The sequence below is a fragment of the Eptesicus fuscus genome, chromosome 3 (assembly GCF_027574615.1).
Source record: "Eptesicus fuscus isolate TK198812 chromosome 3, DD_ASM_mEF_20220401, whole genome shotgun sequence".
Classification (NCBI taxonomy): domain Eukaryota; kingdom Metazoa; phylum Chordata; class Mammalia; order Chiroptera; family Vespertilionidae; genus Eptesicus; species Eptesicus fuscus.
Window position 1 is genome coordinate 44,853,896 of NC_072475.1, and position 72,089 is coordinate 44,925,984.

Genomic DNA, 72,089 nt, shown 5'->3' on the forward strand with positions numbered 1-72,089 from the left:
CGGGCCTAGGTGCACGCGGCCTCACCCGGATCCAGGGACACATGGTCTCACCCGGACCCAGGGATGCTTGGCCTCTCCCAGACCCAGGGCCACTTGGGCTCACCCGGGCCTAGGTGCACGAGGCCTCACCCGGATCCAGAGACACATGGTCTCACCCGGACCGAGGGACGCTTGGCCTCTCCCAGACCCAGGGCCACTTGGGCTCACCCGGGCCTAGGTGCACGAGGCCTCACCCGGATCCTGGGACACATGGTCTCACCCGGACCCAGGGACGCTTGGCCTCTCCCAGACCCAGGGCCACTTGGGCTCACCCGGGCCTAGGTGCACGAGGCCTCACCCGGATCCAGGGACACATGGTCTCACCCGGATCCAGGGACGCTTGGCCTCTCCCAGACCCAGGGCCACTTGGGCTCACCCGGGCCTAGGTGCACGAGGCCTCACCCGGATCCAGGGACACACGGTCTCACCCGGACCCAGGGACGCCTGGCCTCCCCCAGACCCAGGGGCACGCGGCCCCACCCGGGCCTAGGTGCACGAGGCCCCACCCGGATCCAGGGACACATGGTCTCGCCCGGACCTAGGGGTGCGTGGCCTCTCTCAGACCCAGGGGCACGTGGCCTCACCTGGACCTAGGTGCACGAAGCCACCCGGACCCAGGGGCGCGTTACCTCTCTCAGACCCCTGGTCGCGTGGTCTCACCCGGATCCAGGGGCTCACGGCCTCACCCGTACTCGGGACCCAGCCTTACCCGGATCCAGGGGCCCAAGGCCTCACCCGGACCCAGGGTTCAGATTCGCCCGGACCCAGGGGCACATGGCCTCACCCGAACCCGGAATCCAGCTTCACCGGGACCCAGGGGCGCGTGGCCTCACCCAAACCCAGGGGCGTGAGGCCTCACCTAGACCCAGAGGCGTGTGACCATATCTGAGCCCAGAGGCTCGCAGGCTCGCCTGGACTCGGGTCTCAGCGGGGTTTCGTCTTCTTGATCCCAATTCCTGTTGGTCAATTCCCTCTCAGCAATTCCTTCGGTCATTTTCTCAGAGCTCCAGGGCGGCTGCCGCAGAACTCGTTGGGCGGCGGGCTCGGCAAGGCTCCGGTGTGCCCGGTGCCCGGCGGTGGGCTGGTCCGGTGTCGCTGCGTTGGCCCTTGGGTCTGCAATGGTGGCCAGTCGCTGAGCGTGCGCACCTGGCCACTTCGGGGCATTGAGATTCTTGAAGGACTCGGAGGTCAGCAAGCACGGAGTCTCCCACCCCATGTCTCCCAGGGGCTCGTCTGTCCGTGCTTGGCAGCGAGTGGAGCCGTCCCCTCAGCCGGAGACCGCCGGGGGAACTGCGTCGAGCACGTTCCTGGCCACCATTGTGTCGCCTGAGCCATAGTTCTTAAAGTGTGGACTTTGGGTCACCGGCATCAGCATCATCCTGCGTACCCCTCTCTTTTATTCTAGTTGTAGAGCATCTGCTCAGCCAGCCCCCCGGTCTTTCTGGCTGGTGTCTGCTCTGCTCTCCCGTCATAGTCTCAATATTGTTGTGGTAGGCAACGATCAGGCTGCCGCCCTATGTCTCCATCTTGGTCCTCCTTTGTACAGTTAAGTCTTGATTGTTGTTGGTGTCACTGGGAGGAATTGTCCTCCAGGCCAATTGGCCGTGAGGACCCTCTTTGTCTATATAGGAAGAGTTGCTGTGCAGGAGACATGTTTGTGGGCCGGGTCTTGATGCAGCAATGCCTTGGCGCTCACTGAGTCTGCCTCTAGAATGCCTCCCTTATGCAAGTGATTGAAATCTGGTGTCATCTCCCACCAACCACTAGATGCCCTCGTTTCTGGGTCTCCAATGCAGTGTGGGTCAGTCACTACCTGAGGCACTCAGCAGGAAAAAGCTTCTGCTCAGCTTGGCTGGGGCGGAGCTACAGGGTGGAGCCTACAACCTTGGCTTCCTGTCAGCCCCGCCCTATGAGGCTCCTGTGTCTGTGTCCCTCTGTATTCCTTGCAAACACCTCTGAGAGAAACGCGCCCTGGAGTTTCGCCCACTGCCAAACAGTCCAGTCCCTCCCCTAATGAATCTGGACTCCCAGATTCTCGCCTGGAACTGGGTTTCAGTGCAGTTGGAACTGGGTCTCAGCGCAGTCTGGCGTCCCTGTCTCCTTCCCAGCAGGGCCACCCAGTGGCGCAGGCAAAAGTCCGTCCTCTGCGCACCTTCCAGTGCGCGCGTCTGGAGCCGCCGCTTCTCTGTGCCTCCGCCACCACAGCCCAAATTCATTCCCCCAGCGTGCGCCTGGCTTCCCAGGGTTTCGCCCGGAACTGGGGTTCAGTGCAGTCGGAACTGGGGTTCAGCACGGTCCTGAGCTTATGTCTCCTTCCCGCTAGGGCAGTTCAGTGGCGCAGGCAACAGTCCGTCCTTTGCGCCCCTTCCCGTGCGCGCCTCTGGAGCTCTGCCTTCCCCCGCTCCTCTGTGCCTGCGCCCCACAGCCCAGATTCATTCCCCCAGCCTGCGCCTGGCTTCCCAGGGTTTCGCCCGGAACTGGCGCTCAGTGCAGTCGGAGCCGGCGCTTAGCGCACTCCGGAGCCTTTATCTCCTTCCTGCCAGTGAACGCCGGCCAGGCCGTCAGCCGCCCCTTCCTCTCCGGCTCCATCCTCCCCGCAGGCGCGCGTGCTCGTGTCTCCGCCAGTTTCTCCATACCTCAGGCTTTTACGGCTCCCCCGATTGTCCCCGTGGCCTTCTCCTTCCCCCCAGCTGTGGGCATTTCAGTCCGCCAGCTCTCCTGTGGTTCTGGACGATGTCCGTTCTGACCTCTAGTTGTGCCTTTGAAATTGTTGTGCCCGGCTGCAGGTTAGGTGTTTCACCTATGCCGCCATCTTGGTTTCTCCTAACTAAAATTTTTATTGGTAGTTCATCTCATGATAAAATTGCATAACATGTAATGAACCTAAAGCAGTCATATTATAGTGCAAAAAATTAAAATTTAAAAGCTATCAAGACTACATTATTAATTTTTCAAAAGCCTCCTAATATTTAAATAAAAAAATGGGGGGACAGTAGAAGAATATCATGTAAGGAAAAATATCCTGTAAATAAATTACATCTAGAAAATTTGTACTTTAGAAAATTAATTGTAATGCTAAAAGCAAGACACCCATGGTGTCAAAACAAGCCAGAGGAAAATCATTTGGGCAAAAAATGAAAAAGGATCCCAAGTCAAATTTATTGAAAATATTCCTTTATTAACTTTTGGTCGAGAATATGTTTGTATATTTTCAGAAAACAACTCAGAGACCATGTGGATTCTGGCAATAGAGAGGAATCGACAGGACTACTCCAGCCATGAAGACAGAAGAGAAGCAGTCCAGAGATGGAAGACGCTGACATCGCCTTGCCATACTAGCAGTCTGCAGCTGTGCATCACTGCAGGTTGCCCAGGACCAAACCAGAGAGGGTCGGAACTGCATTACCACCATTTGTCCACCATCCAGAATTGAAATGTCATTGCTGACATGTACACATAAGGAACTGTTTGACATTGAAATTGGGTCTCAAAAGAACTGTTGGCCCAGAAAGAACTCACTATATACTGATTCATTTGCCTTTCAGCATAACCATTATTGCTTGTCTCATTTTCGGTTCTTATAAGTGTATTTCTAATAGCACATGATCTCACTCATCTAGGGGAAATGATGAACAATATAGACTGATGAACAATAACAAACCCAGAAACAAGGAGGCATGGATCAGACTATCGGGCCTCAGAGGGAGGGTAATAAAGGGGAGAGATCAACCAAAGGACTTGTGTGCAAGCATATGAGCCTAACCAGTGGTTAAGGACAACAGGGGAGTTGGGGCATCTGTGGGGAGGGGTGTAGGATGGGAATGGGGGGATGAGGACAAATATGTGATACCTTAATCAATAAAGAAATTTTAAAAAAAGGATTCCAGAGAAAACCAAAAAAAAAAAAAAAAAAAAATGCAAACTTCCAGTTTTAAGAGAAGTGAGAACTAAGGTGAAATTACAGAATCATGTCTATGGTTAACACTGCTGCATGATTTATAAGAAAGATGCTCATAGAGTAGATCCTAAGTGTTCTCATCACAAGAAGAAATCTTTTCTTCTTATTATATCTACATGAGATGATTAATGTTAACTAAAACTATTGTAATCATTTCAAAAGATAAATAAATCAAAGCATCATGTGGAACACCTTAAACTTACACAAGGATGTATGTCAATTATCCTATCTAATAAAAGAGTAATATGCAAATTGACCATAACTTCAACACACAGGATGGCTGCCCCCATGTGGTCAAAGATGGCTTCCTCCATGTGGACACAAGATGGTTGCCACAAGATGGCCAGCAGGGGAAGGCAGTTGGGAGGGACCAGGCCTGTAAGGGAGGGCAGTTTGGGAGGACCAGGCCTGCAGGTGAGGGCAGTTGGTGGGGACCAGGCCTGCAGGGGAGAGCAGTTGGTGGGGACCAGACCTGCAGGTGAGGACAGTTAGGGGCAAACAGTTTGGCAGGGGAGCAGTTAGGCATCAATCAGGCTGGCAGGGAGTGGTTAGGGGTGATCAGACTGGCAAGCAGAAGTGGTTAGGGGAAATCAGGAAGTCAGGCAGGCAAGCAGTTGGGAGCCTGCAGTCCTGGATTGTGAGAGGGATGTCCAACTGCCCAGTAGGATTGGGCCTAAATGGGAAGTCAGACATCCCTCGAGAGGTCCTAGATTGCAGAGGGTGCAGGCTGGGCTGAGGGACACACCCCCAACCCCTGAGCACAAATTTCATGCACTGGGCTTCTAGTTTCTTAATAAAACTGGAACATGGCATTGAATTCAGGCAGCATAAGAAAATAGAAAAGCATGTGACTTTGAAGAAGGCCCATCTGGGTTCTAATCCCAGTCCTGCAATTTATTGACTATAAGATCCTAAAATAGTCATTAAACCTCTTTGGGTCCATTTTCCTTTTGTAAAAAATTGTGATGGAGGCAGCCCATTTCCCTTTTCTACCTAGAGTACAGCTAGATGTCATTTCCTGAAACAACACAATGACATTGAAAATATTTAATAACCAAAATGACACCAGTGCTGACCAACAGAGCTGGTACAACAGCCAGTCAGAATGGTCTCCAGCTGTAAACAACCAGGGAGGCTCCAACCAAATGTCTGCTCTGCAGAATCACATTCCTCCAGAGGTGTGAACACAGGGATAGCTGCATAAATAGAGAGTAAAGAAAGGTGAAATCCAAGAAGACAAAAAAAAAAAAATTATACCTCAATAACTCACAGGAGCATTTCAGTTGTGTTTTCTAATTTATAAAGTACTTTCACAAATATTGCTTGAGTTATTGAAAATAATACCTGGAAAACATGGGATTGAATGTTCTCAATTCATGTCCATTGAATGCATTTATAATGTGCAAACACAGTTGCTGCAGCTGAATAATGGGGTAAGAAACAATCCCTACTCTAGGGAGCTTACATTGTACTAGAGATTTAGACAAGATACCATTGGTTGCTCCTTTTCCAGATTTGTTTTATTACACAATAGCTAAAAAGTGTTTGTTATAATCAGTAAATGGGATCTGGCATTAGAACCCAGATCAGCCTCCTCCAAAGTCACATGCTTTCCTGTTTATTATGCCGTCTGTATACACTGGCAAGTCCTGTTTCTGAATCTTCACTTGAAACACCCACCCTGACCAGCCCTGTGCTCCTTTCCAACTCCTCCTGGACCGTGCACATCAGTCATCTTCTCCCTCTCCCAATCTCAGCTTCTCCATCTTTGTGGGTCTCTCTTTCTTTCAAGTATAAGAACTTACCTGAGTCTTTTTCCTCCTTAGTTTCATTTCCTACATCTCCCACCACCCCCTGGCCCTGCCACACACACTAGAATCTACCTTCTGCCATCATCACACACCTGAAACTGCTTCAGTAAGTCAGGGATTCTTAACCAAACAGCCCTAATATTAGATATAATTTTTATTAACTAATTACCAGGCTCTGCACATGTATTATCTCATTACTCCTCAGAAAACCTCATAAGATATTATGATATTTCACTTTCCCAGTTGAGGAAATGGAGGCTCAGAAAGGCTATAATGACCCTGATTTGCTCAGGATCACATAGCAGTTAAGTAGCAGAGCTGGATGGGAATCAAGGTTGGGCTTACTGCCAAGCTCATGCTCCTGCCACTCTGCTACAAGGCCATCATTCAGCCCCCATGGATCCCTCTTTTCCAGGGGCTCCCAGGGAGATTGGCTTGCCAAGCTTGGTACCCGATCACCAACAAAGAAGTCAAACATCTTTTTTGGGGGAAGAGAGTAAGACTTGAGGGCAAACATCTACTAGCCCATATCTTTAACCTACCTTTAGACCTCCTCTCCCTGAGTAGTCTAACTTTATCTGAAAGATCACTCAGGCTTGGTGAATGAAAGACCCATATAAGCTGCACCAAACCAGAAATAAGAAGGAAGGACAGGGTAAGCAGGCTTCACTCAAAACCCCCTCTCCTTAAGTTTCTCCCCTGTCTCCTCCACCCTGGGGAATATTTTCCTTTCTATAGCAGATCCAGTTGAGTGGAGAGAGGCTGGCTTGGCCAGAGAACAGATAGGATGCCCATATTTTATTTTCAGTCATGCCACTGCCCTGGTGTGAGACTCCCTGCACTCACTATGTCCCTGTGCATGGGCTCTCCAGGAGTGCAAGGAAATTTTATTGAAAGGTGTCTGCTCATGGTTGCATTGTTGTCACATGTAGTGACCTTCATAAATACCTTTGGCAAGGTCATTTGGGAAACGGAATAACAGGTGGTTGATTTTTTTTCTCCTCCTTTATTGGATTGTACTCTGATTTGCTATGCAAAGTTGTACACTTTCCTGGAAATGTGCTCACACATGCCTTCCTAATGCAAACAAGCAGGTCAATGACCCAGTGTTGCAATGTACCAGCCTGAGATCTGCTTGGATAATCCAGCAGAGCCATTTGCCCTTTTGTAATAGGGCAAATAGTGGGGGGCAGCAGGATGCCAAGCAGAACCCTAAAGTGCTAAGGCAGAGAGGAGAGACAGAAGAGATAAGAGGCTAAAGAGAGTTAACATCAGCTTCCAAGTTAGCTTCCAATTCTTGGTGAAACTCCCAGAGGGAGACTGATAAATCATGAAGTTAATTGCCATCCTTTTCCTTTGTTCCACGCTGCTAACAAGTTTAGCCCAAGAGGACCAACAGCAAGAAATTGACTGCAATGATGAGGATGTATTTAAGGCTGTGGATGCAGCTCTGAAGAAATACAATAGTAGAAGCAAAAGTGGCAACCAGTTTGTATTGTACCGCATAACCGAAGTCACCAAGACGGTGAGTGAGTTGTTTAATCTTGAGGTCATTTGGGATTTGTGCTATCACTTGAACCCAGGAGACACACATACACACACACACACACACACACACACACACACACACACACACCACAAAACAAACAAAACAAACAAACAAACAAACAAACAAACAAAAAACCACCCCGATAATTAAAGGTAGAGGTTTACACCTCTTAGAAAAGACCAACCCCACTCTCTGGGCTGGGACCTGGGCAGGGTATGACTAGCCCTCAAGCCTCCAAGGCTGGCCTCCTGGGTGATCAGAGGACAGGTATTCTAGGATGAAATTAAAGAAAGGTAGATGGAGTCATTTGAAAGGGACTATGTAGAGTGGGAAAATCCAGGAACTCAGTCAGGCCTCAGCAAGAGCATTTTCTGGGTAACCAACCTTAAAGGGGAAGAGGTGTTTAAATATAAAACCCTCCAGACCTTAAAGGGGAAGAGGTGTTTAAGGAGGTATGTCTAACTCATACTGTATAATTTCACATATAAATGGAATATAAAAAAGTCAAACTTAACAGAAGCAGAAAGTAGAATGGATGTTGTCAGGGACTGTGGGATGGGAGAAATGGGGAGGTGTTTGTCAAGAATTCAAACTTTCAGTTATAAAATGAGCCTGGTCGTTTAGCTCAATGGTTGAGCATCAACCTATGAACCAGGAGGTGGTGGTTCAATTCCCGGTTAGGGCACTTGCCCAGGTTGCAGGATTGATCCCCGGGGGGGTGGGGGGATAGGGGAGTGTGTGTGTGTGTGTGTGCAGGAAGCAGCCAATCAGTGATTCTCTCTCATCATTAATGTTTCTATCTCTCTTTCTCTCCTTTTCCTTTCCTCTTTGAAATCAATAAAAATATATTTTAAAGAAATAAGATGAGTAGGTCCTGGGGGTCTAATGTACAGCATGGTGAATAGAATTAATACTACTGTAATGTATGCTTGAAATATGCTAAAGGGCTAAATTTTAAGAGTTCTTAACACACACAAAACAGGTAATTATGTGAGCTGACAATGTGTTAATTATCTTATTTTTGGTAATCATTTCACAATGTATACATATAGCACATACTTTTTTGTATATCTTAAATATATGTGATTTATTTATACCTCAATAAATATACCTCAATAAGTTATACCTCAATAAAACTAGGGTAAATGAGGGACAGTGAGTATGTCAAGAGGAGTTAGAAATTAATATAGTTCTACTATATTAGATAAAATATCTACCATGAAGTCCTGATGGCTGAATGCATCAAGGGTAACAGCAATGTTCTAGTTGATTTTGTATATTCCTTATCACTGATGGATACACTCAGGTAGAAGATAAATCCTGACAGGATTTGTGATTCCAAGAAATACAACTGGATGCATCAAAACTATCAGGTTGGGGAGGAGGGCGGGAGGGAGGGTTTAGTTGTGATTTTTTGTTGTTGTTGTTTATGTGAAAACATTCAGAATTATGCAACTGAAAGGGGAAAAAATCAAATTCAAACAACCTTTAGCTTTATTTCTCATTAAAGTCAACATCATCTCTTGATAAAGGAAAGATTAAGCAAAGCAGGCTCAGCATACCACTCTTCTCTTCAAGGACATCTCCACGATGTCTGGGTGGCTTTGAAAACAAGCAAATCAGACACAACTCAAGAATGTGTATGGTATCATGTATCTCTGTGGTGTTTCATTCCACAGGACGAATGCATATTTGACACATTGCCTTATTGCATAACTGATCTATTTAGTATTGACACAGATGTCCTAACATCGTTGAGGGAGTGACACCACAGGACATTATAAATACGTGGTCCCATGGATGCTCTTTTTGCACTGTCCTTGACATCCCAAGCCCAATGACCTTACTCGTATACCATGCCTCTCTCCACCAACTTTTTCCAACTCCTTTAATTCATTGAACTCTGTGTTTTCCACCTTTTGTTGTCCAGTTCAAACAATTAACTAGGGGGACTCAATAACTACCCTGATTTTCTTCTTTGTGGTCTTTTTCCTGAAAGTTGGGGCCCAGTCTTTGGCTGAATCCATATAATGATCTTGGACACTGTAGAAAAAGCATCAAATAGGATCATATGACTTGCTGTCTAGCCTTAGTCAATAAAACTGTGGGACTTTTAAACAAAAGTCACATGTAAACGTCCTGCATCCAGCATTGTTGAGCTGTCATCAACGTTCTTGTGTCTGTTTTACTGTTACAATATTAGATAAATATGGAAGCAAAGCCATTCCACAGAGTCACTTTTAAAACAGGAATTCTGGTTCTGTTTTCTAAAGAAATGTAGAAATTCTTAATTTGGATCTATTTATAGTTTCAGCATTCTTCAGTTGCCAGTGTGCTATCCAACTTTAGCCTAAAAAACCTGGAGTAAGAGATTTTTGTTTGTTCGCATAGGATCCTCTTAGACTCTTCCATATTTAGAAAATTAAAATATTTCTTTGGGGAAAATTCTTGGTTATTCTGCCATAACAGAATATGTATTAACTTGTAGATTCAGTGGTTTGATACCTGTTTAATCACATGTTGATATTCCAGAAGGATTTCTTGCATTGGTGAAAATAAAGATGAGACACAGGGGGGATATTTTTGTTTTTGATGTACCCTGTTTAGAAACTAGAAGTCTTTTGTCATGCAAAAGAAAACAAATTATTTTTAAAGGAAAAAAAGAGCAAAGTTAAAAAAATACAAACTTTCAATAGTTTGTTCAAATGAATTTCACTATGTCTCTGTGATAATTTACATCAGTGGAAGAAAAAAAATCCATCCATTTTACATTATGAGATTAAAGAAAAAAGGCCAGAGGGCTTTTTATTTTATTTTATTTTTCTGAAAATAACATTGAGCCATTCTGTTTTACAAGTTAGTGTAGTCATGCAAGTCCTGGTGCCCTCGGCAATGTTATTGGTGTTGTCATCATTGACTGACTGACATCTGTGGCAAATGTGCTGTTGTTGGGTTTTTTTTTTTTTTATTGAGGTATCACATATTTGTCCTCATCCCCCCATTTTCATCCCAAACCCCTCCCCACATATGCCCCCACCCCCCTGTTGTCCGTGACCACTGGCTAGGCCCATAGGGTATTTTTTTTTCCCCTAAAATGTCCACAGAATCACTATCACCTACCGCTTTATCAAAATCTGAGACCTGAAACGAACCTCAGAACTGTCGTGTTTGACTCCATCCTGTCCCAGATGCAAATACTCTGAGGAGTGCAGGCTCTGAGAGAGCACTGCCCCTGGACTCAGGAGACCCGGGTCTGGGTTGGCGTTGCCTTTCCAAGGTGGGAGGCTGCCTAAGCTCTGCCCTCTCTCCTTGGGCCTCCTTTCTCTCACCTGCAAAGTGAGGGACGAGGCAACATCACCTCTCAGGTCTCTTGCTGCTCCAACATGACAGGATTTTGCATCTAAAAGCTCATCTAACTCAGAACCTTTGGGATTTAAAGTTTTATTTATTATTTTATGACATGTTAGAAAAAAATAGAAAACAAAACAAACCAAATAAAATTACTAAAATTACCCATAACTAATCTCATCATCCAGAGATACCTGTTAATATTTTTTTAAAAAAATGAAAAAGAAACAACTCTTGTTTGTTGGTTTGCTTTCTAATTGTAAAAGTAATATATATTTGTTTTCAAAAAAATACTCAGAAAATTTAGGAATGTTTGTTTAAAGAAAAGAGTAAAAGATAACCTTACATCCACCACTGAGACACAACATGTTAACAGTTTTGCTGTATAACTTTTCAGGCTTTTAAAATCATAAATGTCCCTATAAATTGGTTTCTACAAAAATAGGCTAATACTACATATACGACTTTGTTACTTGAAAATACATGTTTATAAATATAATGTGAACATTCTTCCAAGTATTTATAACTTTTGGTATTTTTAGTAAATGTTTTGCTCTTGTTGAATTAAATCAATATCAAATATTCATAACTGGACCAGATTCCTCTCCAATGGTCTGCTGTTGTCAGTTAAATGAGCCCTATGTATCTTTGATTGCTTTTTTATTTTTTTCCCAGGAAGAACAGAACGCATTTTATTCTATCAAGTATGAAATCAAGGAGGGTGACTGTCCTGTTCAAAGTAACAAAACCTGGCAGGACTGTGACTACAAAGAACCTGGGCAAGCTGTAAGTGTGATGGTCTGGAGCCTCCAGTTTTCTCAATGGAGACTGCCAAATTATTCTATTAGTGCTGGGGGTGATGAGTACTGTTGAGCCTGTTTCTGAGGGGTGAACATAAACCCTCAAATGTGTACAAAAGTCAAATGGCTGATGTCTATGTTCTTGCATAGACAGAAAGGGCATGAGGGGCCAGCCATGAGATGTGGAGAAAGCCCTCCCATGAAGAGGGGACTCCCATGACCAACTGGGTGCTTTATTTGTGCAGACCTGAGTTGGAATTCTACTCTGCCTCTAATTAGCTGACCACTTTTAACCCATGGGCTCCCTTGTAAAAGGGAGGTAAATTGACCTAAACTGGAAGATGAAAGGACATACATATGAAAAGACCTTGTTTTAAAAACAAGGTATCTTAACCAATGCCTAACATCTGTATTCCACATGACAACTGTTGTTTGGCCTTACCTGAGGGAGCTAATAGCCAGTATCTGCCAGGAAGCAAACCACTCTTTCCACAGTCCATGGACTCACCTCTTCAATGTGTGAAAATATTATTGGTGGAAATGTGGTGTCCAATGGTGGGAAGTGAGGGATTCCTTTTCCTACTGGATGATGGCGGTCCAGTCCTCAGGATATCTTGCGAAAAAGAATTTTCTAAGACTCACACAGGAAGATGAGAGATCTTTATTTGTGTGGAATTTCATATCTGCATTTCTAAAGCGCCATTTCCCTTAAACCAGTCCTAAAAGAGGTGCAGCTGGGGATTCAGAGAGCCAAAAGCCAAACCAATGTCCCAAGTTTCCATTCCATGGTGGAGCTGGGTCCGGTACAGCATCAGGCTAGTTCCCGACTATTAGTCCATTGTATGTGTGTGTAGGGGGGCGGGAGGAGGGAAGGGAGTAAATGGCTGTGGGCCACATGGGAGCATGCAGGGGAGTGTGTCCCTTGCAACAAGAGAGCCAGGAGCCCCAGTGAGCAAGAGAGGCAAGAGAGAGAACTTTGTTTAAGAGTTTAATATCTGAAATCTTCCCGTGCTTACGGTGGCCACACTGACTATGTTCCCAGGTGTGACTGACAGACAAGTACCTTCCATATGTCATCCAGACTTTACTGGGCATGTGTGTATTTGGCCTTCCCTTTGCTCCTTTTCAATTAATAACTGGTTATTACAATGGTATCAAAAACACCGCATCCTCTGTGCAGTTGAACCCTGAAGTCGAACTGTAAGAGGAGAGTCTGGCAGGCTAGTTTTAGGGCACTGTGTTCACCTTGGTGAAAAAGAAATATTTCCTGTGCTCCAAACATAACATTATTTTAAACCTCACTATCTTCACTGCCACTCCTCCCGACATCTCATGAATATCAATGACTTGTAAATAATAATGATTAGGCTACAAAAACATTCATTCTTGTGTCTCAAAACTCCGTTAGAAAAGAATCTTAAGTTTTAAATAAGAGAAAAGCCATACTTAGCAACAGCACTAAGTGCACTTCTCCATCTGAAAGATTACGATAAATGGTCTCCTTTTTCTTTCTTTCTAGGCCACAGGAGAATGCACGGCTACCATAGGGAAGAGACCGAATATGAAATTCTCCGTAGCTAGCCAGACCTGCCACATTACTCCAGGTATCTGATATATAGGATGACACTGCCCTGGGGGGAAATGAACCATTTCCATGTGGGGCCAGGAGCATAACCTGTACAAATCCCCTTCTCACAGGGCAGTGGGTGGCTGCACAAAGCCATTTGCAGCCTTGGGGCAGAGGGAGGGAGGATGGAGGGGGCGGGCAGGTTGTGGTGGCAGAGTCCTGAGGTGGGGCCAGGCTCCTGCCAATCATCCCCTGGACTCTCCCTGGACAGCAACGCTGACTTAGGTGTGTGCTAAGGTCCTGAGAAAGGACTAGAAAACATGCCACATGCTTTAATTGTGGGGTGTCCTAGAGCCAGAATAGCACAAGCTTTGAGGTCAGACCTGGCCTGCAATCCTTCAAAAGCTCTTCACCTTTTTGGTTTCCCTTTTCTTAAAAGGGGATCACAGTAATTCTCACTGCAGAGGGTTATTGTAGACGGAAACTAGATGGCAGGCTTGAAGTTACATGCATAAGAATGTATTGATCATCAGAAAACAATCATATCTGACATTTATTGAGAACTTATTGCTAGCCACAGTGCTAATTGTTTTACATATGTTGATTTATTTAATCCTCATAACAAGTCTATGAGGCAAGGGTTAATATTCTCATTTTACAAATGAGGAAACCGAGGCCCACCACAGTTTAATATCTTGCCCAGTATCCCACAGCTAGCAATTAGCAGAATAGTATAGTAGACCTTGTAAGAATGGAGCAACTTATGCAGAGATATAACCATTATTAGCTCCTTCCCTCTGGTGGCACAGTGGCTGGGTGCAGAAGAATGGGCACATCTAGGGAATGTCAATCACAAAAACCAACCCAGTTGGCCTTTTGCAAGATAGGGTTTTAGTATAGGAGGCTCCAGAACAACATCCTCAGCCACACTCATGAACGTCAGTGGAGGAGCAATTGTCTATCTTGGCCTTAGTCATCAATAAGGAACCCACAAAAACTATATTTCTTGAGTTTCAGCTCTTGCAAGAAGTGGCATTCAAAGAAAAACAGTCCAAAACAGAAAATTAAAAAAAAATTTTTGGAGTAGATTTTTATTATTCAGTTTAAGAACTTTAGCTCATAAGCAAATTTTCACATGATCCAGAACACAGCACTTATGTACTAGGAGAGAAAAAGCTCTTTGCCACAATTACTACTAGGTCCACAATCCCTTATCTGAAACCCTTTTTGGCAAAAAACATTTTAAATTGTTTTTTAAATTTAAAAAAAATCCCTAGAAATGTTGGAGCAGGATGAAAAATCATCCCATCGCCTGGAATAACTCAATTTGCATATTTCCCTACTCCTCTCACCCTCAAAAGACTGCTCCATAGTTCTTCTTACCCTAGTCAGAGCTCCCTCTACTGACCAGTGGGTTAAGGCTTATCTGTTATAAACATTACTTGGTAACTTAATACAAGCTCGCTCCTGTTTTAATATTTTACGTTATTTTATTAAAACCCAGTCAGTGGCACCCCATCGTTATTGCCAACCACTCTTCATTCACTTCAGTGGGTCTCTGCACACCCTGAAATTATATGGAGAACATTGTGAATACCGGCATTTTCCTGGAGAGGGTGCCATGGTTCTCATCAGGTTCACCAAGGAGCCCATGACTCTTGGAATATAGCTCATAACCCCTGGCCTCTGGAGAGAGGCCCAGACTCCACAATAGGGGACTCCCTCTACCAATTGTCCAGACCTCAATCTCCAGTACCTGCCTCCACTTTAAGTCCCGGTAAAAAGTATACACCACATCCCATATGCTGTCCCTGACTCATCCTGCTTTCTTGAGAGCCATTCCTCCCTTTGCTCCTTCTTCTCAGGCTCACATTTTATGTGGCCCAGTTGACCTTGACCACTTTACATCCTTCTTAGCTCAGGCCTCTTCTCCTCAGGAAAGTCTTTCTTGAGCTCACTCTGGGCCCCTGCCTTTCCAAGCTCTTGCCAAATTATTTTGAAATATTCATCTGCAGTTCAGTCTCTCCCACTCAACTTTGCCCAACACCTTCACCACTGCCAGGGCTGACCAGAAGCCCCTGAACGAGGGATGAACAGATTGCTCAGACACAGTTTGACTGTGAAAAAGAGGGCTAAGGGGCTCCTGGCTCTTGGGGCCATAGCAGCCTGGATTGCCGCCTTGTTAGTGTTTTATTGCAGTTTTTATCTTTAGATACAATCAATAGGGTGAGTAATCTTGGGAGGACACATGTGTTTACATTGTCCTCTAGGCAAGGGCATCCAGGGATGAAGCATAAGGATTCCAGTAAACACCTGGTGCCAGGGTTCTTAATCCAGCATCTAGAAGGGCTTCAGGAATCTGGAGAAGGCACTGTGTGTAAATTAATCAAGAGTCCAGAGATGAAACATAATTTTGGAAGGCATTTAGGGGGTCAGAGGAGCTTGGCTAAAGAAACCAAGTTCTCCAAGTTCTCTTGTCTCTCTGGACCCCTTGCTTTTTTTTTTTTTTTTTTAATATATTTTATTGATTTTTTACAGAGAGGAAGGGAGAAGGATAGAGAGTTATGAAACATCGATGAGAGAGAAACATCGATCAGCTGCCTCCTGCACACCCTCTACTGGGGATGTGCCCACAACCAATGTACATGCCCTTGACCTAATCGAACCTGAGACCTTTCAGTCCGCAGGGCAACACTCTATCCACTGAGCCAAACAGGTTTTGGCTGGACCCCTTGCTTTTTATTAACACAAATTGTCCTAAGGCAAAGTAGATATACACATCAAAGGTCAGGGTTTAGTGTATGGAATGCATTGTTGGATTGGAAGAATTTGCCTTCAGCTGTTCAGGTGTTTGGCCAGGAGGAGGCAATAACATGTAGATTGAAATGCCCTCAGCTGTCTGTCAGCAAGCAATCATTTATGCATCCTTTTCAGGTTTGGGGAAATGCCCTCAGCCATTCCAGATGATTCAGCTCTGCTGACATACTGGAATTAGCTTCCAGCAACATGGGGTTTGTATGTGATCAGACTTGTTTGGAAAGGTCAAGGAATAATTAGGGGTACTGCCTTCAACACTGCCCTATGTCTCCCCTAATTCAAAATTCTGGTAAACAGGGCAGGTGGCCTTCCACACACTTCCCTTTCATCAGAATGTCCTCCTTACAACTTTCCAACCAAGTCTCCTGTGCTCCCCAACACACCACAGGGACCATAACTAACAAGTTAAAGTAACCATACAGTCTAGCTCAGCACCTGACATATTACAGCAAGAGCAAAATATGTACATGTTTGTTAAAATGAATTGATACAAAACATATTATATCCCGAATGAGGCTTCAAGGAGCTTTAATTAACACTGAAAAATAAGTAATATTATATTTGTATTGTTATACTTTTTTATAAGAGGATAAATATGTATTATTTCTATAATTTACAATGATTTTTAAATAAATTTAAAATAATTATGCACAATAGTATGCACATAAGGTGTTCCTAAGTCGATGGTAGGTTTTTCCCCCTCTGACGAAAAAACAGTTCTGTGTTCTTTTTCTAATACATACTAGAATTTACTAGAAAGTTTGTTTACCAGGGTCTTGGAAATTATCTTATTTATTTAGGACAATGTATCTGAATGTGGGTTTTGCTCATTAACCTTGCCCTTTTGCCTACTCTTTCTTTGTCAAGCCGAGGGCCCTGTGGTGACCTCCCAGTATGAATGCCTTGGCTGTGTGCACCCCATATCGACTGCCAGCCCTGACTTGGACCCTGTTCTGAGACATGCCATTCAATATTTTAACAACCACACTGATCATTCCCACCTCTTTGCTCTTAAAGAAGTAAAAAAGGCACAGAAACAGGTTTGTGCTTTAGCTTTCAGTTCTCACAGTATTGTTAAAATTGGTTGGATCTTTATGTTTAGGGTTTCATTATCTAAAATAAATCATTGGTCAATAGAAAACCTATGATTCCATGACTGGTGGTGAGGGAGCTCTTTATGTCCTCATCTGACTGGCATAGGAGATAAAGAGTTTTCTCTTGAGTGAAAGTGATTCGGATACTGCAATATATAAAGGGCAAAATGTGGCTAATCAAACCCCTGGCTCTGAGATTGGTTTTAATGAATGGATAGTCAGAAATACATGTCTTTCTGAGAGATGGTGAGATGAAAAGATCATTCTAGCCTTAAGGTTTTAAGAAAATTACATTATCACTTAGCTATCATGAGTCAAACGTGGCTCCAAAATATTAAATTGTACCCAAACAGTTGGCATGGCTTTCTGAGAACTCTCTAAATTATAGTTTTAGTATCATTAAAAGAAAGTAAATACTTGGAAATCTGGCCTCTTCATTGGGTCCCTTGTATTTCAGTGTCTAATTATAAAGGATTTACTTCAGTCAGTAACATTCCATACTTTTAATAGACCATCTAACTTCCCTTCATGCAAGACACATGTTCTACTCAATTATGTTCATAGCAGCTATCATGGTCAGACTAGCCCAAGACAAAGCTGCACAAAACGTACTGCCTGACTGTCTGGGAACCTGAGGACTTATCAGTAAAGGCTATTCTAGCTCTAAAATATTTTTTTTTTAAATATATTTTATTGATTTTCCACAGAGAGGAAGGGAGAGGGATAGAGAGCTAGAAACATCGATGAGAGAGAAACATCGACCAGCTGCCTCCTGCACACCCCCCACGGGGGATGTGCCCGAAACCAATGTACATGCCCTTGACCGGAATCGAACCTGGGACCTTTCAGTCCACAGACCGACGCTCTATCCACTGAGCCAAACCGATTTCGGCTAGCTCTAAAATATTTTTAACCATCTAAAAGAGTATTATTAATATTTCACAAAATTCAAAAGGACATTATTTTTCTGTTGCCTGGCAGAGGAAATGTTGCAAGATTTTTCTTAAGAAAATACAGTAACTCCACCTATATATTGCTTTTTTATTTTCAGATGTGTAGGAGTGTGTGTGTGTGTGTGTGTGTGTGTGTGTGTGTGTGTGTTGAGGAGGGTGAAAGTAATAAAGTGCTCAATATTTATTCAGCCAAGAGTTTTGCCTAGTAATAAGAGTTTATATTTTTGAGTACTTGCAATATGCCAGGCAGTGATGTTCCTCATAACACAGTGATGTTCCTCATAACACTGTGTTCCTCATAACACAGTGAATAATGTTTAAACTGCCCTTTAACTATTCAATTCAACATTATTTCAGGTGGTGTCTGGATGGAACTATGAAGTTACTTACTTAATTCAGAAAACTAATTGTTCCAAGGAGAATTTTAAAGTCTTAACCCTAGACTGCAACGTCCTTCCCAATGGTGTAAGTAGGCAAAAATCGAAGTATAAAGTTATTAGCATTTGGTGTCTAGTATTTACAGGTGTGGGAATACTCAGCTACATAGGAAGACTCGGCCACTGAGATTTTAGATGACATGCATGAATTCACAGCCACATTCTCCATGTCACTAGTCAAGCTGCCTTACCTACCTGGTCAAAAGATCTGTACATCTGGCAATAAGCATTTACAGATATAACCAGGGCTCCAGATAAAATGATGTCATGTCAAGTTTGTCTGTCCATGTCTTCACACTTTCCTGTCTCCCTTTCTTCCTCACCCTCTTAAGGTCCTTCCCGGTGCTCCCTGCGCAGGACACTCCTCAACTTCAAACTTGCCTTTCCTTATTTTCTCCCTTCCTTCCCCTCCCCCTCCTTTATTTTTAATAAAATACCCTGAGCCTCCACCAAAATTATGTTACAAGAGAGGATCACAAGGTGGCAGTAGTTAGTGCATGTGCAGATGCCTAAGGCACAATGACCATCCCAGGGACATTTGCATTTTAGCAGAAAACTGCTTTAAACAAGGGACTGCTTCAAGCCCTTTAGTCTGTTATTCTACTTCTACAATTCCATTATGTGGAAAGAAAATGAGAAACCCAGACAGTAAGATGTTAATTTCAGCATTGTTATTAACTAGTAGCCCATTTGCAGGAAGAATTCTGCAAGCGGCTGCTGCGGCCACCCGCCCCACTCCGCCCCACCTGGGCTTTCCTCTGGCAGCCACCTTGCATTCCGCTTTTCCTCCCTCTTTCTTCTAAGTTTCTTCAGTCTTCACTCCTCCCTCCCTCAGCATATGCAAATTAACCACCATCTTTGTTGGGTAATTTGCATACTCGCCTGATTGGCTGGTGGGCGTGGCTTTGGCTGGTGGGCATGGCTTGGGTGTAGCGAAGGTGTGGCCAATTTGCATATTACTATTTTATTAGGTAGGCTAGAAAAACATTGGAAATGTTTTCAACATAGGGAATGTTTAAATGATTTACAGTATATCCATATAGTAGAATATATGAAGCCATTAAAAGTATGTTTACAGATTTTTTAGTGACTTAGTAAAATGGTTATAATATGGTAAGTTAAAAATATATAAAAGTATAGATACATATTCATTTAAATATATAAAGTAAATGTAAATATCAAAAGTGATGGAGGGGCCCTGGCTGGTTTGGTTCAGTGGATAGAGAATCAGAATGTGGACCAAAGGGACCCACGTTCAATTCTGGTCAAGGGCACGTTACTGGGTTGCAAGCTCCTCCCAGGCCCAGACTGGGGCCTGGTTCATGTTTCTCTCTGTCTTTTCCTCTCTCTTCCACTCTCTCTAAAGTCAATGGAAAAATACCTTCAGGTGAGGATTAACAACAACAAAAAAAGTGATGGAGGGGAACATTTGAAATCTTGCTCCCTGTCATATGTTCTTAGTTTGCCTGAAATAAACTCATAAAAAAATTTAAGTGACAAAAAATATGCATAAATATAAAACATAGTTAACTTTCAGTTGGAACTATGAGTGCCTTTTTTTTATTCATTATACTTTTTGGAATTCTTTAGTACTTGCCAATGTTTTTAATCAAGCATGTATTTATTTCATAATTGGGAGAAAAGTTAAAAGGATCCTATTAAGAAAGTGAAAAGACAACCCAGAAAATGGGAGAAATTATTTGTATCATATATCTGATAAGAATTAAATATGCAATATATAAATAACTCCTATAATGCAACAACAAAAAGACAATCAACCTAATTTTCAAATGGGCAAAGGACTTTAAAATAAACATTTCTCTAAAGAAGACATGCAGTCATTAAACACATGAAAAGATGCTCAACATAATTAGCTATGTGGGGTGGGGTGTGTGTGATGGGGGCAGGGGGGTAAGACAAGCCACAGTGAGATGCCATTTCACACCTAAAAGATGGATATAATTTTTTAAAAATTAGAAAATAACTAGCATTGGGGAGGATGTGGGAAAATTGAAACTTTTGTCCATTGCTGATGAGAATGTAAAATGGTGCAGCCACTTTGGAAAACACTTTGGTAGTTCCTCAAAAAGTTAAACATAGATTTACCATATGACACAGCAATTGCACTCCTAGGTATGTACCCAAAAGAATTAAAAAACAGGGAGTCAAACTGATACTTACATGCCAGGATTCATTGCAACATTATTCACAATAGCCAAAAAGTGGAAACAACCCAAGTGCCCATCAACAGATGAGTGGAAAAACAAAATGTGATGTATATATAAAACAATGCAATGTTCTTTAGCCATAGAAAGAAATGAAATTCTGCCACAATCTACAACATAGATGAACCTTGAAAACATTATGCTAAGTGAAAGAAGCCAGGCATAAAAAGACAAATATTGCATGATTCCACTTATATAAAACATCTAACATATGCATAGAAGCAAAAGTAGATTCAAGTTTTCCAAGAGCTAAGGGGACAGAGAATGGGAATTTATTGCTTAATGGGTACAGAATTTGTGTTTGGGGTGATGGAAACTACTGGAAATAGATAGTGGTGATGGTTAAATAATGTAATTAATATCACTGAGTAATATACTTAAAAATGGTTGAAATGGCAAATTTTATGTTACATATATTTTACCATAATAAAAATATAGTAAAAACGAAGAGAGAGAGAGAGAGAGAGAGAAGAGAGAGAGAGAGAGAGAGAAAGAGAGAGAGAGAAACATTCTAAAAATGTATGCTCTAGCTACTATTTAACTTTGTTATTTTTAGTCATCTGGCCTTTAAAGCATCTATGAACACCTTCTTTTTTTATGTTCTTTAGTTAGCCATTTGAGATTATATGGGCTTAAATATTATCTAGCTTTAATCTCCCTGCATCTGTTTGTAAGGCCTCCATTTAGTTCTTTCTTTGCAACACACAGAGATGCAAAGCTGATTGGAGTCACAAATCCAATCATATTTCTGGTGTAATTTCTCTAAGCTTCCACTTCCTCATTTGTAAAATGGTGAGGAATAATAGCACCTATCTCACAGCGTTGTCACCATAATTGAAGGACACAAAATATAAATGAACTCTCTTGCCTACAACTGGTAAGACTGAAGGCCTTGCTATTCCAAGTTTGGTCCCTAAACCAGCAGCAGCATCACCAGGGAGCTTGTTAGAAAAGCCAAATCTTGAATTCCACCCACACCTACTGAATCTGCATGTTAACAAGATTCTCAGGTGAGTCATTTGCACTTTAAGGTTGGAAAAGCACTGATTTTAGAGTTTCACAAATAGTTCTTGGGCCATACTACATATTAGAATCACATTGCCAGCTTTAAAAATATTAGTAACTACTCCTAGGCCAGTGGTCGGCAAACTGTGGTTCACGAGCCACATGCAGCCCTTTGGCCCCTTGAGTTTTTAGCAAAGGCCAGCTTAGGAGTACCCTAATTAAGTAAATAACAATGTACCTACCTATATAGTTTAAATTTTAAAAATTTGGCTCTCAAAAGAAATTTCAATTGTTGTACTGTTGATATTTGGCTCTGTTGACTAATGAGTTTGCCGACCACTGTCCTAGGCCATTTCCCAAGCATTCGGATTAGGTGTGGGACAGGTCTCTAGAGTCAGAATAACCTAAAAGCTTACAGGTGAATCAAATATGCTAATAGAATTGAGAACCTCAAGAGCTATCTCCAGTATCCATCTCCTCAACCAAAATTATCCTACCTAATAAAAGAGTAATATGCAAATTGACCATAATTCTGCTACACCCACAAGCCACGCCCTAAAGCTACGCCACAAGCCAATCAGGAGCAAATATGCAAATAAACCCAACCAAGATGGCCACAGCCACAGAGAGCAGGAGGGAGGCTTGGGTTTCCCCAGTAACAAAGGAAGCCAAGCTTTCTGCCTGACCTTGCAGGCCTAAGCCTCCACTCAAGGCTACAAAGTTTCAATTATAGAAGGTAAACAAATCCAAACAGAAATGGTGGCAGCTACGGAGCTGGAAAGAGCAGGAGGCAAGGGTTGCCCCTGGCAATGGAGGAAGCAAAGCTTCTGCAGCCCTGGCTGGCCTAGGCCTCCGCTCCAGGCTGCAAAGTTTCAATTATAGAAGATAATCATTCCCAAGAGAAATAGCTGCCAGCCACAGAGTGAGCAGGAGGCTTGGCTCCGCTCCAGGCTACAAAGTTTCAATTGTAGAAGATACATAAATCTCAGATACCAGGGCCTCTGCTTGGGTCGCCAGGGGGTGTGGCCAGCCTACAAACCACCACAGGCCTCTTGCCCAGGCCGCCCCACACCCCAAGGGAACCCCCACCCTGATCTGGGACACCTTTCAGGGCAAACCAGCTGGCCCCCACCCATGCACCAGGCTTCTATCCTATCTAATAAAAGAGTAATATGCAGATTGACCATCTCTCCAACACACAAGATGGCTGCCCCCATGTGGACACAAGATGGCCAGCACAAGATGGCCAGCAGAGGAGGGCAGTTGGAAGGGACCAGGCCTGCAAGGGATGGCAGTTGGGGGTAATCAAGCCCACAGGGGAGGGCAGTTAGGGGTGACCAGGCCTTCAGGGAAGGGCATTTGGGTGGGACCCAGGCCTGCAGGGGAGGGCAGTTAGGGGTGACCATGACTAAAGGGGAGGTCAGTTAGGGGCAAACACGCTGGCAGTGGAGAAGTTAGGCATCAATCAGGCTGTCAGGGGAGCGGTTAGGAGGTGATCAGGCTGGCAGGCAGAAGCGGTTAGGGGCAATCAAGAAGGCAGGCAGGTGAGCAGTTTGGAGCCAGCAGTCCTGGATTGTGGGATCGGGCCTCAATGGGCAGTTGGACATCCCTCGAGGGGTGCCAGATTGGAGTGGGTGCCGGCTGGCCTGAGGGACTCCTCCCCCCCCCCCATGCACAAATTTCGTGCACTGGGCCTCTAGTAGTATTATAAATGTGGTATTCCTTGTATCTGTAACAACTATGACATTTATTATATACTAGAGGCCCGGTGCATGAAAATTTGTGCACTTGGGAGGTCCCTCAGCCTGGCCTTCACTCTTTCACAATCCAGGACCCCTAGGGTAGGATCCCTAGGCCTGGCCTAAGATCAGGGCCTATCAGGGCTTTCCTTCCCTAGGCTGCAGGCAGCTGGCCCCACCACCGCTGTTGCCACTGCTTGCCACCTGTGCAGTGCTACCCCCCCTTCCCCTGCCATTGGTGATCTCCCTCTGCAGGCAACAGGTTGGGGTGCAATGGCTTGGCTGGCCTGGGCCTACCTTTTTCTTTGCTAGGGGACTGGGCCAGCCCTGCAAGGACTGGTCCAGCCCTGCAAGGGGCCGTCTGCCTACCTGTTGCCCCTAACCACTCACCTACCTACCTGATCACCCCTAACCACTCTGCCTGCCTGCCTGATTGTCTCTAACCACTTGCTTGGGGGCAGGGCCAGCTCAGCGAGGGGCTGTCTACTTACCTTATCACCTCTAATGACCCTGCCTGCCTGATTCCCCCTAACTGGTTGCTTGGGGGCAGGGCCAGCACTGACTTCCAGTTGGTCACCCTCCGATCATTACTGGTTGTCACGACCCAGGGTTTTTATATATTAGGATATGTCCCCTTATTGGAAATAAACATTTCCAATGCAGAAGGCAATGCAGAAACACAGAAAACAATAATAATATTAAGCCACATACCCAAATACCAAAAGATATCTTAGTGTATTTCCCTCTTATCTTTTTGTGGGGTGGAGGAGGGGTGGGGGAGACATAGACAATTTGGTGATTGTTTTTGTTTGTTAATAATTGTCATTATTTTACATGCTGCATTTAAAAATATTTTTATTGATTTCAGAGAGGAAGGGAGAGGGAATGAGAGATAGAAACATTGCATGCTCTACACTGGGGATTGAGCCCACAACATGGGCATGTGCCCTGACCAGGAATCAAACAGTGACCTTCTGATTCATAGGTCAATGCTCAACCACTGACCCATGCTGGCCAGGCTTACATGCTGCATTTTTTTCACCTAAGAATTTTCCTACATCATTAAAACTCTTGAAAACTTTCTTTTAAATAACTGTATAACATCTTATTAAAGATATGATAGATATTTTTATTTTCCAATAGTTAGACATTTGAGTTGTTTCCATTTTTATTATCATTAATAACTCAACAAACATTTTTGAGAATGAAGCTATTTCTGTATTTGATATATATTCTTATTTTCATAAATAAAAAATGTTTAGAAATTTATGGATTGAATTTATGAATTGTTTTCCATATCCTTTGTCCATTTCTCTTTGGGATAAATCTTAATGATTTGAAAAAGAGTATGTGTATATTAAAGGTATCATTATTTTGTCATATTTTCTCAGTTGTTCATTTTTTAGTTTTCCTTAAGGTATTCTGACTTACCTATAAATTTTCCTTATTGGTGACCAAATCTAATAACATGTTCCTTTTTTAATCATTTTTTTAAAATTGATTAAGGTATTACATGTGTACATATCTTCCCATTGCGCCCCCACCCCACTCCCATATATGCCGTCACCCCCCCAGTGTCTTGCATCCTTTGGTTATGCTTATGTGCATGCATACAAGTCCTTCGGTTGATCTCTTAATTTCCCCACCCCTCCCCAACCTTCCCGCTGTAATTTGACAGTCTGTTTGACGCTTTACTGCCTCTGTATCTATCTTTTTGTTCATCAGGTTATAATGTTCTTTATTATCCATAAATGAGTGAGATCATGTGGTATTTTTCTTTCATTGACTGGCTTATTACATTTAGCATAATGTCCTCCAGTTCTATCCAGGCTGCAGCAAATGGTAAGAATTTCTTCTTTTTTATAGCAACATAGTATTCCATTGTGTAGATGTACCATAATTTTCTGATCCAGTCAACTGCTGATGGGCACTTAGGCTGTTTCCAAATCTTAGCTATGGTAAATTGTGCTGCTATGAACATAGGGGTGCATATAACCTTTTTGATTGGTGTTTCTAGTTTCTTGGGGTATATTCCCAGAAGTGGGATTACTGGGTCAAATGGGAGTTCCATTTTTAGTTTTTTGAGGAAACTCCATTCTGTTCTCCACAGTGGCTGCACCAGTCTGCATTCCGACCAGCAGTGCACGAGGGTTCCTTTTTCTCTGCATTCTCTCCAGCACTTATAGTTTGTTGATTTGTTGATGATTGCCATCCTGACAGGTGTGAGATGGTACTGCATTGTCGTTTTGATTTCCATCTCTCAGATAATTAGTGACTTTGAGCATGTTTCCATATGTCTGTTGGCCTTCCTTCTGTCTTCTTTCAAAAAGTATCTATTTAGGTCTGTTGCCCATTTTTTTTATTGGGTCGTTTATCTTCCTTTTATTGAGTTGTATGAGTTCCCTGTAAATGTTGGAAATTAAACCTTTATCAGTGATAACATTTGCAAATATGCTCTTCCATACAGTGGGCTTTCTTGTTGTTTTATTGATGGTTTCTTTTGCTGTGCAAAAGCTTTTTATTTTGATGTAGTCCCATTTGTTTATTTTCTCTTTAGTTTCCATTGCCCTAGGAGAGGTATCGGTGAAGAAATTGCTTCGGCATATGTCTGAGATTTCTCTGCCTGTGGATTCTTCTAGTATTTTTATGGTTTTCCATCTTATGTTTAAGTCCTGTGTCCATTTTGAGTTTATTTTTGTGTATGGTGTAAGTTGGTGATCTAGTTTCATTTTTTTGCATGTATCTATCCAATTTTCCCAACACCATTTATTGAAGAGACTGTCTTGACTCCATTGTATGTTCATGCCTCCTTTGTCAAATATTAATTGGGTATAGTGGTTTGGGTCAATATCTGGATTCTCTATTGTATTCCATTGATCTATATGCCTTTTCTTGTGCCAGTACCAGGCTGTTTTGAGAACAGTGGCTTTGTAATACACTTTGAAATCTGGTATTGAGATCCCTCCTACCTTGTTCTTTTTCTCAGGATTGCTGTGGCTATTCGGGGTCTTTTTTTATTCCAGATGAATTTTTGGAGAGTTCTTTCTAGGTCTGTGAAATATGCTGTTGGTATTTTAATGGGGAGTGCATTGAATGTATAGATTGCTTTTGGTAGTATGGACATTTTATTGATGTTGATTATACCAATCCATGAACACGGTATGCTCTTCCATCTATTTATGTCTTCTTCTATCTCTTTTTTCAGTGTATTGTAGTTTTCCGCTTATAGGTCTTTTAACTCCTTAGTTAAGTTTATTCCTAGGTATCTTAATTTTTTTGGTGCAATGGTAAATGGGATTATTTTCTTAGTCTCTCTTTCTGTAACTTCACTGTTGGTATATAGAAATGCCATAGATTTCTTGGCATTAATTTTGTATCTTAAAACATTGCAGAATTCATTTATTAAGTCTAATAATTTTTGAAGGAATCTTTAGGGTTTTCTATGTACAGTATCATGTCATCTGCAAATAAGGACAGTTTTACTTCTTCTTTTCCAATTTGGATGCCTTTTATTTCTTCTTCTTGTCTAATCGCAATGACTAGTACTTATAGCACTATGTTGAACAGGAGTGGTGAAAGCGGGCATCCCTGTCTTATTCCTATTATTAGAAGAAATAGTTTTAATTTTTTCCCATTGAGTATGATGTTGCCTGTGGGTTTGTCATATATGGCTTTCATTATGTTGAGGTGTAATCCTTCTAGTCCCACCTTGCTGAGAGTTTTTATCAAAAATTGGTGTTGGATTTTGTCAAATGCTTTTTCTGCATCAATTGATATGACTATGTGATTTTTATCTCTCAATTTGTTTATGTGATGTATCACATTTATTGATTTGCAGATATTGTACCATCCTTGTATCCCTGGGATTATTCCTCTTGGTCATGGTGTATGATCTTTCTGATGTACTGTTGGATCCAATTTGCTAGAATTTAGTTGAGGATTTTGGCATCTATGTTCATGAGGGATATTGGCCTCTAATTCTCTTTCATTGTGTTGTCTTTATCTGGTTTTGGTATTGGGTGATGCTGGCTTCATAGAATGAGCTTGGAAGTGTTCCTTCCTCTTGAATTTTTTGAAATAGTCTGAGGAGGATAGGTTTCAGTTCTTCCTTGAATATTTGGTAAAACTCCCCTGTGAAGCCATCTGGCCCCAGGCTTTTGTTTGCTGGAAGCTTTTAATGACTGCTTCAATTTATTCCATAGTCATTGGCCTATTGAGATGTTTATTTCTTCCTGAATAAGTTTTGGAAGGTTGTATTTTTCTAGGAGTATGTCCATTTCCTCCATGTTGTCCAGTTTGTTAGAGTAGAGTTGTTCATAATATTTTTTTAACAATCCTTTATATTTCTGTGGGGTCTGTTGTTATTTCACCTCTTTCATTTCTGATTTTGTTTATTTGGGTCCTCTCTCTTTGCTTCTTGGTGAGCCTGGCTAGAGGTTCATTAATCTTGTTTATCCTTTCAAAGAACCAGCTCTTTGTTTTGGTTATCTTTTGTAATGTTTTTTTTTTTTTTTTTTGGTCTCTATGTTGTTTATCTCTGCTCTGATCTTTATTATTTCCTTCCTTCTGCTTACACTGGGCTTTTCTTGTTGCTCTCATTCTAACTCATTGAGTTGTAGGATTAGATTATTTATTACCATTGTTTCTTGTGTTTTGCAGTAGGCTTGTAGAGCTATGAACTTCCCTCTCAAGACTGCTTACGCTGTGTCCCATAGATTTTGAATTGTTGTGTTTTCATTGTCATTTGTTGCCATGATTTTTTAAAAATTTCTTCTTTGATCTCTCTGGTAACCCAGTGATTGTTTAATAGCATGCTATTTAGTCTCCAGGTGTTAGTTTTTTTTGGATTGTTTTTATTGTAGTTGATTTCCAGTTTTATCCCATTGTGATCTGAGAAGATGCTTGATTTTTTCTATCTTCTTGAATTTGAAGATACTTTGCCCGTGTCCTAATATGTGGTCTATCCTTGAAAATGTTTCATGTGCACTGGAGAAGAATGTATATTCTATAGCTTTGGGGTGAAATGTTCTAAAGATGTCAATTAAGTCTTTCTGATCTAGTGTGTCATTTAGGATTGCTGTTTCTTTGCTGATTTTTTGTTAAGTTGATTTATCCAGTGGTGTCAGTGGGGTATTCAAGTCCCCTACTATGACTGTATTGCTATCAATCTCTCCCTTGATATCTTCTAAAAGTTGTTTTATGTATTTGGGTGTTCCTGTATTGGGTGCATATATGTTTACCAGAGTTATATCTTCTTGTTGAATTGCTCCCTTTAGTATTATGTAGTGGCCTTCATTATCTCTTGTTATAGCCTTTACTTTGAGGTCTATTTTATCAGGTATAAGTATCGCAACCCCAGCTTTTTTCTCATTTCCAGTTGCCTGAAAAATGTTTTTCTATCCTTTCACTCTCAGTCTGTGTGAATCCTTTGTTCCGAGGTGGGTCTCTTGTAGACAGCAAATATATGGGTCATGTTTTCTTATCCATTTAGCTACCCTATGTCTTTTGATTGGTGCATTTAATCCATTTACGCTTAATGTTATTATTGACAAGTACATGTTTGTTGTCATATTTTCCCTTAATGTTTGTGTTTCTTCTTGCCTTTCTTTCTTCTTTTTACAGCAGTCCCTTTAGCATTTTTTGCATTTCTGGCTTGGTAGTGATAAACTCTCTTAGCCCTTTTTGTCTGTGAAGCTCCTGATTCCACCTTCAATTTTGAATGATAGCCTTGCTGGGTATAGTATTCTTGAGTTCAGTCCCTTGCTTTGCATCACTTTGTAAATTTCCTTCCATTCCCTTCTGGCCTGGAGTGTTTCTGTTGAGAAATCCATTATATTCTAATAGGAGAACCATTGTAGGTAACTTTCTGTCTCTCTCTGACAGCCTTTAAGATTCTTACTTTGTCGTTGGTATTTGCCAATTTAATTATGATGTGTCTTGGTGTCAGTCTTTTAGAGTTCATCTTGTTTGGGACTCTATGTGCTTCTTGGACTTGCATGATTTTTTTCTTGCCAATATCAGGAAGTTTTCTGTCATTATTTCTTCAAACAGGTTTTCTATTCCTTGCTTCTCTTACTCTTCTTCTGGTACCCTTATTATGCAAATATTGTTATGTTTTGTGTTGTTCCAAAGCTCCCTTAGGCTTTCCTTTTGTGTTTTAAGCCTTCTTTCCAGTTGCTGCTGTGTTTGTGTGTTTTTTCCTACCTTGTCTTCTAATTCGTTGATGCGGTCCTCAGCCTATTCTTATCTACTGTTTAAGCCTTCCATTGTGTTCTTTATTTCAGCTATGTCATTCTTCATCTCCTCTGCATTCCTTTTCATGTTAGCAACATTCTCATTCAGCTCCTTATAATTCTCATGGAGTTGTATGTATTTGTCATTCAGCCATTTGAGCATCCTTATAACCATTACTCTGAATTCGTTCTCTGGTATGTTGCTAGCCTCAATTTCATTTAACTCCCTTTCTGGTGATTCCCCTTTTTCTTTCCTTCGGGGATTGCTTTATTGTCTTCCCATTTTTTCCTGTAATGTTTTAATTGCAGATCCAATTGCTTTGCTACCCAGGTTCTTTTGGGGATGGTGCTACTGGAATAATCTCTCAGGTCTCCTGGTGTAGCTAGTGTAGCTCCCTGCTTGAGCTATTTGGGTTCTCTTGATGTAGACCTGTGAGCTTGAGAAGCACAACTGCAGTGTCTAGAAGTCAGCAGCCATGGAGGGGTGTGTCCCAATTTTTGCTCTCTTGCACCTTTAATTGAAATCACGCATGCCCAGTGGGGGACTCACAGTGGCACCCAGGGACTTTCTGTTGGGGTGATGGGGTTCAGGGGGCCTTCACTCTGAAAAGGCGTGACTGTGGTGTCCAGAATTCTGTAGTTGTGGGTTGGGCAGCTTTTGTTGCTGTACCTGTGGTGGATAGGTGCTCACTCCCAGTGGCGGCTCACAGGGACACCCACGGTACGTTTGCCAAGGAGGCACACTGAAGCACTCTGAAGGGCCCTGGCAGTGTAGCCGTGTAATTGAGGCACCTGTGGGCAGGTATCCAGGATGAGTAAATTCAGAATTTCTACTGCCGGGGGATGGGGGGAGTGCGCCCCTGTTTGTCCAAGATCACACCCCTGGGAGAGCTCACAGTGGCTTCCACAAGAGCCCTGTGGGTAGATGGGTTCAGGGTGCCTGCCTGTTGGAAATTCACATCTGTGAAGGTGCCTTTGCCCATGCAGAGCTCTGATGTACTCTGAGGTACTCTGAGGGGCCCTGGCACTGAGGTTGAGCAGCTGGGGTGAATGTGGCCAGTTATTCAGGAAGAGGGAATTCAGAATTTCTACTGTGGGACAGCGTGCCCTTGTCTGTGCAGAATCACACCCAGCAGAGTCTCACAGCTGCTCCCCCCCTCCCCCACACCGAGTGCACTGTGGATAGCTGGGCTCAGGGGTCCTGCTCCTTGAAAATGTGTGAGTGTGGAGGTGCCTTTGCCTGCACAGAACTCTGACGCACTCTGAGGGGCCCTGGCACTGAAGTTGCACAGCTGGGGTGTCCTTGGGCAGTTATTTAGGAAGAGGGAGTTCAGAATATCTACTGCAGGGCCATGAGCTCTTGTCTGTACAAAATCACACCCCCGGGGGCTCCCAGTGGCTCGCAGGCGCTGTCTATGGAGTGGTGTGCTGTGGATGCCTGCGCGGCTGGAAATGCGCAAAAGTGTTGTCTGGAGTTGTCTGCTGGGGAGGGGGAGGTTGCACTTACTGCTGCCAAGTGGTGCACCTTTGGAGGTGGAGGTCTCAGGGTCCGTGGGTCTGTGGGTGGGGCAGCAGAATTTTGGCTAGAGTGGCTGCTGGGTGGCAGGGCAGTTCCAAGGCCTATCTGGTTGGTGGTGATGATGAGTTACTAAAAAAAGGCCATTCTCTCCTTCAAGATAGCTTGGGCTCCGTGCCAGAGTCCCACAGTCTGTTGAGTGCCTGCAGTGGTGGTAGTCTCTCCTTGTCCAAGAGAGCCTGGTCTGCCAGCCCTTGCTGCTCCTACGGGGATTTAACTGTCCCTCACTCACTCACACACACACCAAACACATCCACACACTCTCCTTTCATACTCTCACTCACTCACTTCCTCTCCCACACCTCCGTCCTGCCAGCTGCCATCTTCAAGATTGCCAACATGTTCCTTTTGAATTCTTCCACCATTTGCTCATTAGTCATCTTTTTTCCCTAGTTTGTCTAGTCAGTATTTTTAAATATAGCTTTTGAACCTATCTTGAAATAATTTTAATGTATCTTTTGAGGTCTCTAAATTGAGGCTTTCTTCAAGAGGATAACTAGATATCTCAACATTCTTCTTTTATACATAAATTTGTGACAACATTAATTCTATAATAGTTTCTTATGAAAAAGCTGTTCTCTACTAATATATTTGTAATGTCATGTTTTATCAGTAGGTTTAAATTTGTGATTTATTATTCTAGTGTTTATAACTTCAAAACTAATCTTAGAATAAGTTTGTAAGAAAAACTTACATTGTCATATAGATTGGAATTGCATTACATTTCTAAATTAATTTAAGGAGCCCAGGCCAGTTTGGCTCAGTGGATAGAGCATTGGCCTGCGGCCTGAAGGGTGTCAAGTTTGATTCTGGACAAGGGCACATGCTCGGGTTGATCCCCAGTAGGGAGTGTGCAGGAGGCAGCCAATCAATGAGTCTCTCTCATCATTGGTGTTTCTATCTCTCTCTCCCTCTCCCTTCCTTTCTGAAATCAATGAAAATGTATTTAAATTAATTTAAGAAGAATTGATGTATGTACTATATTTTGTCTTTTCAGTCAAGAACTTGGCATACATCTATACTTAGTCAAGTTTTATTTTAAACTTCTAAAAGTTGTGTGATTTTATTTATATATCCAGAACATTGCTCACTGAAGTTATTTCCAGGTTTTGTAGTGGTGTTTTTTTATTTGTTTATTTTTGGTTATTGCTCTGAAGAAATAAATTTTGTTTTCATTTCATTTTATTCCTTTTAATATTATTTTTATATAAATGTATCAATTTAGATATATTTACCTTATATTCAGCAAGTGAGCTCTGAGTAACTCTAACAGCTTTGCATTCTTTCTTTTCATTATTCTAAGTGTAAAATAAGATATTATTTTATCTCTACTTTTCCAATGCTTATGTTCTGTACTGTGTCTCAATGAATTGACCAAACTTCCAGAGATATTGCACACATATTTGTGCTTCACTCCTGATTTTATTGGGAAAGCCTCTATAATTTTGTTATCCTATCTAATAAAAGAGTAATATGCAAATTAACCATCACTCTGCTACACCCACCAGCCATGCCCACCAGCCAATCAGGAGCGAATATGCAAATAAACCCAACCAAGATGGCTGAGGCCACAGAGAGCAGAAGGGAGGCTTGGGTTTCCCCGGCGATGGAGGAAGCCAAGCTTTCTGCACACCCTGGCCAGCCCAGGCTTCCACTTAAGGCTACAAAGTTTCAATTGTAGAAGATAAATAAACCCCAGATACCAGGGCCTCTGCTTGGGTCGCTAAGGGGAGTGGCCAGCCTGCAAACCACCATAGGACCCTCGCCCAAGCTGCCCCATGACCGAAGGGAACCCCCACCCTGATCCTAGACACCCTTCAGGGCAAACCAGCTGGCCCCCACCCATGCACCAGGCCTCTAGCCTATCTAATAAAAGAGTAATATGCAGATTGACCATCTCTCCAACACACAAGATGGCTGCCCCCATGTGGACACAAGATGGCCAGCAAGGGAGGGCAGTTGGGAGGGACCAGGCCTGCAAAGGGAGGGCAGTTGTGGGCAATCAGGCCAGCAGGGGAGGGCAGTTGGGAGGGACCAGGCCTGCAAGGGAGGGCAGTTGTGGGCAATTAGGTCAGCAGGGGAGGGCAGTTGGGAGGGACCAGACCTGCAAGGAGGGAAGTTGGGGGTGATGTGGCATGCTGGGAAGGGCAGTTGGGGGGAACCCAGGCCTGCAAGGGAGGGCAGTTAGGGGCAATCAGGCTGGCAGGGAGCAGTTAGGCATCAATCAGGCTCGCAGGGGAGTGGTTAGGGGGTGATCAGGCTGGTAGGCAGAAGCGTTTAGGGGCAATCAGGAAGGCAGGCAGGTGAGCAATTGGGAGCCAGCAGTCCTGGATTGTGAGAGGGATGTCTGACTGCCCATTTAGGCCTGATCCCACCGGGCCTAAATGGGCAGTTGGACACCCCTCAAGGGGTCCCAGATTGGAGAGGATGCAGGCTGGGCTGAGGGACACCCCCGCCCCTCCATGCAAGAATTTTGTTCACCGGGCCTCTAGTTTATAATATTTGCTATGGGTTGCAGGTAGGCATTCTTGCCATATTAAAGAAGCATCCTTACATTCCTGCTTTTAAAGAAGTTTGTTTTGTTTTTAAATAAGAAATAGGTGTTAACAGACTCATAGATACAGAGAACACACTGACAGGTGTCAGAGGGGAGACAAGTTGTGGGTTTAGGTGAGAAAGTTGAAAGAATTAAACAAAAAAACAAAACCCCAGAAACTCGCAGACACAGATTACCAGAGAGAAAGGGGGTGGAGGAAAATAGAAGAAGATAAGGGGGGGATAAGTGATGATATAATGAGACTTGACTTTGGGAGGTAAACACACAATACAATATACAGATGATGTTTTATAGAATTGTACACTTGAAACTTTTTAAATTAACCAATGTCACCCCAATAATTTTTTTAAATTTAAGACAAAAAAGAAATTTGTGTTAGAATTTAGCCAATGCTTTAAATATGTATTGAAATGTCATGTTATATATTTCTAATTTAATCTGTTACGTTGTTTTGACAACTTTCCTAATTGTAACTTTCCTAAATGTAGATTCATAAACTCTATTTGCTTAGTATTAATTATTCTTTAAATATGCATTTGGATTTTATTTATAGTTTAAGAACTTTACATCTTTTTTTATAAGTGAAAGTGGTTTGACAGTTTTCTGGGTGTGGTTCTGTGTGCATTCTATTTTTTCAGGTTTTGATATCCAGATTATCTATATATATAAACAGCAAGTGACCATAATGGCCATAACGACTGTAACGATCAAAAGGAACCGTCACTATGATGCCCACTGTGGCCAGCAAACCAGCTTGATCAGGGGGTGGGGCCAGCTGGCCAACCTTGCGGCACCTCCCCCCTGCCGGCCTGCCCCTGATCTGACTCTCACACAGCGATCAAGACTGGGGTTGGCTGACCAAATGCCCCCTTTCTTCCCTCCAGCCAGCCCCACCCCAATCAGCCCACCCCAACATGATAGACCTGCAGATCCTCCCCCTGTCTGGCCCGCCCCTGATCTTACCCCCTCACCCTAATAGGGGGCAGGGCTGGCCAACCAACTTCTTGCAGCCCCTTGCCTCAGCTGGCTACACCCCCGATGGGCTTCCACCCCCCCCCCCATCAGCATTCAGCCTCTCCCCATGGCCAGCCCTGTGCCTGATGGCTCTCCAACTCCAATAGAGGGCGGGGACAGCCAGCCAATCTCCTGCATCCCCGCCCCTCCTGGCCCCACCCCAGATCGGCAAACCCATCCCCATTAGAGGCAGAACCAGCCCACCAACCACACATGGCCCCTCCCCAAGGCCGCTAGCCTCCAATTATCACCCCCACCCCATTCATGTGTGGGGCCCACTGGCAAATCACCGGCTGCCCTTTCCCCCAGTTGGTCCAGCCCTGATCAGGCCCTGATCAGGGTGGGTGAGCCGGCTAACCTCTCACCATCTCCTCCTCCCAATAGGCCCAATCCCAATTCGTCCTGGACCCCATCTGTGCATGAATTTGTGTACTGGGCCTCTGGTAGTTTTATAGAATGAATTGGGTATGTGTTACATGCAGTTGAGTCAGCTCTGATGCCTTGTGACCCTATGATGTGTGATGGCCACACTGTCTTGACCTCAACAGCTCTGTTGAGCACCTATAGACTCCTTTCTCTGGCTTCTTTTATGGAGTCAGTCCATGTCATATTTGGTCTTCCTCTTTTCCTGCTGCCTTCTATTTTTCATTTAGGTGGTAGCCACTATTTTTTGACTTGGGTAGTGTGCCACTATTTTCTATATTCAGAAACAGTTTACATAGCAAGGCACTAAATGTTTCTTTAATTTTAAAAATTATTCATCTATAAAACATCTATGTTGTTTGGAGGTGAGAAATGGATTGCAAGTTGAGAGTAATGATAGCCTTCTCTGTTCTTCAGTTACTGGTCCATTCAAATTTGGTCTTGTGTTTAAGTCAGCGTTGGTTACTTATAGTTTTCCAGAAAAGAATCCATTTCATTGGGATTTAAAGTAGCATATACTTCTTCATAATTATTCTCTTATATTTTTAGCTTCTTTTTTAAATTTAATAAATCTTTATTGTTCAGATTATTGCAATTGTTTCTCCTTTTTCCCCCCATAGCTCTCCTCCACCCAGTTCCCACCCCACCCTCTGCCCTTACCTCCCCCAGCACTGTCCTCATCCATAGGTGTACAATTTTTGTCCAGTCTCTTCCCTTGCCCCCTGAAAATTATCAATCCACTCCCACTCTATGCCCCTGATTCTATTATATTCACAGTTTATTCTGTTACTCAGATTTTTAATTCACTTGATTTTTATATTCACTTGTTGATAGATATATATTTGTTGTTCATAATTTTTATCTTTACCTTTTTCTTCTTCCTCTTCCTAAAGAATACCTTTCAGCATTTCATATAATACTGGTTTGGTGGTGATGAACTCCTTTAGCTTTTTCTTATCTGTGAAGCTCTTTATCCGCCCTTCAATTCTGAATGATAAGTTTGCTGGGTAGAGTAATCTTGGTTGTAGGTTCTTGCTATTCATCACTTTGAATATTTCTTGCCACTCCCATCTGGCCTGCATAGTTTCTGTTGAGAAATCAGCTGACAATCGTATGGGTGCTCCCTTGTAGGTAATTAAATGTTTTTCTCTTGCTGCTTTTAATATTCTGTCTTTGCCTTTTGCCCTTGGCATTTTAATTATGGTGTGTCTTGGTGTAGTCCTCTTTGGATTCCTTTTGTTTGGGGTTCTCTGTGCTTCCTGGACTTGTAAGTCTATTTCTTTCACTAGGTGGGGAAGTTTTCAGTCATTATTTCTTCAAGTAGGTTTTCAGTATCTTGCTCTCTCTCTTCTTCTGGCACCCCCATAATTCTGATGTTGGTACGCTTGAAGTTGTCCCAGAGGCTTCTTATACTATCTTCAAATTTTGGGATTATTTTTTCTTTTTGCTTTCCCAGTTGAGTGTTTTTGCTTATTCATATTTCAAATCTTTGACTTGATTCTTGCATTCCTCTAGTCTGCAGTTGGGTCTCTGTATAGTATTTTTTATTTCAGTCAGTGTATGTTTAATTTCTAGTTGGTCCTTTTTCATATCCTTGAGGGTCTCGTTAAATTTATCAGCCTTTTCTAGGAAATTCTTGAATAACCTTATAACCGTGGTTTTGAACTCTATATCCAGTCGTGTGTTTTCCTCCATTTCTTTCATTTGTGATCTGTTTCTTTGTCTCTGCATTTTCACTGCTTCCCTGAGTTGGCAGGGTGGCTTTGTGTGCTGGGTTTCCTATATGGCCCAGTGGGTCGGCCTCCCAGTTACCTGAGGTGGGCACACTTGGTGCACCCCTTTGTATACAGTGTGTACAGCCTTGTTTGTAGTTAAGTCTTGATTGTTGGTGGTGTCACTGGGAGGAATTGACCTTCAAGCCAATTGGCTGTGAGGACCCTCTGTGTCTCTAATGGAAGAACTGCTGTGCTGGAGACCCACTTATTGGGCAGGTCTTGTTTCAGTGGGGCTTTGGTGCTCACTGAGTCTGCCTCTTGAATGTGTCACTTATGGATGTGAGGAGTTGAAATCTGGTGTCGTCTCACACTGACCACTAGATACACTAATTTCTGGATCTCCAATGGGGTGCAGATCAGCTACTGTCTGAGGCCACCCAGCAAGAGCTACAGCAAGAACTAGTTTTCTCCTCTTCGCTTGGAGTTTGGAGGTTTTGGAGCTGTCTGACCAGAGCTGCAGTTTGTTAAGTTAAGCTGCGATAGGGCAGACCATTTATATGCAAAAGCCTCTGTGTGGAGCTTGGGTGGGTTTATAGATTGTGCAGTGTTGGGTCTCAGGGAGTCACTAGGCTAGGGCATGGTGAACAGCGATGGCTGCCAGTCAGCCGTCTCTGTGTCTCCGTGTTTCCAAGTCCCTGCATCCTGTGCCCCAGTGCAGTAAACAATGATAGCTGGGAGCACCTCTGCAAGAAAGTCACCCTCACTTTCTGTCCCGATGGCAGACAGTCCAGCTTCTCCCCATAGGAGTTTGGGTCCCCAGTGTCTCCCCAGAAACTGGAGTTCAGAGTAATCAGGAGCTTGTCTCCCTTCGGGTTCAAGAAAGCAGCACACCCAGACACCCGCCACCAGCCTGATTCATGCGCCTCTGTACCTCAGCTTTTCAGTGCTTGTGCATGTCTCAATGCTCTTTTCTCTTTTCTTCTAGTTGTAGAACTTCCACTCAGCCAGCTTTCCCGTGGTTCTGGGTGATAGACATTTTGTCTTTTAGTTGTAGTTTTGAAATTGTTGTGCAAGGCAGCAGTTTAGGTGTTTACCTAGGCCGCCATCTTGGTTTCTCCTATTTTTAGCTTCTTTGTACCTTTTCTGTGAGGACTTTATTTTCTGCATTTGATTTTTTTCTTATCCCAAGAATGACCATTTGGATTTATTTCCTATTGATAGTGCTTTCTGTTTTCTAGTTCATCAGTTTTGCTTTATTGTTTCCTTTTTTTTTTTTTTTTTTTTGCTTAAGGCTAATAATTATTCTTTTCCTTTTTTTTAACTTCCTGATGTAAACACTTCAGTATGAGGTTGTTTTGTTTGTTTCTTGTGTCTCTCTTTTTAAATTATGAAAGCATATAAAGCCATGAGTTTAATTCCAAATGTTGCTCTGTCAACATTATGTAAAATTCTCAGTTTTCTTACTTTGTTTTCTATTTTTCCTTATCCAAAGAAGACCCTGACTATTTAGGCAAATGTGTTTAGATTTCCAAGTGGTTAGTTTTTTGTTTATTTATTTAAATGTATTTTTTAAATTGTTTTCTTTTGGTGCTGAGATCAAAGGACATGGCCTTTATTATTTTGATTAAAAATTTATTGAGCCTTTTTTGTAATCCTACCTAATAATAGACAAATATGAGCATACCTCCGACACACCCACAAGCCATGCCCACCATCCAATCAGAGCGAGCATGCAAATTAACCCAAACCAAGATGGCTACAGCCACAGAGAACAAGGTTTCCTAGGTAACAGAGGAAGCCAAGCTTTCTGCCTGCCCTTGCCAGGCCTAAGCCTCCACTCAAGCAACAAAGTTTCAATTATAGAAGGTAAATAAATTCAAACAAATGGCGGCAGAACGGAGCTTGAGAGAGCAGGCCAGGGTTGCCGCCGGCAACAGGGGAAGCAAAGCTTTCTGCACACCCTGGCCGGGCCCACCCACTTAAGGCAACAAAGTTTCAATTATAACCCCAACAGAAATGGCTGCTGGCTTCGGAGGGAGCCCCAGGCTTGGCTCTGCTCCAGGCTACAAAGTTTCAATTGTAGAAGGAAAATAAATTCCAGATACCAGGGCCTCCGCTTGGGTTGCCAGGGGGTGTGGACGGCCTGCAAACCACCACAGGCCCCTCGCTCAGGCCGCCCCATGCCCCAAGAGGACCCCCACTTGATCCAGGACACCCTTCAGGGCAAACCAGCTGGCCCCCATCCCTGTACCAGGCCTTTATCCTATCTAATAAAAGAGTAATATGGAGATTGATCATCACTGCAACACACAAAATAGCTGCCCCATGTGGTCAAAGATCCTGCCCCGATGTGGACACAAGATGGCCAGCAGGAGAGGGCAGTTGGGAGGCACCCGGCCTGCAAGGGAGGGCAGTTGAGAAGGACCAGGCCTGCAAGGGAGGGCAGTTGGAAATGATCAACCCTCCAGGAGAGGGCAGTTAGGGGTGACCAGGCCAGCAGAGGAGGGAAGTTGGGGGCAAACAGGCTGGCAGGGGAGCAGTTAAGCATGAACCAGGCTGGCAGCGGAGTGGTTAGGGGGTGATCAGGCTGGCAGGAAGAAGTGGTTAGGGGCAATCAGGAAGGCAGGCAGGCAAGCAGTTGGGAGCCAGCAGTCCTAGATTGTGAGAGGGATGTCCGACTGCCCGTTTAGGCCCGATCCCAGGGATCGGGCCTAAACGGGCAGTCAGACATCCCTCCAGGGGTCCCAGATTGGAGAGGGTACAGGCTGGGCTGAGGGACAACCCCCCTCTGTGCACAAATTTCGTGCACCAGGCTTCTAGTCTAATATAAAAGCAATTAAAAATGTATGTATCATACTTATAAACATCTTATTTAAGTCATACAGATCATATAGAAATATCACCTAAATACATTTTTATTATTTTATTCATTTTTTATGATTTTATTTATTTTTTTATCCATTCGGTCTATCTTCACCCTTTGCACTCGCTTGCTTTTTTCTCGATTCCTTTATTCTACTCGGGATTTAATTTTTTAAATACCCCAGATTTTACAAAGCGCAGCAGTAGAATAAAAAACTGGAGTTTCTTTTCATACAAACTTATTTATTTGGATTTTTTTACATTTCAAATTATTGATACATTCAAAGAGTAATTTTAATCTCGATGTCTGAGTGCAAAAGGTTAAATTTATAGTTGTATATAAAATTTCTCCATGACCATTATTTTAATCTATTTCTCCACATATATATCTAATTTCTGCTTTATGTATTTTAACTTCTAGACTATATCTTTATAGAAATAAAATTATCTTCTTTATTACCATCATGAGTTTTTCTGTTACCTTGAATTTTACTTTGTCCAGTATTAATAATACTCTAGAACTTTTTTCTGTTTATATTTGCTTTATATAGTTTTGATCATCCATTATGTTTAATCTACCTTTACCTTTATATTATAAGATATTATTCTTGAAAATGTAATACATTAATTTTGTTTTTAACTTAATATGGAAGTCTTTGCCTTTCTCTTTTTAAAAATGTTTTTATTGATTTTTAGAAAGAGAGGATGGGAGAGTGATAGAGAGATAGAAATATCAATGAGAGAGGAACACCATCAATCACCTGCCTCCTGCACACCCCAATCTGGGGATCCAGCCTACAACCTGAGCATGTGCCCTGACCAGGAATCTAAACATGACCTCTTGATTCCTGGGTTGACACCCAATCACTGAACCACACGGGCTGGTCTGGAATTCTTTATCTTTCTAAAAGAAAAATTACCAATTTAAATATATTATCTTTTCATATATTTTTATTGATTTCCGAGAGGAAAGGAAAGGGCGAGAAAGATAGAAACATCAATGACTGAGAGAACCATTGATCAGCTGCCTTCTGCAAACCTCACACTAGGGATCAATCCTGCAATCTGGGCATGTGCCCTGACCAGGAATCGAGCCATGACCTCCTGGTTCATAGGTTGATGCTCAACCACTGAGACATGCTGGCTGGGCTTTATGATTATTATTTCTATACTAAGTATTCCTGTCATCTTATTTCATGTGTTTTTGAAAATACATTTATCATTGTTGATGCTAATACCTAAGTGTTTCTTATTCTCTTTTGCAATGTGATTAGGTTTTGTTTTGTTTTGTTTTCTATGTAAAGTCAAACATCCTATATTTAATGTTACCAGTTGTTTACTTTAAAAGTTCTTAAAAACATTTTTAACTTATTTACTTTTGAAAAACTAGGATACCGGTGAATGTACAGATCTTGCATACATGGATCCTCAGCTAAGAATTGCTTCCTTCTTACAGAAGTGTGAGATTTTACCAGGTATGCGATAATACATGTTTGTGCTCTAGTAGTACATGTTGATCCCAGACAACTGGTGAGTCTTTTTATAGGAATTGTGCTTTAGGTCCCATGATATAATCAATAACCCTTACAGCTGTACCCGATTTCTGCACAGCTGAGCTGTAGCTGATGCAGTTGGGACTGCTCTGCCAGTGGCCAGAGGGAATATGGTGACAGAAGGAAATATTTATGTTCTTTTTGCAAAGCTGACCTCCAGATGCAATGTCAGATGGTCGTTCTTGTGAATCAGATGTCACTGCATCAGGTGTTATAAACTGGGGAAGCTGTATCTCCTATTTAATCACTCAGAATAAAATCCTTTCAATTAAATACTTTTTTTCTCCTGCATGTTATAATGGGGGAAAGTGAGATAGTGCAAGTTTATGGTCAAGCCAGTGTTTCTTATACCAAGAGTTGGCTTTTCTCATACTTGGAAGATGTTTGCATACATTCCACAGTGAGAAGCATCATTGAAGCTTCCTGCTCACCAGAATCAGAGGACTTAAAATTTTCCCACTAGAAAATCATTCCTTTAAATTAAGCATTGGTTTTTTACACTTTCTTTCAAAAATGCAAAAACTTAGGAACAGTGCAGCGCATTGTTATTGAAGGTGTACTAACTAACACTTCCTGATGGAAGGTTTCACTAAATACTCTTGACTCTGAGGAGAGGAAAAGAGGACAGGCAGTAAGGTGAAGGTCATACAGACAACTTCTACCCACTCACTACTGGCCTTTAGGCTGCACATGGCCCTCTATAAATGAGTGCTGGACAATGTGCAGGAGAGGTACTAGGCTAGATTGCTCCTTCAGAGTACACACTGACTTAAAACCTGATTCTTCTTTCAGGGGAGGATTTTGTATTACCACCTACCAGACTTTGCGTTGGCTGCCCCAAAGAGATACCTGTTGACAGCCCAAGGCTGAAAGAGGCTCTGACTCATTCCATTACAAAGCTTAATGCAGAGAATAATGCAACTTTCTTTTTCAAGATTGACGTTGTGCACAGAGCAACATCACAGGTCTGTAAATGAAGCTACAAAAATAGTGCTATTACAGTCTATGTGCAAACTGCTTACCAATATTGCCACTGATCTTGGGCTGGGAAATAGTATACCTGGTAAAAGGAATTGAATGTTAAGTCTCAACCTCACTACATGCTTGCTATGTGATCTTGGACAAGTCATGTAGAACATTCCATTTTCTGTCTGTAAAGGACTGGAGTGAGACTCAAATAAGATAATATATGTAAAGCCTTGGCCGGGTAGCTCAGTTGGTTAGAGCATTGTCTTGATATGCCAAGGTTGCAGGTTCAATCCCCTGTCAGGGCACATACAAGAAGCACCCAGTGAATGCATAAATAAGTGGAACACAAAAAGAGATATAATATATGTCAATACATTATCTTCTCGAACTTTAACGTGTTATATAAATTCTGGCAACTATTATATAATTAATAAAATGTAGGGCAAGGGAAAGCTACTCTTATTCTCTGCCTTTCTAGAGTCGTTTCTTGTTGTAGCATCACTTAGTGCCTTTGGATCAGCCACATGTCAGCCTATCATCACCCAGACTCTCTTCACACTCTCACCTCCATGTCACTTCCCCCTGCCTAGGTGTCCTTCCAGCCCACAAATGTGCCCTCGAGGGCTTCATCTTTCCTCCCATGCCCTGTCAATAGATAAGGAACATCCTAGTATGGTTGTCAGGAGACCCAGTTCTACCATTGTCTCAGCCCTCATGTCCTGGGTAACCCTGGGCTGTCATTCAGACTCACTCAGTCTTTGTGGCCCCATCTGTAAAATGAGTGGCTGGGTGAGAGGAGCCCAAATTTCTTCCAACTCTTAACAGCATATGAGTAATCTATTCATGGGCAGATTCCTATTATAAACCTCAAATCCGGCCTCCCTAAGTGTAAACAAAATAGAATCAACAAAAGTAATCAAAATAGAACCAAACTGTTTCAGCAAAACAACATAATCTGATAGGGGGTGGGGAGAACTTCACTTATAACAATTCATACTTTTGGCTCATTAATTGAATTTCTAGAAATTTAAAATAGAGTCTTTATAGACAATGACACTCATTGCAGATTTAACTATAAAAGAAAACATGGTAAACTGTCAACAATCAACAATATAGAAATGATCAAATAATGTCTGGCATATCCTTAAAATAGAGTATCAAGGAGCAATTTCAAAGCATCTTTATGAGGAGTTCTTGATGTGGAAAATGCCTTGTGTTAAAATATGCAGTGGGGAAAAAGAGGCCATAAAATTGACTATACTTTCTGTTGTCAGGTGTGTTATAAAAAAGTACAGAAAACAATATTGAAAGGAAACAAATACCTGCAACTATTCACAGTGGTGGCTTTAGGTGATGACACAATGGGCTGTTTATTTTCATCTTCTAATTTCCTGTATTAGTTTCACTACTGCAGGGGAAACCTAACCAAATGTATTAAAATAAGTCAAAACTGACACGGCTCTCTCTCCTACTCAGGCACTTATTCCTGCCCCTGACACCACAACCTTTCTTCCCCATTTCATGCGCACATGACCCATGTTAGTGGTGTACTTACATGGCACACCAATCCATGCTATTCTTTTTTTTTATTTATTTAAAATTTTTATGATTTAAAGTATTTCATATGTCTCCATTTCCCCCTCATTACCCTCTCCCTGGCCATTCTAACCCCCAGAACATGCCCTCACCACCCCCCCTTCTGTCTGTGTCCATTGGTTATGCTTATATGCAAACATACAGGTCCTTTGATTAATCTCTAACCCTCCAGTGCCCTGCCTTCCCTTTGAGGTCGGACAGTCTGTTCAATTCTTCTATGTCCCTGGATCTATTTTTGCTCATCAGTTTATGTTGTTCCTTATATTCCACAAATGAGTGAGATCTTGTGATCTTTGTATTTCTTCGACTGGCTTATTTTGCTTAGCATAATGTTCTCCAGGTTCATCCATGCTGTTGCAAATGGTAAGAGTTCCTTCTTTTGTACAGCAGCGTAGTATTCCATTGCATAGATATACCACATTTTTAATCCACTCATCTGCTCATGGGCACTTAGGCTGTTTTTAAATCTTAGTTTTTATAAATTATGTTGCTATGAACATAGGGGTGCATATATCCCTTTTTTAAGAAATTTATTTAATTTTAAAAGTATTACATATGTCTCCTTTTTCCCCCATTAACATCTCCCTGGCTATTCCCATCCCCCAGCATATGCCCTCACCTCCCTAGTGTCTGTGTCCATGGGTTATGCTTATAGGCTTGCATACAAGTCCTTTGGTTGTTCTCTTATCCACCCACACCCCCCAATGCTATTCATGTGTTTGTCAGCTTTTCTTCTCACTTCATATTTCTGCTTTCTTGTGAAACTCCCTTATTCTTGATGCAGGAATACCCTCTACGCCTGCATCAAGTATATCAGAGGTTTTCTGTCAGGAGAGAACCACTCATTTTATACATGACTAGCTAGTCTTCAGAGTACTTGCAGTTCTCTGTAAATTAACGAATCAACATCCTAGCATTGTGTGTATTTGTTTATGCCAAGGATGCCAGGGGAACAATAGGTAATGCTGTTAATGAAGGGAACTGACATTCCTTCACTTGCCAAGTCAATTTGAAATATGGTGAGAATCTCAGACTTACTTACAAAAGATGAATCTTTACTGGCTTTTACATTTAAAGAGAACAATTTGGCTGTTCTTACATGGTTATTCAAGGAGGCCCTGCTGGAAGCAGCCGAGTTACTGGAAATCCATTTACCATTTGATGATTTTGCCAAATGACCAATTTTTGCCAAAGATTTATTTTACAAATTAGGTCTTGCCTTGGCTTTGCATATTTAGTCCTATTTGGATGTATGTCCATTTCCAGCTGGTTTCAGATGCCAAATATTTCTTAAATTCTCTGTTTGCACATGTGGATGATGTGATTTCTATCATAGGCCATTTCTTTTGCTCTGCCTCTGCCACCGCTGTCCCCACTGTTGTCCATATTCCTCCCTGTCTTTGCTCAGATGAATATACTTCAAAGATCTGTGTGTGCACATTCAGGAATTTTTCCTTTAACAAAGTACTAGAAATGTCAAGGTGTATGTATATGTCTAAGACTTCTGATGCCAATTGCCAAACCATTTGCAATTATGCCAATTTACATTCATACCACCTGGCTATAGGACCTTGATCATCTTGCTTTGAGTTCTAGTCCTACCAACAGTGACTGAGGCTGAGAGCTTCCCACACGTGGCCAATAGCAGGTATCACCACTGTGTTTTTTTTTTATCTTTGCCAACATATGGAAGATTAAAAGTGCTGTTGTGTTGTTGGTTTTTTTTTTTTTTTTAATCTTTGGTTATTGGTGAAGATAGTCATTTGTTTCTGGCTTAATGACGATTTTAACTTCTTTTCTGAAATACTTGTTCATGTCTTTTGTTCATTTTTTCATGTTGGGCTTTACATGAATAAGAATATTAATCTTATAACCATATTTTTCCCAGCTTTTATTTTATTTACTTTGCTTGCTGTGATTTTTGAGAATCAGTTGTCCTTTCTGTCTGAACAAATTTAGACATTTTTTCTCCATTTAGATATTCTTCCTCTGCTTTTCACTTAAGAAAGGCCTTCTTTGTCCTGAGACCTGATGGATACATATTTATATCTTCTGAGTTTATTTTATTAATTTAAATTATTAATACATTTGGAATTTATTTTGCTATATGGTTATCTCCACATTAAAAACAAAGGTTGAGCAGGATGGGTTTGAGCAAGGAAGACTTTTGATTAGAATGACACCTGATAATAATGGCAATATAGATGCCATCTTGAGGCCCTCAAATGGAAGATTTACATCTATTTAATTCCTTCTTCTTGACCCTGAATAGAGTAGAGCTATCAGTTGTGGTTTGTGTCACATATTGTCAAGTTTCTTAGGCAACATTACTTTAATTAACATTATTGTTACAGAAAATTAGATTAAGATATATTCTGAAATGAGGAAGAAAACTATGATCACCAAAAATATAGACCCTAAAACCCTTTTAGAACCTTCCTCCCCATTTATACCTGTACCTGGAGTCTTAAAAGTTAAGTACCAATTTTTTCTTAAAAATTTAACCATGTTTACCAAGCAGAACAATGCCAGGAAAAGTAGAAGTGGGGCTTAGTTCTTTCTATGACTCTGTTCTCCTGCTCTCTTCCTCCTGCCACATGTTTTCCATGCTTTTAAAAAACACAGAGATAGGGAAGACTGTTGTGGTTTGCTTTTTCAAATGAGATTATACTATCACCCGTGACTTCATTTATTTTATTTCTTAATACGCTTTTATTGATTTTAGAGAGAGAAGAAGGGAGAAGGAGAGAGAATCATCAATCCTTTGTCTCGTGCATACCCTCCCCCTGATCCCCTCTACCCGCTCCTGCCCCCCTCCCGCCCTCCACTTGGGAATTAAAGCCACAATTCAGGCATGTGCCCTGACTGAGAATCAAACAGGACCTTTTGGTGCATGGGGTGACATTCAATGGACTGAGCCACACCGACCAGGGCTGTGATTTTATTTTTAAAAATAATAGTCATCTCTCCCGGTCAATTGATATATTCATGTATTCTTTTACACACACACACACACACACACACACACACACACACATTTAGATCCTAGAATTAAGTACTGAATAACTTGGACTAGAAATTGGGCCATAAAAACTAACTTTTTAACATACAATTTAAAGTTATTTTTACCAAGTATATTTTTAAAGTTTTAGATGTAAGATATGGCATTTTTAAAATGAATTTTAAAAAGCTATATGTTCAATTTTATTGAAGTCAGTGGATTTTTAAAAAGCATGAGTTTAATTTTTAAATAAATAAATTGTGCCTCTTTTATATAAAAAAATAAATAAATTGGGCCACAAAATATTCATTGTGGACACAGCATTGTATAAAGATTAAAAATGTTGCTACAGTACTGGCCAGTGTGGCTCAGTTGGTTGAACATCGTCTTGAGCACCAAAAGTTTGTGGATTCAATTCCCAGTAAGGGCACATGCACAGGCTTGATCCCAAGTAAGGGGCATAAAGGAGGCAGCTGATCGATGTTTCTCTCTCTCCCTCTTCCTTCCTCTTCCTCTAAAAAAAAATCCCCTTTAAAAAAACTATTGATAGAGATTAAAATGATTTCTTAATATAAAACAATTAAGAGAGGCAAACTGAAAAATCCAAAGAATTTTCCAAATCACAGAATTTAACCCACAATTTCTGTAGTGACACTAACTCGGTATTTCTGATTCAAGACTTGGCAGGACAATAAGGCATACTTGAAGAAAATGTTTAAGTTTTTCTCCCTACTCTTCTTAGTTTCTATTACAACTTGAGTGCTTGAATGTTGTTGAATAAGAAAACTCATAAAAGTATAAAAATAAAAAATTGTTGCCTTGTTTTATAGAAAAGGAAAGAAGACCAACAAACAGCTAAATATTTTACACATGTGTACAAAAATTTAGCTGTTAAACATTTGTACTTTTATTTGTATACTTATCATTTGATCAGTGTATAATTAAAATTTTAATATTCTCTCCTAAGATCCTTAAGGGAAAAACATATAATTTATTATATAATATTAATTAAGGTTCTACTTTGGGCTAATTAATTTTCCAGGTGGTGGCTGGAACAAAATATGTTATTGAGTTCACGGCCAGGGAAACCACATGTTCCAAGGAAAGTAATAAAGAGTTGACCGAAAGTTGCGAGATCAATAAACTTGGAGTGAGTAGTCATGCAAGTCTCTGCTTATTCCCTGGAAATCTATTTGATATTTTATACTTGTCTAAGTATTTCATGAATAACACTGTTCTCTCTTTTGGCTTTTTTTTTTTTCACTGATAGGAAATTCTAAAATGCACTGCTGATGTAATTGTGGTACCTTGGGAGAATAAAATTTACCCTACTGTCAAATGTCAATCACAAGGAAAGGTATGATTCTAATTTGTCATCTAGTGTAAATTTTGCTCATTCTACAAAGTCCTATTTGGGGGTTGAAAATGAACCACTATTTAAAAGAATTGGGGGACTATCTTTTTAGAATGGAGAGAACTCTCACATTTCTGTGCTGACCTCTCTTTTTTATGACTAGAAAGGAAAACAACACCCAGTACCTTTAATCACTTCTCACCCACTGTCAGTGTCCTAGCCCTCAGGAGGCTCTCTCTTAAAGAAGGGCAGCTCCTGCTGGGCAGAGCCAATACCAGCTCTGCAGATTTAAGCTGTGCTTGAGATGCTTCACTGGCATCTGCCTCCATCCAAGGGACTTGGGAGAAATGCAGATCTCTGACCCCACTCCACATAGACTGAATCCAAATGTGCAGTTTAACATGGTCCCCAGGGTTTCATACCCACATTCAAGTGTGAGAAGCATTAGTTTGTATCATCTTTTCCAATTCTTAAGAAAACCTTGGGAGGTAAGACTTTTCCCATTGTCAAGGATGTGACACTAAAAATTATAAAGATGCTGAGATCCTGGAGTGGATAATAACATGATCAAGTGCTTCCTCTGTCCCAGCCACTATACTGAGGACATCACACATATTTTCCTCTTGACAACTTCATGAGGAGGTGCTGTTATTCCTAACTTAGAGATGAGAAAAGTGAAGCTAGTGGTGCATGGATGCAAGTGTAGGTCAAATCAGAGTCAACCAAGTTCACATGATGCTAACAACTAGGTTCTGGCTTATTTGACTCCAAAGGCCATGCTCTTTGCACCACTGAACACTGCCTCCAGCATCCTGTTCTCACCAGTAGTGAAATGCAAGTAGAAATCATCCACATCTTCAATGAGAGTTGCCTCTTGTCTTTTTTGTTTCTGATTTAGACTTTTGCCCTGTATACGCATATATGTAGTCTAACACAGACATTGCACAAAGGCTGAATTTCAAGCTTGTGAACATGTCCTAATGTTTTTCAGCCCAACAAAGTAATTCTGGACATATGCTGCATATATATTCAGTCAATAAAGCCATTTAGGGTCTTTTGCTATAAAAACTGTAATTGTACTTATAGAAATAGTATCCTATAAATAAAGAGGTAACATGCAAATTGACTATCACACCCTCACACAAGATTGCTGCCCCCATGTGGTCACAAGATGACTGCCACAAGATGGCCAGCAGGGGAGGGCAGTTGTGGGCAATGAGGCCAACAGGAAAGGGCAGTTAGGGGTGACCAGGCCTTCAGGGGTGGGAAGTTGGGGGTGATCAGGTCAGCAGGGGAGGGTAGTTGGGGGCAACCAGCCTGCAGGGGAGGGCAGTTAGGGGAGACCAGTTCAGCAGAGGAGGGCAGTTGGGGGGATCAGGCCTGCAGGGGAAGGCAGTTGTGGGTGAATAGGCTGGCAGGGGAGGGCAGTTAGGGGCAATCAGGCTGGCAGGGGAGCAATTAGGCATCAATCAGGCTGGCAGGAGAGTGGTTAGGCAGTGATCAGGCTGGCAGGCAGGAGCGGTTAGGGGCAACCAGGAAGGCAGGCAGGTGAATGGTTGGGAGCTAGCAGTCCCAGACTGTGAGAGGGATGTCCGACTGCCGGTTTTGGGCCCACCCCACAGGGATCAGGCCTAAACCTTCAGTCGGACTTCCCCCGAGGGGTCCCAGATTCGAGAGGGTGCAGGCTGGGATGAGACACCCCCCCAGTGCACAAATTTTGGGCACCAGGCCTCTAGTCTATATAATCAAGAGGTAATATGCAATTGGTCCTAACGGTGTGACAGTAATGACCAATTTACATATGGACAGACTAGTAGGAGGCTGTGCGTGCAGCAGTGGGACTTTCTCTGCCCCGCCATGACGCAGACTCCCTGGGAAGGTTGGGACCCCTTATTTTGGAGCCAGAGGCAAGTGTGAAAAACTGAAGCTTTACCAGGGACTGGCCTGCCCCTGCACCCCTTCACCCCTGCACCCCCCTCAGGATTGGTCAGTCTGGTGCTCTCGGGGCCCTGATCTGGGGCTTCTGCCCCACAACAGGAGAGGCCACTGGGCTGAGCTGTGGCCTGCTCCAGGGTAATGGCTTCTCGCTCATTGAGTGAAATCTGGGTGGAACGTGGGATAGAAGCAAAAAACCCCACTCCACTTAGCCTCAGGTGGCTTGGCACCTTTGGAGCAGTGTCTCAGGTGCTTCAGGAAATGGGGCGCATGGGCCACCTCACTTCTCTGCACAAGGCACTGGTAGGGGGAAGTGAGGCTGCGTACCCCACCCGGCACTGGAGTCCTCTTTTTCTCCCGGGTGCATGTGTCAGACAAACACCCCCATGCATCAAGGAGGATGAAGAAGGATGATGGAACAGAAGTAGGGAATAAGGAAGAAAGAAAAGTTTATAAATGATGAGTCAGTAGGAAAAAGTGTTACATAAAGGGAAGAGAAAAATTGTGTGAGAGGGAGAAGCCAATAAAAAAGTCAAATACAATTGTGTGTGAAGGGGAAAATTTTTTTTAAAAAGTTAATAGGGGTGACCAGGCCAGCAGGGGAGGGCAGTTAGGGGGATCAGACAGGCAGGGGAGGGCAGTTAGGGGGATCAGGCTGGCAGAGGAGGGCAGTTAGGTAGATCAAGCAGGTAGGCAGAGTGTTTAGGGCAGGCAGGCAGGTGAGAGGTTAGGAGCCAGAGGTCCCAGATTGCGAGAGGGATGTCCAACTGCCAGTTTAGGCCTGACCCTACTGGCACTTGGACATTCCCCAAGGGCTTCCAGATTGGAGAGGGTGCAGGTCGGGCTGAAGAACTCCCCCCACTCCCGGTGCACAAATTTTGTACACGGGGCCTCTAGTCAATTAATAAATAATGTGCCATGGTATTATGTAGTCCAACCTCCCAATTTTTCCAGATGAAGAAAAACCTCTCCAGTTTAGAGGAGTATTATTAAGAAATACCTACAAATTATAAAATCAATCAAAAGAGGAAAAGATATTCATTCTCATCCTTCTGCAATATTAACATAACATTTAAAACCTGGCTAAAGACTTGCTCCATTGTAAACCAAGATAGCATTGTCAGATCTCAGTCCTTCTTTCTTCATTGATAGTGTGGTTTCCACAGTAATGCATTCTTCTTAATATTTCCTGTTTAGACCACATTGATGAAAAGACCTCCAGGTTTTTCACCTTTCCGATCAGTACAAATGGCGGAAACAAAAGAAGGAACAACTGTAAGTCCACCCCACACTTCCATGGCACCTGTACAAGATGAAGAGCAGGATTCAGAAAAAGAACAAGGACCCACTCGTGATCATGGCTGGGGCCATGAAAAGCAAATAAAACATGGCCTTGGCCATGGCCATAAACATGAGCATGACCAAGGCCATGGACACCAAAAGGGACATGGTCTTGCTCATGGACATCAAAAGGAACATGGCCAAGCCCATAGACATAAACATGAGTATGGTCATGGCCATGAAAAACATAATAATAAAGGAAAACAGAATGGAAAGCACAATGATTGGAGAACAAGTTCTTCTGAAGATAGTACTATATCTGAACAGATACAAGAGAAGACAGAAGGGCCAACATCCCTCCCCTCCCTAGCCCAGTCAGGTGTAGCAGTTGACTTTCCTGAATTTGTGGACTTAGATCTCATTTCAGCTATGATGACTAATATACCTCCAACTCCCACAGAGAATGATGATTCTTGGATCCCTGAAATCCAGATAGAGCCAAATAGCCTTTCATTTAACCTGATATCTGATTTCCCAGAAACAACTTCCCCCAAGTGTCCTGGACGCCCATGGAAGCCAGTTAATGGAATGAATCCAACTGTGGAAACAAAAGAATTTCATGATTTCGATCTCTCTGATGCTCTTTATTAATGTATGCAGCCATGGGTGTTTCTTTAATACTTCCTCATCCCCTCTCACCATTATCCACATACCCTGGTAAAATGCACCAAAAAATATGAAGCTTCAAAACAGCCTAGAGAGAAATGGTGATACTCCCAAATGGGGACACCATCAATTTCTATGGACAAGACAAAAATGAGTGCAGGATTTTAAATCCTTTCTGAATCTTCCTCACGAGTTTTCTTAACTAGCACAAAAAATGGACAAACAAAATTGTCCTTCTGCAATTTGCTTTTCTAATAACAAATATGTACCTTAGAATGGATGTCATCGACTTTCATTACAAAGATTCTTGCCATTCTGAATAAACTGTGGCATCTGGTCCCTGAACACAGGCGAAAATAAGGAAAGGAAAGTCAAGAGACTGAATGCTGAACTTCTTAATAGGGCAAAAATAATAATAAAAGCCACCAGAGGTCAAAGAGGGACAACAAGAAAGACAGACTGGCCAAAGAGAGAACAGGGGGAAGTAAACTAATTGACTTTCTGTTTCCAAAACGGGCTAGTTATATCAAATAGTTACTCCCACTTCACAAAGCTCTTCTCCTAATTTTCTTTCTGAGTCAGAGTGTTTTTCAGAAGTCAGCAATTTCTATTTACTCATTAACTACTCTTTGCAACAAGGCTTTGAAATAGGTGTTTTCTGTTTGTCTATTTGTTGCTGAGGCTAGAATGATCAATCCTTAGTTTTCAGCAGCTCTGAGTTTAATGATAACGGAAAGCAGGAGTAGTGACATAGAAGGAAATCTTTTTTAATAATTGACAAGGGAATATCATAAGATGTAATGCAAAATTTATTCAGAAATTTTATGACGAAATGCCTCTCTAGCCACCCTTTTATCATCAAGTCATCTTTTTGCTACGGTATTGCAGAGCGCTGATTTTTACAAAAAAATAAGGACAATATGATTGTCTTTAATTGCTTCTAATGTGAGGGAAGCACGCATTCCATAATCCTTGCTGTGTTCTGCCTAGAGAAACAGGACAGGGCTTTAAACAGCTACAGTCCCTTGTGGATGCATGTGGCACTGCTACTTCAAGTTATTGGATGCATTTGAGCCTCTGAGTTTTTATTCCATTTCAAATATTATCTGTACTTTTCAATAAAGAACCAATGATGTCAGAAAAAAAGTCTCATCTTGTCAACTGGTGGCTTCACTCTTCTCTTATTGAATGATAACATCATATTAACAGAATTTTACTATACTTACAGAAGCAACTAAGGTCCTGCGTGTACGAGGGCCGACCTCAGGAGGCAGGGACAGAGCCAACATCTGAGAGTGAGGTCTCTTGACCAGTGGGCAGAATCTCCATGCCTGGCCCAATAGCCCCAGCAAACTGTAAGCAGCCCTGAATGGAAAGACAAGAAGATGGGATAGAATGTCAATAGAGAAGAATGCCATTTTATCATTCTGGTTCTGGGTGCAATAAAGTCTGATCTTAATGTTCTCACTCCTGGTTAATTCACAGTAGTCTGCTTTCAGCCACACCCATCCTGCAGCAAAATCCAGTTGATCAGAGAGCATGCTCTACCATGGAGACTCACAGTGCAACTCTGGACAGGTAGGGATCCCTTAACTGGGCTTTCCTAATACTAGGACTTCATCATGGGCTCTAAATCAAGGGTTTTGTGGATGATGTTTCCATCAGCAATCTAAGGAATCTCTCTACCTGCCCTTCTTCCCCTCTTTCTTTTTTTCCCCTTTCTCTCTCCTGATTTCCAGCCCAAAGTTAAGAGAGATTTGTCTTGTTTTGTTATTTTTTAAAGATCTAGGTAATTACCAAAAAAGAAAACAAAAAAAATTCTTTGTTAATAGGTTGCTTACTAACTTTTCACTAGCAAAAAATATCAAACCTCAAAAAAGTTTAAAGAAAATTTAAAATGGTCTTTCTGGTTCAAATAATGGTAAAAAGTAGAAATCTAATAGAATAAAAAGTGATAAGAGATTTTTAAAATTTTTCTGTAATAGTTATTTACCGAATGCCAATTGGAGCCATTTACCATGCTAGACAGTTTCTGTTTGGTGTGTGATTTAGTCCTCACAACAACTCTGAGGTCCCCATGACCGCCTTTCATTTACAATGAGGAAGCTAACTCCCAGTGCCCTGCTCAGAGTCACACAATTATTGCATCACAGAGCTGGCATTCATACTCAGACCTTTTGAACTTTATTACACCAAGTTACCATGAGGTATTATTATCAATGTTGGCATTACAAAAAAAAAACATTTCTGAATCTGAGAATGGTCATTATCTCAATACAAAAACCCTTATTAAATATCTTACTGTGTCTGATGCTGTTCTGAGTACTGCTCAGGGTAAACTATGACGGAGTCAATCACTGGCAATGGCCATTTACTGTTTGCTTAGCACTAGGTACTGAAAAGAAGAGAAACAAGTGTTAAAAGACATAACTCCTGAAAGAATTTACAATCACATTGAGAAGTTAGACTAAAGCATGTGGAACAGACATTTAATCCACCCCATAATCATCTGTGGAGTAGTAAGCAGACCTGATGAATGGGATAGGAAGATATGGAAGAGATGGAAAGATAAAATTAAGCCCAACTCGTAGTTTGGATTTGAAGTAGTAGTAGAGAGCCTCTGACAGTTCTTGAGCTGAGACCTGCTGAAAGAGTGTATAAAACACATGATTCTGAAGACTCTGGAAAGTAACTGGTTAGAATGAGATGAGACTGAACTCAAGGCAGAGTTCAGGTACTTTCACAGAAGGTGACCACCCGGGCTGGTATATAAAACCATATGGGTCTCACTCAGCAACATTAGGTGTTTCTACTTTAGACCTTTGTTAGATAAAATAATCATGAGTTTCCTGTGACCCAGAACCTACCTTTCACTCTTTAAATATTTGCAGGCTCCTCCCACTTCCAAGCCAAAACCACACCCATGTTTCTGATCTTGGCTCTGGAACCACACAGCTTCCTCCTTTTATACTCCTCTTCAGGACAGGAATTTCCTCTTGTTTAGCCCAACCCACCTTCCTCATGTTGTCCAGCCGAGCACCTCAAGCAGGGATGCCCTTACCAGTTTTCTACCCCTTTTCCATTTCCTGCTAAGCCTCATCCCAATCTGTCCTGTACTCCTGCTTTACCCATCTCCCCACAGGCCCCTGCTGGTGCTCTGTGGGAGAAGCCAGGCCACCCCAAGTCTCCTATGAGAACACTTGAAAGAATCCAATAGATATGATAACAACCCCCTCTTCCAGAATTCCGTGTCTCTACCTGTAAGGTAGATGATCAGCAAGCAAAATGTTATCTAAATACCTTGCAAAAATTGCTTTTGTTAAATTACTTACCTTCAGCCTGTATTTTACAAGAATTTCCATTTGGCCACCACATTCTGTGTCTTGCAAAAGTTTAACTGTAGGTGTTGCCCAGTATTCACATTAGAGGCAGTGCAGTAAAAAGATTAAGAACCAAGGTTCTGCAATTAGACAGCCTGAATCCAAAAGCTGGAAACTTATTTAAGTTATCAACATCCCAGTTTCCTCATCTGAAATATTAGGTTAATAATATGCTCACATCATAGGTGTCTGGTGAGACTTAAAAGAGGTAATTCCTTGAACTGGCATAATGCTTAGCACATGGCAACCATTCAGTAAAGGGTAGCTATTGTTGCATTACTGGACAGATGTTACTTTTAGAATTTAACTCTGGAGGAAAATATTTTGTCAGACAATGAGATGTGTTTAACAGAGCATATATCCCCTTTTGCTTGTGCAGCCATACACATGTTTCAAAGGTTGTAATCAGCTCATATCAAGTGGTAATACCTGCTCCCTCATTTTCAATTCCACTGTTCCCAACCTGCCTACACATTAGAATAACCAAGGGAGCTCTAGACCATAGGAGGCCAAATCTCTGTGAGTTGTTCTGAACATTAGTATTTTTCAAAAGTTCTCCATTGATTCTAATGCATCTAAAGGTGAGAACAATTGATGTAGGCCTATTCTGTTTCCTTTCAATCCTGGTTTACAGTGTACCGCTTTATTGTCTTTCAAATCTTTTTTTAAAATAGGAAGGTTATGAGATTCACAAGGCATGGATGGGTGGATGGATGGAGGAAAGGATAGACAGACGGACAGACAGATAACTAAGCATTATATTCATTAGGTTTGTTGCAATAAATATGAAGAGTATAAGATGGGTATAAATGGCCTTTCAAAGACTTTTAACAAATTATTAACTGAGTATGAGAAGTGAAGAACAGGAATAAGTCAAAGATGACAAAAAGTTTTTTGGTCTAGGTGCCTAAGGGAATAGTAATACCATTAACACAAACAAGGAAACTGGGAGGTGTTCTGTGCTTCCCAGTAACTCTAAAAACCAGACTGACCCAAATGCACATAATTTAAGATATTTCAACAACTGAATAAGCATATGAAATCATTATGCAAATGAACGTAAAACACTACTCAGACCCACATCAAATTATTTCATTTACTGCAATATCTGTGGCACCTGCCATATTAACAGGGAATTATCGTTAGATACTCATGGACCAAGCTTGTGAAAAACAGGTGAGAGAAGTACAATTACAGGACTCCTCCTATCAAAAAGAAAAGAAAGGAGAGAAATTGTTTTCTGAAAATAATCTTAACTTCTATTTGACTGATGAATTAGAAACCTGAAGATCAAAAGATCATTATTATGGCAGCTTTTCTGTCTCCTATCTTCTCTATATGGCATTTCTGATTGTGTGTAAACACCACTATTATTAAAAACAGATAAAATAGTAGCTCTTGGAAAAAATAAAAGTACCAGCTTTTTTACGTAAGCAATATTTACCAACTGGGTGCTTTGGTCAACTTAGCTAAAGAGGAATTGTTTCCAAGAAGCCCCTTTTCTGTATGGTTCTGGATAAGATTTGTTCAAAAGAGACATTTGTGTGTGAACAAGAAAATGGAATGAAGCAGAGCCATGAATCTCTGAAAGTCACAGAGTGAGATGCAATGAGTGAAGGCTCAGAGGCAAGAGCTCAGGCCTGGCCTCATCCTTCCTTATTTGGCACTTAGCTCTCTTCCCCACCGCTGGCCATATTGACCTACAGGCACCGGAGGCGCTCTAGGGCACCAGCCTTCTGTGGGTTTCTTCACTAACTCCTCTCATAGTTCCTCTGGAAGCTGGACTTGCTTGTCCAGATTTCCTTGAAATCTCTGACTTGTCCTACAGCACCAATGCCTGGGGAAGGCTGGTTAATAACTTTGATCCTCTAACTTCTTTAACCTGGATCTAACTTCCCTAGCCCCTCCCACAAGGGTGTAAGATCTAATTCCTAAGATAAATCTCTTATATCCTAAGACTCATAGTGTTGCTCTGCTTCCCTGATCAAACCTTGACTGACAACATCAGACACCCCGCCTCCATCATTTACATAAGGAAACACAGTCCATTGCTTTCAAATACAGAACCAGGTGCAGCAATGCAACTGCATTAGAGCATCTCCTAAGAAAATGAGTAAAGGCTGTTCAGTTGAGAGGGGGACACAGACACATAAAAACGTATATAGAGATTACAACAGGAGGTAGAGATGTGCTTATGGGGCAGTGAGAGCAGAAAGAAAGAATCAAGTTTGGGAGACAGTAAGCAAGCTTAGAGGGCAAGGACTTGTCTCTCACAGCACCATTTTCCCAGGTTCCAGGCACAGTACCTTCACAGAAAATTGAATTAAATTGAAGTAAACTGAATTTGCATAGGGCACAGTGGTAAGTTCTAGGAATAGGCCACTGAACAAGACAAACACGGCTAGTTCATGCCTTCACTTAGCTAACAATCTAGTGCAGTGGCTCACAAACTTGAGCGTGCATCAAAATCTCCTGCAAGGCTTGCTAAAACCTGGATTGCTGGGGCCACTCCCAGAACTTCTCATTCTGTATGTCTGGGGAAAGGCTCTGGAATTTGAGCTTCTAACAAGTTCCCAGGAGATGCTGGTGCTGCTGCTCTAAGGCATAGGTAGAATGGCTGATGTAACAGTTCTCAATTACTAGGGCAACTTTAAAAAAAATACCTTGCTACGAGCATCACTCCAGACCTGTTAAGTCATGTTTTAAAGGTTCTGCAGGTGATATTAATGTGCAGGTCAGGGTCAAAACCACCGATGTGACAAATAGTAGCAGTTACCATGTATTGCTTACTTGCTGTGTGCTGGACACCATATGAAGATCCCATACACATTATCACATCAGGATACCCCATTTTACAGGTAAGAAACCTCAGGCTCAGAAAAATGAGATCAGCTGGCCAAGATCACATATCAGGTATCATTAGGAGAGGAAGGATGGAACCCAGGTCTCTGACTAGAGTCCACTCATGTAACCACAGATGCCTATGCCACAGGGGCCTGATTTAAAACAGCACGCCTGATTTAAATATTGAGGAGAAGTTCCCTAGGTAGATAAAGAGGAGAATGCTTTTCAGGCAAAAGTACTGGCACATTTTGTTTTATTGTACTTGGCTTTACTGCATTTTACAGGTTTTGCATTTTATGTAAATTGAAGACAAAACCCTCCACCAGCAAAAAGATTGCAACACTCACTCTGTTGCTGTAGTCTGGAACCAAACCTGCAATGTCTCTGTGGTTGGCCAAACTGAGCTCCACATCTCTGGAGGTGCCAAAGTAGAGGCTGGGAGTCAAAGGTATTCTGGGACAGATTGCTGGGTATCAGGGCAGGACAAGGTGACAGCTGTGGCTCACCCTCCTCAGAGTCTAGAATTCTATAATGAGGGGATGGAGACAAAGAGGAGAAGGAGGTGGACCCAGAAAAGGAGAAAGATACAGGCAGTGACTTGCTCAGAGTTCCCCTGAAGATTAATGAGCAGTTACTTCTTTCCTGTGTCTAGTCTCTGTGGTTTGAACATCCACTACTGCTTGGTTCTGACATCTTATCCACCCCCAAATCATTTTCTGCTAGTTACATGTGCCAGATAAATATCTATAATAATAAAAGCATAATATGCAAATCGACCCAACAGCCGAGCACTACCATCCAGATGACCTCCTGGACAATCTTCCGGACGAAGCCAGGGCTGGGAGGGCTGAGGCAGCTGGGCTGTGAAGGCCTACTCTTGCATGCATTTTGTGCATCGGGCCTCTAGTTAATCAATAAAAGCCAGACATAGGACAGGCAAATGTAGGACTAAGATTGAGCCAATTTATACTTAAATATTCATTTAAATGTTGAAATTCACTATTAATTGTTCTATTGTATACTACATATTTAAATGTACAATGTGGAAAAGTGAGAAAATTCAGGACATAAAGCAGAAAATAAAAACTATTGAAATTTCACCAGCCAAAGGAAACTACTGTTGAAATTTTGGTTATAACTTTCCAGAAATGTGTTATTTCCCCCAAATGTCTGTAGATATGTATATTCCAAAAAAAGACTCCTGCTATAAATATAATAAATAATCTCTATTTTTACACACATATATCGTGACCATTTTTAATGTCAGATTTGACTCCCATAAATCTCTCATAATCATAATAAATATGTATAGTAACACCTTTTAATAATGATATGCTGCTGAAAAACCACAGTGGGTAAGAAAATTCAGTAAATATGCATTTGTTGTTGCTATTACTGTGGCTGATATAGCAAAAGGTGGATCCACAAATAGGTGGAGACCCATATTTGAGTGGTTGACTCAGAGGACAGCCAACAGTCCTTACTTTATGAATGTGTTTCTATAATCAAGAGGCAATTCCGCTTAAATATTTAATCTTATTCAGGCATGGGAGGCTTCATTGTGATATTCCAGTGAGAAGCAAGTTTTCTCTTATTGCAAATAAAATGAGAAATGGAATGAGTGACTGTAAAGAGGCAAACTCCTTTCCCAAGGTTCTCTCCTCCTTTACAGAGACAAACTGTAGCAATTAGAATAATAAGAGTCACTACATCCTTGTCTCTCTGGAGCCATGTCCATGAAGACACAGGCATTTTCTAAGTCTATTATTCAGTTTTCTGCAGGCCATTGTCAGGGCTGTGCATGGTGGCTGGTTCCTCTTTCCAGCCACAAATACAGTCTGCCCAGTTCCCCAAAATGTATTCTGGCATGGGAGAAAGTTGCTTTGCTGTACACAGGTAGCTTAACCCCTATACAACTGGTCTTGGACCTCTGCCTAGCAAACTGCAGTCTACAAGTTCAATATGCAGCCTCTGGTCCTCCCACCCCAACGGGGTCTCAGCCAGTCCCTCAGTCAGACTTCTCCTCTCTTAGAGAATCTCAAAGTCCTGAAGGCTCCCTCCCGGGTCCAGGGAGAGCGCCTTTCCTTTGCCCTTTTGTTAACCCTGTTTACTAGTTACAGGGTCCTGCCATAAGCTGCCAGTCCAAAACAGCCAGAGTTGCAGTTAGAAGCCCTGCATATTACAAAGTGCTTCTGTGGCAGTGGGTATGGTACCAGGCCCCTGCCTTCGTACCCATCCCCTGTAGCAGAGCTGCAATCAGGTCTCTCCTAAGGGAGTGCACTGGAAGGGGGATATCAGCCCCTCCTCTGCTAGCAGCAACAAGTACCAAACCTTTTCAGTACATTCGACCAGCTTCATTCCCGGCCACTTTTACAGATTCCAGGGCCCATTGTCTTCTTTAAACCAGCAAGCCAAATGACACTGGTCTGTATTATTTCCTATTGTGAGTTAGAGGAAGACAATTCCTACAGAGGGGAGAAATAGAAACAGCAGGAGTTTCAGAGAAAACTACAGGCCGTCACTGTAGTTGCCCTCCCTCCCGGAGGCTGGGGTCTGACCTATGGAGGAAAATGACTCTTAGTCGGCCTGGAAAAGAAGTCAGAGGATGACAAGGGTACAGGGAAATTTTACTAAAAGCCTGGAGGGTCTCCTGAAAGAAAAGATCCTTAATTCAGCACAGGCATGGGGCAGGGTCTGTAAAATCTCTCTGCCCTGCGGAGCTGTGAGCCCTGCCCCTGAAAGTCCCAGACAAGAAAAGCCACAAATACCTTTAAATCTACCCCAGAATTCCAAATTTTCAACCTAACACAGCAAAATCACAGAGCAAACCAAAGTCCCTAGTATACAAACATAGACAGAAATTTTACTAAGTGGACTGATTCCTCCCATGATAGAGAGCAAACTTCTCTGAGAAAACTAATTCAACAGCACTGCTTGAGACATTTGCAGACCATCACAGGTTCAGCCTTCAGTAAATCAAACGTTTTAACCAGATGAGCAAACAGAAAATCAAAGTAGCTTTCGCTTTCACACAGACCAGTTAATCAGCAGATAATTATGCCAAGACAGACAAACATCCGTACTCACACTCTCTCAGACTAACCCAGACTGGAGGTGATCAGATAATGCCCAACTCCCCAGATTGGCATGGGGTCACTCCCGGCACCCCAGACCAGAATTCTCGACTGACTTCTCGGTGAGAACCTACCGGAGGTGTTAAGGCTGCGTCCAGCCCCCCTTCTTGGTAGCAAATTGACTAGTCCCACACACAAACAAACAGAAGCGTGAACCCATAATTCCTTAATCGAATCTGAATTCACTCACCTCCGGAATCCTGATTCCTGATTTACCTGACGAAGTCCTGTGACTTCTGAGGAGGTGATACCCCTTCCACTCACTTGGAGTGGGCCTGACTGACTGGGGCCCCTACCTACCTTATCCAGAGGTGTCTGTCCACTTTCTCCAGATGCCGGCTGCATCCTGGGCTGAGGTCCAGGAGCGCCTGGAGTTCCCCCTGGTTCAATTCTGCAAAAATCAGCAGCACGCACCTCCCAGAGGCCTGTCCCAACGCCCCAAACCCTGTCCATTCACCTGAGGCAAAACAAAGTCAAAACGTGGTTAGTTTCTCGGTCAGGAAACCATATCTTACAGAAAACCAAAGAAATACCAAGCACACTTACTAGAGAAAGGGAGGGACCCCGTTTATTAACACTAGTGGACTCTGGGAATAATTTCCAAATCAGAGTGAAGAAACATGCAGAGAGCCTGTCTATATATATCCCGCTGGGGTCTTTGTCTTGCAGATATGCCCCCTGCCCCCTTCGTGGCCCTGCAGGAAGGCCCCCAGGTGTTACGCCACATCTGATGGTCCATCCTGGCAACTGTGAACAATGCACTCCTCTCCCCCAGGGCAGTGCATTGTTCACAGTTCCATGGCCTCTGCATTTAGATAATGAGTTCTGCAAGACCAGTTTCCTCCTCAAAAGGAAGGAAGGAAGGAAGGAAGGAAGGAAGGAAGGAAGGAAGGAAGGAAGGAAGGAAAGAAGGAAGGAAGGAAGGAAGGAAGGAAGGAAGGAAGGAAGGAAGGAAGGAAGGGAGGAAGGAAGGGAGGAAGGAAGGAAGGATGGAAGGAAGGAAGGAACACTTTTACCATTATTTTAGTGAGCTTTCAAGAGAGGGCAGAGGTTAAATATCAATCTTTTAACTTTAAAAATAATCAAGACTTTGTTGTGGATCAAACGCGAGTAAACGACCACTGGAGTCCAGACCAAATTAAAATTTAGGAAGCCTTTAATTGCCAGCCGGCAACTGTTCTCTCTCCACAGAGGGAGTTCAGAGAGCAGCCCTGACCCTTTGTGCAAGATCACTTTTAAGCACATTAACCACATCCTGTTTTTGCAGAGTAAACAACCCAAAACAAAACAGTTTTTCCCAAATAATGTCAGGGCCATGCTATTGACAACCATGTTACTTACAGGGTTATCCTGTAATTTAGAAAGCTGACAGTGTTCTATCTAGCAAGGCTATTTTGTGAGGTGCAACTGGGAAGGGGCCATGAGACCATATCTCAAGGCCTGGCCTGGTGTCAGCACTGACAACTCTATCTGGGGCATAGTCCATGGCCTCTCTGGAGTGCTCAAAAATTTCCACTCCCTAACAACTTGAATATACAGGGGCAAAAAAATCCCCACTTGAAGGGAAAGGGCAGGGTAAAGCAAAGGTGGTCATTGATGACCCCAGGAGCCACAAACCATTCAGAGTTCCCTGGGAAGCTGTGAAACCTGATTCCCACAAGTTAGCCTCAGGGATAGCCCAGGGGGCTCTCATCCCTGTGGGCTCAAGCAAAGCATTCAAAAACAAGCATTTTTGCACAATAATCTCCAGAATAGAAAAATAAGTATCACGTGATCTCACTCATGTAGACACTGATGAGCAAAATAAACTGATGAACAAAATAGATCCACAGACATAGAACCCTGGAGTAGACTGGCAAACGTCAGAGGGAAAGTGGGGATGGGAGGTAAGGGGTAGGAGAGATTAACTGGGGAATTAATATGTGTATATGCATAGCCCAGGGACACAGACAATAGTGTGGTGAAGGCTTGGGAGGGGTGGGTGTAAGGTGGAGGGAGTCAATAGGGAGAAGAAACAAACAAAAAAAAACCCCCAAAAACAAGAAAGGGCACATTTGTAATACTTTCAACAATAAAGATAATTTTAAAAAGAACAAACAAAACAAAAGCAATCATCTTGCGTTAAATCATTTAATCTCTGTGCAATCCTCACCCCTTCCCTTGTTTTTACCTTTAGGAACCCGAGTCAGTGCAAAGGAGGAGGGCAACCAAAGTTAGAAAATACATTTCCCAAATAAAAATTTAGTAATTATGTCTCAATACATATACCCTGGTGCTGTCTATCTCTCAGTGATTCCCACTGGTCACAAGTATACTTACCTCTATCTTATCAATTAATATAGAAATGAGTATATTGATTCTACTTTTTAAATGTAGGAACCTCATTTAGTTCATGTGACAGATTTTTTTTAGTCATTATTTTCTTTGAAGTGTCTAATAGATTCAGCAACTAATCCCATGTTAGAGATAGGCAGGAAAAGACAGAAAGCTTCCCATAGGAGACTTTGCCTTTCACTTCTTTTGGCATGCCAGGAGCTCAGTCCAGAGCATCAGGCGGGACTTTGACAACTGAGTTTACCATAGCACAGTGATGGCGAACCTATGACAAGCATGTCCGCACTGACACGCGTAGCCATTTCTGATGACACGCGGCCGCTGAGGCAGCCGCATGCCAAGGATGAAACATTTGCTGCTCCTGAGGATGAAACATTTGTGAAATAATGTTTTTTCCTCAAAGTGACACACTACCCGAGTTATTCTCAGTTTTTTGGTGAAGTTTGACACACCAAGCTCAAAAGGTTGCCCATCTCTGCCATAGCACCATCTTGTGCAAGAAGGAGGCTTTGAAATGTATTTAGCATTAAATCTATTAGAATCATGTTTCGTTTTAGCTGGCAGAAAGACAGCTAGATACAGGGTCTGGGTTTTCTTTTAATCCACTAATAGAGAGACATCAGATTATATAGAAAGGTAAGTCATATCAGGAATAAAGAGACCAGACTGGTTCAACTACAATTTAAGCAAACAAATTCCATTTTCTACTATAACCATATTCTGTACATTGAAGAAACACTGCAAAATTGTATTTACTTTGCAATAGAAGGGAGATTAGTAAACATGTAAAAAGCATTGAACATCTCAGGGCCCTGGCCAGGTAGCTCAGTTGGTTAGAACATCATTCCAATACACCAATGTTGAGGTTCAATCCTTGGTCACGGCACATACAAGAATCAAACAATGAATACATAAATAAGTGGAGCAAGAAATCTCTCTCTTAGGTTTCTGGCTTGTGTGGACACCAAAGAAAGGGTGTCACTACTATTACTACTTGCCCCCAGTAGAGGTGCAGAAAATGTAACTAAGACCTTGTATATATAAAAAGAAATGAACTGCCAGTTTGAAAGGGAATTGCCATGGACTAGAACAAAGAATATCCTTACATGATATTATTCTACACTGTCATTAAAATTTTCCCCAGATTTGGATCACCCTCACTACTTATAATAGTTCCTCGCACCCTTGGGGATAAAAAAAAAAAAAATCATCTGTTTGGTGCTTGGAGACAAACTTAACACATCTCTTGATACTTTAGAATTACAACAGCACAATATACAATTATCCCAAGCAAACTTACTAATTCTTTAAATGTCTGGCAGCAAGTTAAAAAGGACATGTAAGGATTTAATCCTTTTCATTGTGTAGAGGGCCTCCTGGGAAGGCACCTGAGCATTCTATATTGGTCCCTCTTACCCTTTAGGCCAAGAGAGACCCTCTTCTCACAATTCAATTGCTCACAGCTGTTGCATGAGCTCTCTGTTCATGTCGAGGTTGAAGTTTCATGATGACTGGTGCCATGGATCTGTCTCTCACCCAGTGGGGCGAACTGAGCCCTCCCTGGAGAAGAAACCCGGGTTCCACAAGATATGTGATCAGTGCTGGGGCCCCGCCAACAGGCGAGGGGATCCCAAGGCAAGTGCTGGGCATGGAGGCCACGGGGGCATAGGCTACCAAGGAGACAAAACTGAACCTCACATCACCCTGCTTGGCCCCGGAGGATGGCTGGTTAGCCAGAGATGGGTAAGATTCCTCAAGGAAGGAACAACCTAAGACAGGCACAGTCACAGAGGGGCCATCAGGAGAGAATTTGGGGATCAACAGAGGTGGGGCACAGACCCTCACACCCCCCAAAATTGCAGGGGCCTGAACCCTATCCCCTTCTGAGGGAGGTCTCCTGCCCCCATGGCTGCTTTGTGCTTCCCATGCCCAGCTCAGATCAGGACCCAGGTGACCGACAGAGACTTGGCCAACAACAGCTGCCCTCTGTTGTTTGAGTTGTCTTATACCCATGGTGTGGGGAAGTGGGTTTACGATATCTAAATCCAGCCTACCACCAGGAATAGGACAGGCATGCAGACAGGGCATTGCTGTGGCAGATGGAAGGCATCTATGCTGCCATCCCGGTGTGGCCCCTGGAGACCAGCGCCCATGTGCAGGAGCTGTACCAGGAATGGCTGGGGTGGGGTGAGGAAGAGAACGACTCCCCCAGGCCCTGGCACACCACCTACCAGGGTCCAGGGCAGCCTGCCAGGACATCAAGTGGTAAAGGTCCAGCAGACGCCTGGCCTGCAGGCTGCCTGAAGAGGGGTGTCAGACACGTGAAGGAAAGGCTTAGCATCTCTGTCATCGCTTTGGTTTTCAGAATTCCCTGCTCCCCATCTGTCAGCTCCCTCACTCTGAGGGGCACTGTCGTCATCACATGGGTGCAACTGAAATATTGTATCTCCAGAGGATTGCCCCAATGTACGACGATGAAAAAATCCCAAAGAACAAGAATGGAGACAGACTACTTATTGTCCTTTAGGCTTAAAAAGCCCTGAAAGTGTCCTGCGAAGAGCTGAGACTTGGTTCTGTCCATGCACCTCAGAGAGATTGGATGAGGAAATGGCCGGTTTGGCCCTGACTTTACCCACTTATGTTACTCTTGAAGGTGTCTTTGCCACAATGTGAATAAACTTTCACCTTTTGGAATAGGGGCGCATACAAAAGTTTGCATTCCCAACTTTTCTTGAAACAGATCTATGTTCTATAGCTGTGGCCACTGTCCTGAGATCAGGTCCTGTCGACCACGTCTTGTCACTGGGAATCAGGGGGCACTTGAGTGGAAGGTCCCTCTTCCCCTGTGCCCTTTAACATTCAGGGATTGAGCTGAACTCATTTTGGGGGAGGCCTGGTAAGGGTGACAGGTGTCACAGATGGAAGGATGGAGAATGGAGAGGCAGACACCTTGCTTGGTCCCTCCCTAGGTGTGGTCAGGCAGATGAAGGCCAGCCAGAACATCTCACAATTAGGTGAGATAACGTGCTCTGTGTCCACTTCTCACCCCGTGGGCCTGGCCACTCCTCTCAGCTCCAGGCAGCCCTCTGCGTTCCATGACAGTGCACTCTGAACTCACATGCTGCTCGCCCTAAGTCAGAAGGAAGAGAGCAGTTGGCCCACAAATAACTAAAAGATAGGGCTCACGCCTGGTGAGTGCAGTGGCAGTGGCAGTGGTGGGAGCCTCTCCTGCCTCAGTGGCAGCGCTAAGGAGCAGTAAGCTGAGTGGTAAGGAGCAGTGAGCAGGTGGGTGGTAAGGAACGAGGGGTCCTGGACTGTGAAAGGGACTTCCAACTGTCGGCTTAGAAATGGGCCTAAGCCAGCAGGTGGACATCCCCTGAGGGGTCCTGGACTGTGAGAGGGTGCAGGCCAGGCTGAGGGGACCCCCCTCCCCAGTGCACAAATTTTGTGCACCGGGCCTCTAGCATAGGATATGAAAGCCTAAGATACCAAATGACCAGTCGCTATGACCTGCACTGACCACCAGGGGGCAGACGCTCAATGCAGGAGCTGCCCCCTGGTGATCAGTGCACTCTTGCAGCCAGAGCACAGCTCAGCTGACTGATCTGTCCAGGTGGCACACCAGCCAGGGAGCAGCCACTCACTCCCTCAGAGAACAGGCCAGGCACTGACAGACCAGTGCCAATGGTATAATCCTGACATGGCTGCCAACCTCCTAGAAGTTTGCCTTGGGCAGCATGGCTGCTTATCCTTCCTAGACGTTCCACAAAAAAGAAATTACATAAAAGTGGCCACCAGGTGGCTCCTGACAACTAGCATGAATGTCAGTGGGATGGATCTGGATCTCACTGCCTACCCAGAGGGCTGATAGTGTCCTGCCCGCCCCCTGGGGACCCTGCCCTTGCAAGAATTCACACACCAGGCCTCTGGTTTTAAAATAAACTTATTATTAGTCATTTGATAAAAGAACACTCCTAATATGAAAAATAGCTATGCCCTAACATATCTTTTATATTACACAAGATATAGTTAGATTTGCTGACATCCATTAGTCTTCTAGAGCTGCCATGATAAAATACCACAGACTGGGTGCCTTAAACAACAGACATTTATTTTCTCAGAGTTCAAAAGGCTGGAAGTGCAAGATCTATGTGTCCACAGGTTCGTTTTTCCTAACGTCTCTCTCCTATGCATACAGAAAAATGCCTTCTTGCTGTTCTCCCATGGACTTTCCTCTGTGCTTGCACACCCCTGTGTCTCTTATTCTTCTCATGAGGACACCAGTTCTGTTGAGTTAGAACCCTACCTTTATGATCTCATTTAACTTTAATTACCTCTTTGAAAGTCCTATTTCCAAGTACAGTCACACTGGCCTGCAGACCCAAGGGTCCTGGGTTCGATTACAGTCAAAGGCACATACCTTGGTTGCAGGCTCCTCCCAGGCCCAGGCCATGGTCATGGCAGGAAACAACCAATCGATGTGTTTCTCTCACATTGATGCGTCTCTCTCTCTTTCTCTTCCATTCTCTCTAAAGATCAATGGAAAAAAATATCCTCAGGTGAGGACTTTAAAAAAAGAAAAAAAAAAAAAAAAGCAAAAGATTTGAACAGTCACCTCTTTTCCATATAAACAAAAGAATAGATACACTATATCATATATCATAGGGAGTCGAAAATTAAAACAATGATGAAATACCATTATTCAACTATTATAATGACCAAAATCCAGAACTCTGACAACACCAAGGCTGGAGAGAATGTGGAGCAACAGAAACTCTCATTCATTGTTGGGAATGTAAAACGGTATAGCCACTCTGAAAGACAATTTGGCACTTCTTACAAAGCTGAGCATATTCTTACCATACAATCCAGCAAACGTGCTCCTTAATATTCACCCAAATGAGTTTAAAACATGTCCACAGAAAAACTTGCACATGGATGTCTATAGTAGCTCTACTCATAATTGCCAAAACTTGGAAGCAACCTAAATACCGTTCAGTAGTTGAATGGATAATCTGTGATACAAACCAACAATGGAGTATTATTCAGTGCTAAAAACAAATGAGCTATTATGCCATAAAAAAATACAAAGGAACCTTAAAGGCATATCACTAAGTGAAAGCATAAAATCTGAAAAGGTGACAAAACCTATGATTCCAACTACTTAATATTCTGGAAAAGGCAAAACTACAGAAAAAATAAGATCAGTGGGTTGAGGGTAGGGAGGGATAAACAGGCAGAGCACAGAGTATTTTAGGGCAATGAAACTATTCCGTAAGACACTATAATGGTGGATACAGAGCATTACACATTTGTCTGAATCCATAGAATGTACATCAAGAGTGAGCCCAATATGAACTATGGACTTTAGGTGATAATAATGTTTCAAAATAGGTTCATTGATAACAACAAATGTACCACTCTGGTGAGAATATTGATAGTGAAGGAGGCTGTACCGGGAGAGTGAGCACAGAGTATATGGAAATCTTTTTTTTAAGTGTCTTATATTACAAAAGGCTGAGTGTTATAAAATTCTGTCAACTGGTCCAGTGATCCCCAAAGAAATCAGAAATTTACAAATATGTCCATATTGGCATCCTATATAATAAAAGGGTAATATGCAAATTGACCCTAATGATGGAATGACCTGGGAAGACAGGTTGCTATGATGCACACTGACCACCAGGGGGAAGATGCTCAATGCAGGAGCTGCCCCCTGGTGGTCAGTGCACTCACACAGGGAGAGCTCTGCTCAGCCACAAGCCATCAGTCAGACATCCCCCAAGGGCTCCCGGGTTGCCAGAGGGATGTCTGACTGCCAGCTAAGGACCATTCCCCTATTCCCCCGGGAAGGGAAGTGGTCCTAAGCCAGCCAGTGAACATCCCCCGAGGGATTCCAGATTACGAGAGGGCGCAGACTGGGCTGAGGGACCTCCCAAGTGCACAAATTTTCATGCACTGGGCCTCTAGTTATTTATAAGAACAAATAATTGAAAGCAATATACATGTCCAAATATAAGGGAATATTGATAGATTATAAGCATATATAGCACAAATTACAATGTGATCTTAGAAAATAATCTTTCTGAATAATATTTAATGATTTGGTAAGGTCCTCATGGTATAACCTTAAGGAAAAATATACTGTCTAAACTGTATATAACAAAAATTTATTAAAAGCATTTCCCTTGGGCTCCCTTGTGGCTCAAGTGGTTGAACATCAACCAATGTATCAAGAGGTCGCTGGGTCGATTCAGGTTTCAGGCTCAATCCCTAGCAGAGGCAGTCAATCAATGTTGATGTTTCTTTTCTTTCTTTTTTATTTCATTTCTTTACTGTTTAAAGTTTTTGTTTCTATCTCTCCCTCTCCCTTCCTCTCTCTCTAAAATAAAAAAATAAAAAAAAACTTTTAAAAAATTTTCCTTAAATTTAAAAAAAAGTGTTTCTCTTGGGAAAAGGTCTGAAGAATGAGAGATAGGAGAAGCCCTGGCCAGGTAGCTCTGTTGGTTAGAGCATTGTCCCAATACAGCAAGGTTGTGGGCACACACAAGAAGCAACCAATGGATACATAATTAAATGGAACAACAAATCAATGTCTCTCTCTCTTTCTCAAATAAATAAATAAAAATATATTTTTTAAAAAACATGAGGGATAACAAAGATATTTTTATTTTACACATTCAATAATATCCTGTGTTCTTTTAACTTTGTATAGGGATTATATTTATAACTAAAAATTGTATAATTAAAATAACTCAAATTTGACAATAAAACCTTATTAAAAAATCCAAACAAACCCCAACATTTATAAAGCTTATATGGCTTCTAGTAATACCCCTCAAAAATAGAGATTGTAAATAAACACTCAATTCAGTGGAGGAAAACAATACCTGTATGTAAAGAATAATCGCAATAATGTAAAAGAACATTTATTATAGATATTTAAATAGAAAAAGTCTATAAAGCAATATATAATTGTTCATGATTTTTCTCATCGTAGTAGAATGAGAGGTGAGTATTTCTTTATGCTTTTGTATTTTCCACATTTATAAACCTTAAGTGGTTTCTAGTAATACCCTTCAACATTAGAGGTTGTAAGTAAACACTCAACCATAGTGGGGGGGGGGGGGCAGAAACAAGCTTTAAAGAATAAAAATTCTGGCCCTGGCTGGTTTTTCTCAGTTGATAGAGCATTCGCCCACAGACTGAAGGGTCCCAGGTTCAATTCCGGTCAAAGGCATGTACCTAGGTTGCAGGCTCAATCCGGGGCTCATGTGGGAGTGTGGAAGACAACCAATCTATGTGTCTCTCTGACATCGATGTTTCTCTCTCTCTCCCTCTTCCCTTCCACTCTCTCTAAAAATCAATAGAAAAAATATCCTTGGATGAGGATTAACAACAACAAAAGAATAAAAATTATGTTCCTGACTTTCCTGATCCTATAGCCAGGACACCCAGAAAGAACCTGCATAACAGAGAGAACACATAGAGGTGAAGGAAGATCTATCTACTCCCGGCTGCCCTGATAACCATCTTGTGAAAAGTCCCCTCTCCATTCCACATCATTGGCCATTCTCTGGCTCAGGACTGCCAGGAAGCTTTCCCCAAGCCAGTAAGAAGCTTCACAAACGCTAAAAGTGACTTCCCAGAGAAAAGGAATATGGGAGGTGGCGGGGTGAGAGGGGTGGGAGGGATTTGCAACCTAGTTCAGCATCTGGTTAAAACTGTAATCTTTCTTCCTCACTCTGAGTGACTTGGGTGGAGCTGCAGAGCCTAACCCCAGGGCCCCACCACAGCTGACTTGGGCCGAGCTGTGGAGCTGCAGTTCTGCAGAGCATGACCCCAAGGCCCTGCCAAGACCTACTTAGGTGGAGCTTTGGGGACCCTCAGGGGCCCACCACAGGAGGAGATATATAGGCCAGACCTCCCCAGCAGTTCGGTTCAGGCTTTGGATCCAGAATTCCCCTGGACTAGCAGATCTGCGAAAGAAAGGTTAAAGGTTCCTCCCTCAGAGTGCTGGCTGATTGTTTTCCCGTGCATTTTGCCACAACATTAGATCAGACAATTCATAGGACTATCTCTCCTATTCACCATCATTCTGTCTCCTCCTGACCATTGCCACCCTAGCACTTTCACTGGCTCCCTGAGATGTCTGTCTCATCTGAAGCTGCTCCATAACTGGATGGCATCACTAGCATTGTGTCCGTATTTAAGATTCAATAAAGCCAGGGGAGAGAAGGCATGGCTCTTGTGAGTACCCCTAAGTCTTAGCAAAACAGAACTGTAGGAAGAGCTTATTCTCATCCCTGGTGACTTTTCC

At 42.5% G+C, this 72,089-nt stretch overlaps 1 protein-coding gene across 2 annotated transcripts; it reads left to right on the plus strand.

Moving 5' to 3' along the window:
• The first annotated feature begins 7,138 nt into the window (after positions 1 to 7,138).
• On the plus strand, positions 7,139 to 53,386 carry LOC103300685 (kininogen-1-like). 2 transcript variants are annotated; one of them, XM_054711482.1, is made up of 11 exons: positions 7,139 to 7,337; positions 11,385 to 11,491; positions 13,025 to 13,109; positions 16,757 to 16,929; positions 18,294 to 18,401; positions 41,113 to 41,197; positions 42,068 to 42,240; positions 47,884 to 47,991; positions 48,112 to 48,198; positions 51,328 to 51,405; positions 53,306 to 53,386. In XM_054711482.1, the coding sequence occupies exons 1-11, from the start codon at positions 7,139 to 7,141 to the stop codon at positions 53,384 to 53,386; spliced, it is 1,284 nt and encodes a 427-aa protein (XP_054567457.1). The 2 variants fall into 2 exon arrangements, with proteins under 2 accessions (XP_054567457.1, XP_054567460.1); XM_054711485.1 differs by lacking the exon at positions 18,294 to 18,401.
• Positions 53,387 to 72,089: the final 18,703 nt, after the last annotated feature.

Bases quoted from the DNA above. Each gene is read 5' to 3' on its own strand.
- LOC103300685 (XM_054711482.1), top strand. From the start codon at position 7,139: ATGAAGTTAATTGCCATCCTTTTCCTTTGTTCCACGCTGCTAACAAGT. The intron at 47,992-48,111 runs GTGAGTAGTCAT...TTTCACTGATAG, and splicing joins GCGAGATCAATAAACTTGGA to GAAATTCTAAAATGCACTGC. The intron at 48,199-51,327 runs GTATGATTCTAA...TTTCCTGTTTAG, and splicing joins AATGTCAATCACAAGGAAAG to ACCACATTGATGAAAAGACC.